Below are 72,089 nucleotides of genomic sequence, written 5' to 3'. Positions count from 1 at the left end.
CAGCGAAGCTACGCCCAGCGTATGCGAGGCCTCGCGCCTATAAAAGGGGTGCGAGGGCAGCCTCCAAAATCACACTTTTACACCTTTCTTTCTCTCTCTACTCTCTTTCTAGCCACCCTAAACCACCCCGAAGCCTAGGAAACCTCCCTAGCACTAGAAGAAAGCCCCGGAGCGCCTGAAGGCTCTAAGAAAAAGAGTTTTTCGGTTTAGAAACTTTGCCCCCGCAGAGCCCGGTGAGTGTATAGTCACTTTCATCTTACACATAGATATGAAATATTTTATATAAATTACGTGCTATGTTTATATATATTATCTGTTTATTTGAGATCTATGCTGGATGAAAGATCTAAACCTCTTTCTTTTCAGATCTGAACTTTTTCCTTCAGATCTAAACTATATATATATATATATATATATATATATATATATATATATATATATAATACTTGAAATCCTTCATACAGCATAGATCTCAAGTATTATATATATATATATATATATATATATATATATATAATACTTGAGATCTATGTTGTATGAAAGATTTAAACTTCGTTTTCATATCTGAACTGTATATGTATTTTATATCTACAAATATGTTGGGTAAAACATGGGTAAATGAAATAGTTGGTGCGTGATGAAATAAAATGATGAGAGACCTCGGTGTTGACGATGATCCAGTCATATAGCGGAGTATGGATGACGACCACGGACTTTTCTAGGAAGTCCAGTGGAACGCTAGCAGGCTCACAACCTTTAGGTGTTTGTGAACGATGTGTTCACTGGTGTACTCCATCCCCCTCATGGTTGCCTTACGGACCTATATGGCCGAGGAATCCCCTCAGCACTAGTGTCCATCCCGATGAAATTCCTTAGGATAGGTCCCTTATAATAGATGCTTTAAGGACGTAAATTGAGGATAACGGGAACGGGTAATCGGGTTGAATGATTGTTAAAAATAATAAACTTATTTATTGTGGGTTGAAAACCCTATACGCTCACCGGGCTCCCAAGCCTGACCGACTCAGTTTCTTGTATTACAGGTAGTGGAAAAAGCATAGTTGGATGATCTGACGAGAGAATATGGATTTATAGGCCAATAGAAAATATATAGAATGTTGTAAGGCCTATATTGTTTTTTAGGCCAATTTTGTTTTGTGGCCTATGTTGCTTGTGGTTTATGCTTTTGATCTGTATTGATGATGACATCCCAAGTTTTGTAATGTAATGAAAATACATTTATTCAAAAATGATTTGATAAATCTTTATCATATTTTGATTTGGGAACAAATTCCGCAACACTTTCTTTAAAAAGTTACTCCGATTTTATTATAAAGCATAAACGAAATCGGTCTTTTCTGGCCGTAAAAATGGGGATGTCACACACTGAACCCTGACTCCACTGGAGAACTATCATGCTAACCCTGACCAAAGATTGTAACACTGGAAATTTTCAAAACAAAATTTTCATTTTTAAATCACATAAAACTCAATATCACATTTCTCAAAAACCACAATAGATCAATTGTCAAAACACAATTTAACAAAATGACTGATAATATCCTAGAATCCTCAAACATAATCTCGAACAAGTGTGTACAATCAAGACAGCGCCTTCCCGCGATCCTGAGAAGTACCTGAAACACATATCACACAACACGGTAAGCACGTAGCTTAGTGAGTTCCCCAAAATACCACATACACAAATAATAAGCCTCTCATGGCTATAGCTCGACATGGACCCTCCGGTCATGCGTCTCGGTAAGGACCCTCCGGTCTCACGGCTCGATGTGGACCCTGCGTTCATGTGTCTCAGTGTAGACCCTCTAGTATCACAGCTCGGGTTGGACCCTCCAGTCCTGTATCTCAGTAAAGACCCTCCGGTCTCACAACTCGGTTTGGACCCTCCGGTCCTGACTCAATAAGGCACAAAATAATATAGCATATATAACAAAGACAAAATGCATAATATCACATAACTCAATATAAGCACCTAGGACCCTCCAGTCGATAACTTAAATAAGACCCTCTGGTCACTCAGTATTACCACTCAGGTAAGTATAGTGAGAAGACTCATCTCGTAAGTAAAGCAAGTATGTTTCGTACTCGAACCACCGGTCTAACCTTCGCCTCCAAATGATGCACCAACCACAGGGAAACTCAGATCCAAAACTTGGACTCCAACTCTACTCTCTTCAAAGCTCCTTCTTCACCCACAAAATCCCACAAAGATCACTCAAAAGCTCCAAATGGCCACTCAAGCTAAGAAAACGAAAATTAAGGTTTTGAGGGGAGTTGAAGACTGGAAATGGTGGATAGAAATGAGGCCATCATGTTCCTTAAATAGGGACACACCTCACAATTAGGGTTTTAACTCTGAGCCTAGTACGCCCATCATACTAGGTGGCTTTCGCGTCCAAATCACGCACATGAGTACGCTGAGCGTACGCCATGCGTACTCAGCTACCACCTTTTTCTCAATTAAGGGCCAAACTTGACAACTTCAATAAAGTAAGGGCTATTGAGATATACCTGGTCTCAGGATGTTACAAAGATCCTCCAAGCAACACCCCTGAATTGATCCTGACAAGGACCAGGATACCAACGGGACACTCTGAAACCCACTCGACAAGATACGACCCTCTGAAGATTCCTCGAAGACTCCCAGCATGTAGAATGGCATATCACAATCCTTGATATAATAATCCAGACACTAGAAGAGAACCAACCCGAGATATAACTTACCTAAACCCAACAAGATTCCAGCGCGGTACAAATTCCCGATAACAACCCAAAAGAAAACAGAAGATATCATATCTGCAAAAGCATTAGAAGGAATCCCGACCTCCGCTTCCTTGGCTGAACCCAAAACCACCGAGGTCCAAGTATACCCAAGAATCCTCATCCCACAGGCTTCCTAGATTCTCCAAGACTCTTCCCGATTCGAGTATGGATCATGTGCTTTCAGTAGCATGGGCCAAATACTACCTTCCACACCTATCCATACTCTCCTCAAGAATCCTCCCGAACCCTCTAACTCACCATTCTCAAATCCATACATCAAACACTCGCGAAACGGCGCATCAAATCCCACTGAAGCAATCCCTAGGCTTTCCTAGGTTCCCGACCTCACCCTGTCATCAGCTGCTGAAGAACACCTTATAATGCCAATCACCTACCTCATGAACACAATCACATGCAACTAAGCTTAGATAATCCTTCAAGTAACAGACTCATACCTATAGCGGTTGGACTCAAACAAGAGCTACGCAATAGCGTCAAATCCATCACTCTGAGATTATCCAACCTTCGTCACATGTGACTTGACATATTCACTTAGTAGTTGACTCCCGTCACCTAGAAGTTCCATAAAGCACAAAGCAAGCAACATTCGTACAGTATCACTCCAACCCAACCTACTACAACACATACTAGGAGCTCTTACTCCCTCTACCGATTGCCTTATGCATACCAACGAAACCCAACCCAGCATCACATGCTTCCTAGACTTCCAAGCATCACATATCAGGCCAACCTATCACTAGCCAATCAGAACTAGCATGCAAGTCTACAAGCTCATACAGTAGGCTTACAAAGGCATCTCTCCTAGCATTATAATATGCAAAAACTAAGCAGATCCTTAGCCCTAACTAGCATGCGATTTCACAGATTCACAGATCAAAGTGTAACAGATAACATGTATAGGTATTTTGGGAAAACTTACTTGAGCTCAGCTGATTGCATACACCACACCCTTTCTTATTTTAGAAAAGTCTTTCCTTAAGTATATATATTTATTTTTGAAAAACTTTACCAAATCCTCAGTTTGAGTTCAGACACACCCAGGAGTGTGCCCGAATCCCTCAAACCAAGGCTCTGATACCAACTTGTAACATCCAAAAATATGGTCCCAAATTTTTTTCTAATAATAGATAAAACAGTATTTGTCCATAACATCCAAACATATACATAAAACCACTGTATCAATTTCTGTAAAATCAGAGTAAAACATCCAAGGCGGAAACATATGGTGTGTGCTCTGCAATCATCCCGAGCTCTTCTTTTAGAAAATCAAAGTACCTGAAACATAAACTGAAAACCGTAAGCACAAAGCTTAGTGAGTTCCCCAAGATACCACATATCATACATACATAACACACATAACGGGCCCCGCCCTAATGAGATATGGGCCCCGCCCTAATGAGATACGGGCCCCGCCAACACTCGAATAATAATGAGATACGGGCCCCACCCACACTCGAATAATCATGAGATACGGACCCCGCCAACACTCGAATAACAATGAGATACGGGCCCCGCCCACACTCAAATAATAATGAGATACGAGCCCCGCCCACACTCGCATGATCATATAATCATATAGACATTCATCATATGCGAAAATCACAAAGATAATAGCATACTGCACAATCATCGGGCCCCTCCCACATACAAATCATATATGCATAACCTGATTCTAGCATAGAGAATACCCATCGGGACCCACCCAGTAAGCATACAATAATACACACGCATGCAAAAGTCACGCAGACATCTAACACTCTACATAGCAACCCTGTGCCGACATTGGTGCCTTCGACCCACTAAACATATTGAGGAAACTCACTTCACACTGATGAAGTCCCGTGGATAAATCTCTGGTTGTTGGCTGACAGATCCCCGAACTGTCAATATCAAAACAACACCCAATTAACATTTGGGTTCCAGTTAATCACGATAAATCCATACTTGGGGTAAAAAGACTATTTTACCCTAACCTAGCTTGGTCCAAGACCAAGGCCCAAACTCACACTCTGAAAGCCCAAAAGCCAAATAATCAACCAAGGCCCAATATATGGCCCACTTTCCAAATTGGGCCCAAACCCCTTACATGGGCCTTACCCTAAAGCCCATCCAAAAATCCTAGTCGATACACTTGTTCTCCGATGGCCCCGCAAGAACCCAAACACCTAAGCCCAATGAAAGGCCCAACAAAATTAGGGTTTTCACATAAAATGACGATTAGGGTTAAGTAAAAACACTTAACCCATTAAGGACTTAATCCATTAAGTCCATCATTCTACCAGGTCAATCATACAATGTGGTCGGGCATAATTCATAATTCCAATCCAACGGTCCAAAACGCGGGTCCCGACAAGTTCCAAACAAAAGTCTCCAAGATTAGGGGTTTTTAAACCCTAATTAGGGTTTCATACCCAAACACATGCCAATTGTCTAATGGTTAAGTTTTTAGGTCAAATAGGGTTTCACTAGGTCGGGCACCATCCACTGCTACCTTGGGCGGTGGTGGTTATGAGTCTACGCTAAAACAATGACAAAGGCATCCCAAACATCAGTCCAATCATGCTTATAAACACACAGCCATCTGAGATGGTGGTTAGTGGCGGCAAATATCCCCGCACGTACGGTTTTTAGGGGGATCTGGTCGAAAGACCGGCCGGCACCCACCCGGCTAGAGGGACTGAGAAATTAATAGAGTACGGTGGCAGCCACCACCTCACGGTGGCGGTGGTGCGTTTTCCTTGGTTTTCCCGACCAAAGATTGCTCATACAACACCACGAATACCGAAAACAACCTATACACGCTAACACACTGTTGGATTAATGTCTAAGTCCATAACTATATTTGGTATGTACTTGACCCGACCCGGCATGGTCCATTTGGGTTGCACTTCACCGATACAATTTATATGGATACTCTTTTGAAAATAGTATATTTATGATTTATATTAATATATTATAAGTTCTAATATATTAATATATAATCATATTACTTAATTAGTATTGATCAAGAATTAATTTATAATTAATTAAGTGATCAAAAGGAACTAATTAAATATGGACTCTTAGATATATATATATATATATATATATATATATATATATATATATATATATATATATGTGTGTAGTGGGCCAAGTTCATTTAGGTTGGGCTAAGTCTTCATGGATAGTCCATGGAGCTTTAACCCATGGATCCTAGGAAATGAAAGGTCATGGGTATTAGGGTTTAACCCTAATCCTCCACACTATATAAAGGGTCTTATGGTTCATGAAATTATGCTAGTGGCTAGTGTGGATACACTAAAGAGGGCAATAACCGATTTCATAGTGTGAGCCAAGTATCCATATTCTCTAAAGGTTTTCCAAGGTGTTTTGGTGATTTGTGATTCCACTTGAGGCTTCCACACTATTGGGGCTAAGCTCTTAAAGCTTGAAGACATCAAGCTACATCAAAAGGTATGTCATCTAACTAGAACTTTGTAGTATAGGTGCTTCATAATATGCTAGTTAGGATGAAACCTTGGAATATTTAATATTTGCATGTATAATAGAGAAAACATAGATCCAAGGTTTATAGGGTTGCATGTACACCATAGGAGTGTTAGAATGCTCAAAACCCATATGAGTTTGGATTTGTCATTATCCTTGTCTTGTGACTATGGTTTTGACGATTCACATGGATAAGAACACATACACCATAAAATCTAAGGGTCATAAGGTTTCTCTCCGATTCATGAAAATGATGGTGAGGAAACACTTCCACCAAGTAGATTTGAAGCAGATGGCAAAAGGTCTAAACAATTGAGACTATGATTACGGCATCCCTTTTCATAGTTCTGAAATTGTTTAGACACACATGCATGCTATCTAAGGAAAGGTGTATGATTTTGATAAAGTTTTATCAAAGCATCTCGTATCAGAAATCTGAACTTTAGTAAGAAAGCCAATAAAGTATTGATTTCTAGAAGTCCAGCTGATTTATGAGTACATGTCAAAGCTAGTGGGAGCATAAGTGTTATGCTAATAATCATCATGTTAGTGGGAGCATGATAATTATTGTTAGTGTTTCAAGTTAGCAATGTTAATTATAGAAAACAAAAGTTTCAATTCGTGAGGCTGCAGGGATTGAAAAAGTTGTTTTGCTATAATTAAGGGAGAGGATATACTTCATTTCAGTTCTAAAGGCTTAGATTGAGACCTTAATCATCCTTAGTCAAGAATATATATATGAATTTCATGTTGGAATGGTTCAACTTAAGGAAATTCTATATATTGCGTTCTCAAAATTCGATTATGATTACGACATCCCTCTTCATAGTCAAATTTTGAAAAACATGGCAAATAAAAATATTGTAGCAAAAGACTGGTCTAGAATCATGTCTTTATGTGAGACATCATGAATCGTGTACCATTTGCTTTGGGTACATGATCGATTGCATGTGCTATAATATTTGTCATTTCTAAATTTTTCCAAATGCCCAAAGGCATTAAGAAGGGAAAAGGTCTAGAATTGGATATGACTAAAATGATTAAGCAATTGTCGAGGACAATCTGAGGTTTACCAAAGATTGGTTGCTCAGGGACAGTTGGAAGTATAGTGCTAATTTTGGAAGGACCATATTGACATATTATGAAAAGAGGCGTCTCTTATTCAGAAGTGATAGTCAAAATGAGAATATGGAGTTGTCTCCATAGGTGGAAGTTATCTGTGTAAGATTAGAAAACTTAATGCAAGAAGCATGTCCAAAGCAATGTACTTTGAATATGAGACTTAGTTTCCATGGAGTTGATCTCCATTGGAATACCTTATAATGACTGTTGACAAGTCTTTGTGACTTTGTACATATTCATTACAGGAGGGTCAGTGCATATAAGTTTAAAATCTATACAGATTTCGATAAATGATAGGAATTTGAAATTCTCACATTTTTCGATAAGGATTTGGGAGTGTGAAATTAGAATCATTGAAATTATGTTCAATTGATTTATTTCACAAAGTAAGGATCATAGACAAACATAGAGTGCATACTTGGTGTATGGCAAAGCTATTGTTTAAGAAAAACATAGTGTACATGCTTGGAGCATGGGACAACTAGTGTTTTTAATTCAAGTATAAAGTTGATAAAACCGAAACAATGAATAATGAGTAATCAGTATGGTGATAAATAAAAGTGTTTATTTATATTCATAGGGTTTGATACCATATTTGATTCATTTATTCTTGTGTTTCACTTTGCATGTTTTGACTTCCAGAATAACTAAGTCACTCTTCCTGAATGATTAAGTTATTCAAACCATCCACAGTCGGTCATATGTTGGAAGTAGATATGAATCAAGACTGTCATGGGTTGGTTTGTAGAGGTCCAAGTTGGTGGACAAAGTGGTGCTACAACACTCATGAGTGCTCATAAGTTCTGAGTATTGGATTCAACCCGCGCTCATTTGAATCACTTCATGGACTTTATCACGAGTGATCATGAGACGGTAATATCTTATATTCTTCAAACCAAGAGATATGAGTTGTTACTATGAGTTGGTTATACATTGATTGCACGAAAACGCATTGGTAACTCGATGTTATAAAATGTGCCTTTGTGTATGATTCAACAAGTAGTAGAACAAGCCATATGAGTCGAAGTTTATCCATTCCTTTTACCTTCGGGATAAAAGCGATATATGTGGGCCCCTCGATGATTTAGCGATGACACATGTGAGTGCTTGGCCAAGCCAGGACTGATTTGATTTGTTCAATCAGTCAGTCATCATAAATCGAAAATCGGGAAACAACAAATGGACAGAGAGAATGATTATAATCCATGTCTCAGTCCATATGATATCTAGAATGGAGGAATATATGATCCCTTATCTAATGGACAAGTCATTGACAAAGGTCAGAGTTCATTGACAAGATCAGAGTTCGACAGCGGCTTTAAGAGCTACGATTGCCGGTTGGTTTTTGAAGTCATACTCAATAATAGTTTTAGACTTATCCAAGTGGGAGACTGTTGGATTAATGTCTAAGTCCATAACTATATTTGGTATGTATTTGACCCGACCCGACATGGTCCATTTGGGTTGCACTTCACCGACACAATTTATATGGATAGTCTTTTGAGAATAGTATATTTATGATTTATATTAATATATTATAAGTTCTAATATATTAATATATAATCATATTATTTAATTAGTATTGATCAAGAATTAATTTATAATTAATTAAGTGATCAAAAGGAACTAATTAAATATGGACTCTTAGATATATATATGTGTAGTGGGCCAAGTTCATTTAGGTTGGGCTAAGTCTTTATGGATAGTCCATGGAGCTTTAACCCATGGATCCTAGGAAATGAAAGGTCATGGATATTAGGGTTTAACCCTAATCCTCCACACTATATAAAGGGTCTTATGGTTCATGAAATTATGCTAGTGGCTAGTGTGGATACACTAAAGAGGGCAATAACCGATTTCATAGTGTGAGCCAAGTATCCATATTCTCTAAAGGTTTTCCAAGGTGTTTTGGTGATTTGTGATTCCACTTGAGGCTTCCACACTATTGGGGCTAAGCTCTTAAAGCTTGAAGACATCAAGCTACATCAAAAGGTATGTCATCTAACTAGAACTTTGTAGTATAGGTGCTTCATAATATGCTAGTTAGGATGAAACCTTGGAATATTTAATATTTGCATGTATAATAGAGAAAACATAGATCCAAGGTTTATAGGGTTGCATGTACACCATAGGAGTGTTAGAATGCTCAAAACCCAACACACACATATACTCAGCCACTACCAGGCGGTAGAAACAACGCCGGAAAAGGCAGAAATGGTGACCAAAAGGGCAGCGGTGGCAGAAACGACGTATACGACTCCATACACACCGAAAGGAATGAAGGAGAGGAGAGATAAGTTGTGTTTTAGCCTTACAGGGGTCCGTCCGGTCATTCACAACCTGAACTTCATCGTTCTCGGCTTCCTCCTTCGGTCTCGGTGATCTTCCGGCTGTTCTCGACGTCACCGGCAGCAGGGGTCGTGATGGTGGCGCTCGACGGCAAGGTAGGGTGGAGGTTGGACTTGACCAAGCGGCGGCGGCTGAGGAGACTCCACCATGGTGGCGGCTGAAGAAAAGAAGCTATGTTTAGGGTTTAGATGAAAGGAGGTGACGGATTATACCCTTTCATTTGAAGTCTTTACCCATAATTACACTTTCAACCCCTCCCTCCCAATTCTTTTCAACTTAATTCCATAATTTACCAACCAACCTTTAGCCTTCAGAATTCTTTACAAAATCAATCCTGGAATTACACTTTAACCCCCAAAAATCCAAAACCAACACCCTGCTAAATTATTACGGATTTAGAGCTACAATAAAATATAATATATATCTCGGGGTTTAGGGTTAATTATTTATTTACTTATTTTATTTTCTTTAAACGGAATGTTACAGTCCCATTAATAAAAACCGAATTCAGCTCCACGTAAGATAGCCAAAGTACGGTTGAGCAATCGACATGATATATTTGCTCACATTCCGGGGGAAGGTCTTCAATTATATTAGCTACAAAATAGTTAAATATGTCAAATACCAATCTCCTAACATCCAGGCCTTTAACTTTTCATGCAAGACATACCAAAAACGAATTTGGGATAACATATGGCAATAAGATATTAATTAAAAGTTGATAAGGCAAATTAGGCACAAATTTTTCGGATCTGGCTGAGCTCACGTCGTGAGACCTGGATTACAATAAACAAATTTGCATTAGACCAAGCTCACGTCGTGAGCTACGACAGATCACAACAGGTTTCTTTTATCGATTCACCAATGTGCAAATCCATGAAAGACAACACATGGCTCTGATAGCACTGATGAGTTTTTGATGTTACAACACAATGCACTAAGCGGAAAAATTACTCAAACAATTTGTAACGCCCGTGTTTCTAGGCTAGGCATTAATATTGACATAATAGTCTAGGTTAACCTTTGTAACTCATTTTGAAGAAATGAAGAGGAATCATGTGATTATTATGTGAATTATGCTTAATTATTAGGATTTAATTAATTAAGAATAAAAATGAGCGTCGAAAATAAATATTAGATAAAGCCAATATTTATTAAGAAAGTTGTAGTGGTCGTGACAAGGATTACGGATATATAAAGAATACCGAAATCCGAGTTATAACGAAGAAGTTATGACTTGTCGAAGTTTCGCGACAAAACCGGCACAATGCCGAATGTCGTAAAAAGTGAGTTTTTGATAAACTACTTTTTAGCCTTAGTGATCTAAAAGAAAGTCGTAGTGTTCGTCAAACCGAGAGTATGTATAAAAAGAACGCCCAAATCTGACTTCGTATGAAGAAGTTATGATTTTTCTAAGTTTCAGCTTAGCAGTAGCTAGCTAAAAACTCGAATTTTAGATCGAGTGATTTTTAGCCGACACAACCTAAACGAGAATTGAAGGTCTCGTAAATAGTAGTACAACGGTAAAAAGACAGACGAAAACGGACGTCGGATGAAGAAGTTATGAATTTTTAACGGATTTCCTGTCCCGATCTGTTAAAAATAATAATATAAAAATTAAAGTCAAAATTAGCCGACGAAGTCTAAATGAAAGTTGTAGAGCGTAATTTTACCTACGCGTGCATATAACGAACGTCAAAAACGGAGCTCGTATGCGAAAGTTATGGATTTTAGAAGTTTTTGCACAAAAATCGAGAAAAAATGCTAAATCCGAGAAAATTCGCATAGTCATACTTCGGCCACGTCACCTTCGCTCCACGCGTGCCACGTGTCCGAAATTGTTGAGTCATCCGAAGTCGTGGCGCATCCGAGGAGTGACGCGTGTGCAGCCTCGTCCGAGCCTCGCACCCCCTGCCGCGTGTCCGACCTTCGCACCACCTGTCTCCCTTCCCTGTTGCTTCGGATCCGAACCTCGGACCTAGACCTCGGTCCAATCAGAGGCCAGCAGCTGGACCCTCGCACGTGCAAGCCACCTGCCTTCTCTTCGCATCTGCTGACGCGTGGAGTCCTCTCAGCCGCTGATCTTTGGACTTCGCCCCTATAAATACAAGGCCTGCGAGCCTTCTCGGGTAATTTTGAGAAATTGCCATTTTACACCCATTTTTCAATATTTTCACTATTTTGACATCCCCCAAAGCCCCTGTATCAATTATAGCACCCGAAACACGTCCCGAAGTTCCCGAGAAGCCCGAAAAATTTATCTTTTCGGTTTCGAAGCCCGACCCTCGCAGAGCCCGGTTTCTCAATAAAACTCCCGGTTTTATTAGAAACGACCGTTTTAGGAAACGAAGTGCTGCCCGATTATCATTAAATCAGGTGAGTGTATAGTCACTTTCATGTTACACATAGATATGAAGTATTTTATATAAAATACGTGCTATGTGTATATATGTTGTTTGTTTATTTGAAATGGATGTTGAATGGATGTTTTATACATGTTTAAAATAATTTAAAATGTATATATATTTTATCTTCAAATATGTTGGGTAAAACATGAGTAGATAAAGAATGAGGGATAAAAGTACAGTATAGATGTACGTTGGTAGCCATGAATTTAGTACAGTATAGATGTACGTTGGTAGCTATGAATTTAGTACAGTATAGATGTACGCTGGTAGCTATGGATTTAGTACGTTGGCAGCTATGGACTTAGTGCCTGTTGTATAAACCTTGGCGACGATGTGACTTCGTGCCTGTTTGACATAAATTGTTGAGGAAAAGCAGTGTTGTCACCCCGATGTTTGTCTTTTTTGACATAAATTGCTGAGGAAAGCAATGTTGTCACCTTATTGGTTGTTTTATGTCAGGTTGTCTTGTTTGACATAAATTGTTGAGGAAAGCAATGTTGTCACCTTATTGGTTGTCTTGTTTGACATAAATTGTTGAGGAAAGCAATGTTGTCACCCCATTGGTTGTCTTATTTGACATAAATTGTTGAGGAACCTCCGAAGCAATGTTGTCCCCCTAATGAAAATCCTTAGGCTAGGTCCCTTGTGATAGTTGTTTTAGGGACGTAAAGTGAGGATAACGGGAATGGGTAATTAGGGTTATTTTTGGTTGATGAAATTAATAAAATTATTGTTGATTGATGAACTTAATAAGTTTATTATTTATTGTGGGTTGAAAACCCTATATGCTCACCAGGCTCCCAAGCCTGACCCACTCAGCCTTTTTATCTACAGGTAGTGGACTCCGAGCATAGTCGGATGATGATGAGAGATTTTTGGATTATAGGCCAGTAGTTGTAAATAACTGTTGTAAGGCTTATAATGTCTTGTTTATGCTTATGATCTGTATCGGAACATGACATCCCGAGATTTTGATATAAAATGAAAATATATATTTTAAAAGAAAGGTTTTGATAAATTTTTATCATGTTTTGTTTTGGGGAACAAACTCCGCAGCCTCTTTTAAAAGGATTACTCTGATTTTATTTTAAAAAACATAAACGAAATCGGTCTTTTCTGGCCGTGAAATTGGGGATGTCACACAATTCAAATAAATTAGGGCACATGCAACCTAGTTTTGATCGATGTCTTTCAAGAATAGCAACATATTATGAACCCTAGGTTATAAGACTTTTCTATGATCTAATTAACTTATAAGAAGAAGAAAAACTAACCTTTAAGATTGTTGTTGTAAAGAATCTTGAATTCCTCCTTGAAAAACCTTTGGTAGCAAGCGCCACAAGTGTCGCGCCTCTAATGGTTCACACCCAAACCCTAGCAACCTAGGAAAACTATAGAGAGAGAGAGAGGGAAGGAGCCAAAATTTCATCCAAGGCTCTTAGAAGGAAGGCTTGTCCGAATTCAACCCTAAGGAGGGTTTATATATGTGATGTGAAGGTGTTGGATAAGGCATGCATCTTCAAGATAACCCTAATCCCTTAGTTTCCTCCCTAAGGCATCCAAGGCACCCTTAGAGCCCAAGGAAACCCTAGAGACACTCTAGATTTCATTCCCCCGTCCTTAGAGCCCAAGGAAACCCAATGCTCAACTATTGAACATTGTCACCTTTAGTCCTCCAACTTTTAATTAATCCAATTAATCCCGAAATTAATCGAATTAATATCTGATTAATTATTAATTAAATACTACAATTTCTAATTAATATATTATTCTCATAATATATTAATAAATCATTTATTTTAATTTCCAATTAATTTATTAACCATATAATAAATTAATAAATTATTTTCTCTCTCTAAAAGCTATCATATTTAATTGCTAGGTCTGAGGCAACCCAAAAGGACTGTGAACATGCGACAGTGTAGATGGACTTAGACACCTAATCCAACACCATATAATAAATTAATAAATAATTTTCTTTATCTAAAAGATATCCTATCAATTGAAGTTTATATCAATTATAGTTATGGACTTAGACACCTAATCCAACATCATCTACACATATCACAAGAGTCTTATGTACCTCATGGATCAGTCGAATCTGAACATGCGACAGTGTAGATGGCTTGACGTTGTCAAGGATTATGACTGCGAGATTCTTTATCACCCAGTGAACGCCAATGTGGTTGCCGACGCTTTAAGCTATAAGGCGGTTAGTTTTCCTGATCGAGGACACTGTTTGAGGATCACCATCGACTCCCCACTTCTGGTTTTGATCAAGGAGGCTCAGGCCGAGGGAAACAAGAGGAAAAATTGGAAGCAGGAGACGATCAAGGGTGAGATTAACATGTTTTCTACCAACAGTCGCGGGATTTTGACCCGGTGCGATCGGGTTTGGGGGCCATTTTCTGGTGGAGTCCGACAGACAGTATTGGAGGAGGCTCAAAAGTCCAGGTTCTCGATTCACCTTAGAGCCACCAAGATGTATCAGGATTGGAGACTTAGTTATTAGTGGCCCTACATGAAGTGGGATATAACATGTACGTGGAGAGATGATTGACATGTTAGATGGTCAAGGCTGAGCATCAGAGGCCGCATGGCAAGTTACAGCCCTTGGAGGTTCCCATGTGGAAATGGGCATAAATCATTATGGATTTCATCACCAAGTTGCCGCATACGGCCAAGGGATTTGATGCAATTTGAGTTATTGTCGACTGATTAACCAAGAGTGCTCATTTTCTTGCCATCCGGGAGAGTGCTTTGTCCGAGAAGTTGGCCTATGTATATGTGCGCAAGATCATTGCTCGTTACGGGGGCTGGTTTCTATTGTCTCCGACCGTGATGTGCGCTTTACTTCTCGATTCTGGTAGAAGTTTCATGAGGAGTTGGGTACGAGACTACATTTCAGCACTGCTTATCACCCCAGACTGATGGACAGAGTGAGCGGACGATTCAAGCTGGAACTCCTACCTTCCCCAAGCTGAGTTCTCTTACGTGAACAACTATCATTCCAGTATTGGTGCGCCACTTTTTGATCTTCTCTATGAAAGGAAGTGTCGTACACCAGTGTGTTGGGGTGAGGTCGATTACAGGGTCATAGGGAGGACCAAAGTGGTGCTTCAGACTACGGAGCTTATCCAACATATCAAACAGAGATTGCAGACAGTCCAAAGCCAACTGAAGAGTTATGTCAACTGAAGACGATCCGAGATAGAGTTCCAGGTCGGGGATACGGTTTTACTGAAGGTATCAACTAGGAAGGGTGGTATACTCTTTAGGAATAGGGGCAAGTTGGGGCCCCGATTTATTGGACGGTTTCGAGTAGTGGCCACAGTAGGTAGGGTAGCCTATCGACTGGACCTGGCTGAGGAGCCTATTCAGATTCATAGCAGCTTTCATGTTTCTCAGCTTTGGAAGTGTGTGGTTGATGATTATGTTGTAGTCTCATGGATGATATTCAGGTCGATGAGCGTCTAAATTATGTGGAGAGGCCGGTGGCTATTTTGGATACGAAGATGAAGACCTTGCGTAACAAGGTAGTACCATTAGTCAAGGTTTAGTGGAAGCATCAGAAGGGTTCCGAGTGGACATGCGAACCCGAGGCAGAGATGCGGGAGCAATGCCCAGAGTTATTCACAACATCAAACTTCAAGGACGAAGTCTGATTCAAGTGGGGGGATCGTAATACTTGGTCATTTCAGCTAAAAACTTTCCCTTCTTTAATTCTTAAGATTTTTGACAGGTTCAAGTTTACATAGGGCGTAGATATCATCTATGCACTGCATAGAAAGGAAAATTGATGCGATGCTTTAATGAACTACGTGGGTCGTAGTTTGAGAGTACGCATGACGTACTCGGCCATAGTGGAAACCCTAAATCCAAGGTTTTGAGCCCTATTTAAACACCTTAACCTTCCTAAACCACTTCTATTCTAAGCCTCCATCTCTCCAAACGACTCCCTTGAAACCTTAACCCCATATTTGTTCCTTGTGAGCTAAAAAGTGTGTTTTAGGTGCTTTTGAAGGAAGAAGAAGTTGGTGTTGTTTCTTGGAAAGCTTCAAGCGTTGTAGATCTGGGTTTTGCACCTCTTAAGCATTATCCAAGAGGTATAAAGTTCAGAACTTGACGAATCTATTGTTAGATCTTGATAGCCTTAGGTTTATGTCCCTTTTTGTCCCATATTCTTGATCTAGTTGGGTATGAGCTACTCCAGACCTTATGAGTAGCCTTTTCTGACTATTTTGAGTGCATGAAGTCATAAAAATTCTATCTTGGTCCTTTCTTTCCATCCATGCATGAGTTATGGAGCTTAGGATCTTGTAATAAGTTAGGGTTTTGGATTTGGACACTTTCTAGCCATGCAAAGTCATAAAGTTGGAAATTTTATGATTTTGGATGCTTTTCGGAGTTACATCTGAGTATTAGATGAAAGGTCTTAAGGGAATAAGTACTTATTGGAAAGTTTTTTTTTGGCTTGAGTATGTAGGGTGTACCTAAGGGTATGCATCATGTAGCCCAAAAGTGTCGCGTAAAAGCCAATTCACCCTCTACGCAGGGCGTAGAGTTGGAGTACACAGGGCGTACTCGGTCTGGTCATGACCATTGACTTTTTACCGTTGATCGTTGACTTTGACCAAGTATTATTTTAGATCATTTTGGGTAATTTGAATAGTAGATTGAGATTTGGTCATTGTTTATTGTATAGGTGACCTGTAGAGACAATATTTGGAGCAGTGATCAGTTCAATGATTGTCAGAATGTGAGGTGAGTTTTCCTTACTGTACTCGTGGGTCGAAGGCGCCAATCCCGGCCTACTAGGTTGTGTTATGTATCCTGGTATATAGGATAATTCTATTTTGTTGTGATCTGTTATATTGGTAGATTTTTATGATTACCTGTATTTGATGGTTATATCTTATTCTGCTGCATATGTCGACATAGTGCGGTTGGGTTGAGGCAATATTGCTCTGTGCTGAAGCCAACAAACCTAGGAGCAATCCAAACATAAGTTGTAGGCCGGGAAGGAAAACCAGACTAATGTTGTGGTTCGGGAGCAATCCAGACATAAGTTGTGTGCTGGGAGGGCAGTCCAAACTTATGTTGTGGGCTCACGTAATCCAGTTCGATGGCTGTAGACCCAGTATGCATGTTGTTATATGTTTGTGTGATGCTATTTTGGGGAAACTCACAAAGCTTTGGCTTACATTTTGATTTTATGGTTTCAGGTGCTTTAGAGGAGAGGATGATAGATGGAGAACTCACCGACCACAAAGATTTCTGATGGAAGTTGTAGATCGGCAGAGGAGAGGTAAAAGACTCACCAGAGGTCGCTGGTCAGTGTTGCAATCGGCGAACGGCGGAGATGAGAGGCTGAGAGCGCACATAGGCCACCAAAGGTAGAGAGGAGAAAGGGACCAGTGAGCACTCCACAACAACGACGATATAGAGGTGTACACTCCAGCCGGTTTTTTTCCAATTAATATAATTTTTTTGGTTTTTGTTTTGGTTTCCTTAATCAATTTGTATCCTAATTTTTCTAGGATTGGTTTTGGTTTTTCAGTATTTTTTTGAATTTTTGTTATTATTCATTTATTTTTCTTATCTATTATCCCAATATCTAACGACTAACGAGATATTGATAAAAGTTTGATTTTCTGGTTTTTTTAAAGTTAATTGCTAAATTAAATAATTTTGTTGAATTGCATATATGAAGATATCATAAATCTGGAGGGGACTGCAAGTTATGCAGAAATAAAAATAGATCTATATATATATATATATATATATATATATATATATATATATATATTTCAAGTATAAGTAAATACATCAAAAATCAGGGGGGCCATGCCCCCTTTGGCCCCAATAAGATTTTGCCCCTATTACTCAATGGGCTCTTGCAGCTTACCTTTTTATTGTTGTCTGCATTTCAGGTTCTGGTAGACTTGGTAAAGAAGTATTAAGTTTAGTTGTTGAGATGGTAGTGCTCAGTACACATCTTTGCATCATTTATTTCCTTGTGATAACTTATTATATCTTGCTAATTAGCATAAATGTATACCAAGTTGTTTTATAGATTAAAAGTGAAAATGTTATGTCTCGAAATGGGTAAATAAGAAGATAGAATACCATCCTCCCCATGATCCACATTTAACATTCAAACCTAAAGAGCATCACCATCTTGTTGAAGTAAATAAGAGACCTCTATTAGATGAAACATGCTTCTAATTCCTAAACAACCATTATATTTAGTTATTTACTAGTCATCGCTCTCTTCCAACTAACTTAAGAGATATTTCTTTCTCCGAAATAAACACTCCAAAAAATCAACTTCTCAACGATTTAATAGCTTTTGAAACCGTGTCGGGGAATCTAAAGCCAGACATCAGGGTCGGTTCTGAGGATTCAAATGCCTAGGACACGACGGATAACAAAAGGCCCTTAGGCCTTAACGTGTAACAAATTAAATTACATAAACTAATTTTTTATTAAAATGACGATAAACTTTATAGCAATAAACATAGCAAAATCATAGTATTTTAATGAGTAATTACATATCTTAACAGCTAACCGGCGATCCGTGAAGCTCTCCTAGCATTCTTCATTGCAAATTGGCTGATCAAGTCTTCATAGTCTATACTATCTAAGATTTTGTTCTTGATAGATATCATCGCCAAACCGCTAAGTCTTTCTTAAGTTGTTGTGGAGTGTAAGTAAGATTTCACAAACTTCAATTTTGAAAAACTCCTTTCTGCAGATGCGACCGTTACAGGAATAGTCAACAATATTCTATATGCAATGCTTGCATTTGGGAAATAATCAAGATCTTTCAAAAACATCAAAACATCTATAGGGTTGCTAAATTCATTGGTTTCCAATGTCTCAAATAATTTCAACTCCGTATAAAGTTCCTCGGCATCAATATCCGATCTTTCTTCAAACTTGAGTGCTTTTTCAAGATGATGACAGTACGACTTAAGATATTTATATTCAATTCCCCTCAAATTATGTGGAAATAAAAAACCAAATACTTTGTCATACTGTTTGAATTGTTCAAATCTTGTCTTAAAAGAATAAATAGTTTGATCAACAATGTATAAGAAATAAATGACTATGAAATTATCGGCAAGTGTAAATGAAACTTCTTCGCTCCTTAAACTCTCATCAAACCTTTTTTCCTTTCAATCAAACGCTTTTGTGGAAAAATTGGATCAATACTCATTTCAATAGCAATCTCCTTAGCTTCAACAATCGCTTTTTAAAAACCGGTTTCTCTATAATCCTTCAAGTACCCAATCAACTTTTTTATTTCTGTAATAGCATTATCAAGATGCATATCCTTTGATTGTAACTTCTTACTCACAATATTCACATGGTTTAGTACTTCATACCAAATAACAGTTGACACCAAAAATTCAAAGTCACCAAGTTCCTTTTCTGCTAGCGAAGTTGCTTCACTTGCAATTGCAGCATCATTACCTTTTTCTCCAACTTGAAGTAAAGCTTCACATACATCCACACGTTGCAGTTTAATAGCCTTTACACTCTCAACCCAACTTTCCCAACAAGTTTGACACAATGACTTAAGACTCCAAGCTTTAACATTATCTTTCAAAATTTCTCACCTCTTAGTAGAATTTGCAAAGGTAGTATAAATGCGTTGGATGAATCCAAAAAAAGTTCTTTCCTTTAACACACTTGTTAGCCATATCACATAATGTTAGATTAAGAGCATGGCAAACACAAGGAGTGTAAAATGCTCTAGGATTTATATCTGAAAATCTCTTTTGCACTCATTGGTGTTTTCCTTTCATGTTTGCTCCATTATCATAGCCTTGACCACACATATCATCAATTTGAAGACCAAGAGACTTTAACTCCTCAAGTGTAATATCAAATAGTCTTTTTCCGGAGGTATCATCAACATTCAAAAAACCTAAAAAGGACTTCTCGATAGTAACAAAATTATATGATAACTTTAAATACCTCACAATTATAGTCATATGTTCTCGGTGACTTGAATCGGGAGTACAATCAAGTATGATTGAGTAGTACTTTGCTTCCTTTATCTTCTTGATAAGTTCTTTTTTAATTTCTTTAGCTATCAAAGATAGTAGTTCGTTTTGGATTAGGTAGCCAAGATAATGCACATGAAGCCCTTCACTTGTGATCTGTCGCACATGCTCTTTGATAACCGGGTCAAACTCTTTCAACATTTCAATGACACCTAAAAAATTTCCATTACCTATTACATACAATTAACAAATAAGAAGTGGAATCAGTCATCATAATTAACAAAAAGGTATTTGGTGGAACTAGAACAAAAAAAATATAATTTATAGTAACCATTTTTATACAACTTTTCATTGGATCCATAAAATGCTAAATTATGTTTACTAAGAAACTTCACTACTGCAATAATTCTCAAAAGGATTTTTTTCCAGTAATCTCTTTCTTTCTTGAACTGATCGTGTTGAATTTTATCAATTGTTTCATTCAAGTTCAATCTTTTAAGCATGTCAAACCACTTATTCCTATTTGTAAGATGATCCAATGAAATTTCGTGTTCTTTAACCCTAGTGGTAACATGGTGCCAATCTGCATAACCTTCACCATCCAATTTACCTTTCGAAATCCCTTTTCTAAACACTTTACAACATAAACAAAATACCCAGTCTAGCTCTTTCGAATATACTAGCCACTCTCTATCACATTTCTCCAAATTTGATAAAGTTCTTGTATATAAAGCTGCAAAAAATTGTCTATCAAATTTATCGTGGGGATCATACATAATACTATTATCTCTTCTAGGACCTTTCTCGACTAAAAGTTTAATCTCATCAGAATTAAGTTTTTCCCACCTTCTTGGATCATATATATCAACAAGCTCTTGCTCTTCTGTCTCTTCTACTTCTACATGCTCTTGCTCTTCAACATGCTTTTCAATGTGCTCTTCAACATGCTCTTCAACAAGTTGTCTATGGATAAACTTATCTAGAGCACTGATGTCAACCTTTCTCTTTTCTTCATCTATTTTTCTCTTTTTACGTTTTTGATAACCGGATGATTGTTTAGACTTCATCACTACAAGTTCATTAGTTTCAACTTTCAACATTCAAGCAATTACAATAAGCATAATTTGAAAATCTGAGAATCAAATAACCTGATTTCTGATAAACAATTTTACAATAAACATAAACTCATAATTTAAACTACTAAATTAATTTTTATTAATCTTAGAAACTGATTCATTCATTCAATATTCTATTAAACTGATTTCTATAGTGATAAACTGATAATAAACTATTAAATTGATAATTTATGAATCATTTAAGTGTGCAATTGACAATTATAAACTGATAATCCTCAATTTCTCATAAATAATACCTAATTGGCTCATTACCAGGAGATAAAATCAGATAATTGACATTCGAGTTGGACTGCTGAATCAGATAACCACAGCGACTCAACAATAACATTCACCCTTGCTGTCGTGTTGGCATGTTGCTATTCGCTTAATCGCTAACACTGTAACACCGATCATTTTTTTTTGAACGACGAACGTGAATACGTGATGCTGGCTTCTGTTTCATCCAATTCCTTCTGTGATGAGCCGATGACTAATACATTTGGATTCTTTGGCTGAAAATTATATATACTATTAAAAAAAAATTAGGCCCCTTAAAATTATGTAACTTATTCCAATGTGTAAATAGGGCCCCACAGACATACAACAGATGTGTGAACTCCCTAATGTCGACTTCAACAAAATTAATGTGAACACTAATTGAAAGCATTTTGGCTTTACGCTTTCCAAATAGAAAGTTTGGAAGTAGTTTTATCCACCGTCCATTTTCAATAGTCAATTCAGTTTATATTTTTTCTGACAAGCAAACCAAAATAAATAAAAAGGCAACTTAATAACGAATAACTCCAACCAAAATTCATTTTGTGAAGACAATAAAAGTGGGAGGTGTAGCATATGAAAATCATTATATTTTTGAGAAACCAAAGATAAATGTCTACTCATTTTGAAAATTGGATCTCTCAATTTCTGTTTTTTCCAGCATAAAACCTTTTGTTTTGTGACATTATTGTGTTTGTCAAAATATACATAATTTTGTAATATATTAACGATTTTATAACTTACTTCAAAACTATTCAAAATGGGTGAAACATTATATTATTCTAATAAAAAGAAAATGAAACGTTTTTGTAATGACAGGTTTATAAAGTAATATTGCAAATTAAAATAATGAGTAAAAAATAATTTTGCAAAACAGATAGTTATTTAATGATACTTTTATACCCCACGTTCGTGCTTAACCATTTTGTTTATACGTTTAGGAAACAAGTATCGTGCATCTTTGATCCAATGATCCTTACCAAATTTTATTTGTAATTTCATACCACATATGTAATTTACTAGAATTCAAAGAAACTAAAAAAAAAAAAAAAAAAAAAAAAAAAAAAAAAAAAAAAAGTAAAATTCATTTTCAATTATCTTAACAAAAACACAATTTAAACAAACTCCAATAATCAAACACTTTTATTCATTTCTTCTTACAAATACATCATATCATTCATAAAATACCCAAAACATTAAATCATTATCAACCTTCAAATCAAGGAACAATCTTGTAACCTTTCATCTTATCAATCCAAGAAACAAAAGAGGATTTGGAATTCCTAAACCCTAAAAACCCATGTTCTTTGCTCTTGTTCATGGTGTCCAACATACACTCACCTCCAAGAATCACATCCACAAACCACCATACACCAACCTCCTCCAATTTCGTAGCCTGCAATCCCTTCTCTCTCACAATCTCATCCCACACTTCCCCTTTATCCTTCATCATCTCCACCAAGCTCATCTTCTCACCACCTTCATCAAATCCTCCATTTTCAACCTCAAATTGCTCCGCTAACACCTTCCAAAAGTGCTTCCACTTGAACACATCTCCATTGCTGATGTTAAAAGCTTCATTCTTTGCGTAAGGCTCGACTGCTGCCCATATGTGTTGCTCAGCTATCAAATCGGCATCTGAAACATCGGAGTAATGATCCCAAGCTTCCTTAGTCCCTGGGAATTTCAATGGAACTCCTTCGTGTTTACAGATTGTAGCGTAAACGCATAAAGTACCGATTATGTTCATCATGCTATAAGGCGAAAAACCGAAGATAGTTCCAGGTCGATGAACTGACCAGGTTAATCCTTCCTTCTGTTCCACAGCTTTGAATAGAATGTCCTCTTGGGTATAGTAGAAATTTGGGGCATCAAGACGAGGTAGATTTTCGTGAAAAGGGGGATCATGAGCGACTTTTCCGTACAATTCAAAAGGACCTATGTAATGTTTCCGACCAGTTTGCAAAGATACGTGCAGTAAATTGGGGGAATTCGGGATCACTGCATCCAGGACATTTTTGAGCATTTTTCCGTTGATCTCGCAATTCTCAGATTCGGTGGATCGATTTGCCCAAGTGACGTAGAAGACATGAGTAACGTCTTGGAGACCACCGAGTTTGGTGAGGGTTTCTTCCGGATCGGAGATATCGCACTGGATATACTCGATAGGGTGGTCGGCGTTCCATTGAGGGCGAGGGCGACGGGCGACTCCGTAGACTTTCCATGGACCGCCGGGTGTGTCGGATAGTGGAAGGATTTCGGCGAGGCTGTTGCCGACGATTCCGGTGACTCCGAGGATTAGGGCAACGCTCTGGTATTTGGGTGGAGCGTCGTCCTCATCGAGCTTTTTCTGTGTAAAGTAATCGATTCTTGAATTTAGTAATCAATTGTAAAGTAGATGAATTGGGATTGAGATGAAAGTTGATTACCTTTGCAGCTCCAATTGCTCCGGCCCACCACCAGCTCATCGCGTATATGGGAACGGATCTCCGACGGATAATGGATGTAAAGGGTGGAGAAGGTTGTGGAAGGGAGCTGGCAACAGAGTGTTTTTATATAAGGCTTATGACGACTATTCTGTATTCAGTAAGATCAAGATCAGATGCTTATTTATTTATTTATTTATTTATTTATTGTTTATACGATTTGGAGGATAAATTGCCTGTAAATAGAAAATGATTTGTATTTTTTTTTTAGAAAATAGGCTAATTTTGGTATAGAAATTAACGAACAATTAAAAACCCATTAATCTAAAAAATATGTAATCTATACAAATTTAGGTAGTATACTATGTAAATAACAAATAATTCTTTTTATTCTTCTAGGACAACTAACAATTCAAAGTGATTAAACAAAATGGTAAACTCCATATAAACGGCTCACGTCAATCCACATTAAAACTTATTTATGTTTACACTAGTTGCTTCATCTATAGATTTGAAAGACCACTTTTATAGATGATTTTTGGGGTCTGAATTTCCAACATAATGAAACGTACAAAGAAAGAGGTGTACAAACAATTAAACAAAAAACATATATAAACAATAAAGTTCAAAGAACAAAAAGAAAAAAATAAGCTAGTATATATATTGTATGAGAACCACAATCATGTAAAATTGGGTCCAAATGATGTGTTGATAACTAGATTACTTGAATAATTAGACAATTGTTTGGTCAATCTCTTTGCTCCTTATTTCTAGGATATTCTAACAACAAAAACACTTCAATTCTTAAGTAATAGGAAATACGCAGAGATATCTTGTTCGCATTAGATTGTTTCAAATCATAGAAGAGCCAAAACTGACGTTTTATCGGTATACACATATTGTATGAGAATTGGATGTTGATAACAAAAATAATGGTTTTTAAAAGTTAAAAGCAATTACAGGAAGTTTATGTTCGTTAAATTGACAAGATTGAACTTAGACTGACAAGACAACTTAAGCTAACAAAGTTGGCCCCGGGTTGACGATGTCTAATCTAATTGAAGTTAGGCCCAAGCTAACAAGTCAACTTGAGTTGGCCACCATTAGTCTCACGTTGTCCAAACTAACCCGAGTCAGCCCAAGATAACTCTCAAAACCGAGTCTTAGAGCTGATAATACAACTCAAGTTGAATGATCCTAAGCTAATTTCACCTATTTTTATGATGATTTGTTTCTTCTGAACTTTGACATTGTTATTCATTGTGTTCGAGATCAAACTCCTCTTGTATAAGTGTATATTTGGCAACACTTGACATTTATTAGACCACACTATAAACCCTTAGGCATTCATGTAAATTTTAGAAACACCAAAATGCTCGGTTACACTAAATTCCCAACAAATGATATAAAACATGAACTACAACTTATACTAATTCACTACCCTTATTTTAAGCATCGGCATCTTTTTATACAAGGTCATTTCATCAGAAAGAGACAATTATTCATTATCCACCATCATATTGATAGTCGTTGATTTCCCTCCTTTGATGACATGCAAATCACCACAATCTTATTACCATTACAAGACTCAGAAACACATTTTGATTACCACATTTAGTATCCAATCCAGAAATATAAAGAATAATCGTTATTACAAGTAAATGAAGTAATTTATTATTTGGTAAACTAGGAAGAAAACATCAAAATATAACCAGATTATTCATGAATTTTATTTATTTATTTCTGGTTTGTGACGTATGTAACAAATGTGAAAGCTAATTCCTCTCTAAATATCGAGTTAAAATTAATTGTTGGCACGAACTTTGAATTCAACATTTTCTTTTTTTATTAAACGATTTATAATTAAAAGATATAGCTTCTTCTAGGGACTTAAATTGAAGAGAAAAACACATGTGCGGCACGTCAAAGACATAAAGTCGCTTGTTTTACGAGAAAATGTCACGACGATGAAGGAGACCACGTGTGTTAGAACCCACCGTTGTTATCAACTCATGTACAAGATGTGGGTCCTGCCGTGAGAACACGTCTCCGTCGGCCGGATTTCCGATGAGAATAAATAAGTTGACGGATGACATCGTGGGACCGGGATGGTCCAAAAAGCCGAATAGGTTAGTGTGAGACCGTGGAAAGTAGAAAGTACTAGCTTTGTGTTTATTGTGTTTTTACATATGTTTGGTTTCGTATTGGAACTATTCCAGTTAGTTTGACTATGCATGTGAGTTCTATGAGTTCTCATTTGAATGCATAAGACAAATCACCTTGATCAATGGAAAGTACATTGATTTGTATAGGTGAGCTGCTCAACAACATGGAAGCAATGGTAGGACCCTTGTGCTACTAGATGGCTGGAAATTAAGATTGAACTAGTTCAGTCCATATGAGTTTGGATTTATCACAAACCTTATCTTGTGATTATGGTTTTGACAAATTCACATGGATAGGAACACATACACCATTAAATCTAAGTGGTAAAGGTTTCTCTCTGCTTCATGAAAATGATTGTGAGGAAACGCTTTCACTAAGTAGATTTTAAAGAGATTACAGTTGTGTTAATTGCATTCTCAAATTCGATTATGATTACGACGTCCTTTTTCATAGTTCGAATTGTGAGAAATGACAAAAAGTTTGAACATTCGGGACTTGCTGCTGTAAGTTCTAAAATTGTTTAGACACACATGTGAGCTTTCTAATGAAAGGTGTATAAGCTTGTGAAATCTAAATAAAATACTTTTCAAAGCACCAAGTATCAGAAATCTAAACTTTGGAAAGAAAGTCAATAAGTATTGATTTCTAGAAGTTCAGCTGATTTCTGGGTACATGTCGCTAGTGGGAGCATAAGTGTTATGCTTGTAATAATGTAATTATTATGCTAGTGGGAGCACAATTATTACAATAAGTATTGCGAGTTAGCAATGCTAATTATAGAAAACAAAAGTTTGCAAAGTTTCACAGTTTGAAAAAATTGTTTTGCTATAATTAAGGGAGAGGAACTCATACTTCATTTCAAATCTAAAAGCTTAGATTGAGATTTTAATAGAATTTAGTCATGAACATATATGAATGTTATGATGAAATGATTCAACATAAGGAAATTCTATATATGGAAATGTTATAGCGAGAGACCGGTAAAGTATCATGTCTTTATGTAAGACATTATGAATCGTGTCCCATATGCTTCGGGTATAGGATCAATTGTATATGCTATAATATTTGTGTGTTCTGAATTTTCCAAATGCCTAGGGCATGAAGAAGGAAAATGGACCAGAACCGTATATGACCAAAGTTGTTAAACAACTGTTAAGGACAATCCAAGGTTCGCCAAAGATTGGTTGCTTATGGACAGTTGGAAGTATAGTAATGGATGGACCATATTGACATGATTATGAATAGATAGGATTGTCACATGGAAAATATGGAAATGTTTCCATAATGGGACTTGGATATTAAGAATCTATGTGTAAGTTAGAAACTTTCATGCAAGAAGGATGTTCAAAGGAATGTACTTTGAATATGAGACTTCGTATATGTGGAATTTTCCTGTAACAATCTCCAGTGGAGTAATTTGTAATATCATTGTCCAAGTCTCTGTGACTTTGGTGCATTGACATTACGAAATGATCATTGCATGATAGTTTAGAATCTAACACATTCTAATAGTGGCAAGAATTTCGTATTCTTACCGTTACGATAAGGATTTGGAATTGTGAAATGAGAGTCATTGGAAATGTTTACAATTCATCTATTTCACAAAGTAAGGACCATAGGTAAACATAGTGTGCATGCTTGGAGAATGGGATAACTATTGTTTTAATTCAAGTGTTAAGTTGATTGGTCGAAACATTATACAATGAATAATGTGCAATCCATATGGTGATTAAATAATAAGTGTTTTATTTATATTCAAAAGTTTTGAAACCATATTGGATTCAATTATTCTTGTGTTTCACTTTGCATGTTGTACTTCCCGAATAACTAGGTTTTTCAAACATCCACAATCAATCATACTTTGGAAGTAAGTAATGAGGTAAGATTGTCATGGATCTGACTATAGATTGTCTAAGTGTTTAGACATAGCACAAGTTTGTTGCAATGTTCATGAGTATTCCTATAATAAGATTTGAGTATTGGATTAAGCCCACGCTCATGTGAATCACTTCATGGATTTATCACGAGTGATTGTGAGACGATAATATATTATATTCTTGAAACCAAGACATGTGAGTTGTAGTTTACAAATCGGTTGCACATTGATGGTACGTAAACGCACCAGTAACTTGGTGTTATAAAACATATTGTTGTGTGTGATTTGATGAGTAAATTGAGCAAGCATATGAGTCGAATTTTATCCGTTCCTTTTACCCTAAGAGGGATAAAAGCAATATATGTGGGCCCCTCGATGATTTAGTGATGACACCCTAAGCGCTTGGCCACGCCTGGACTGATTTGGTTTGTTCAATTAGTCAGTCATCATAAATCAGAAATTAGGAAACAACACATGAACAGAGAGAATGATTATAATCCATGTCTCAGTTCATACGAAATCTTGTAGAATGGAGGAATATATGATCCTTATCTAATGGACGCGTCAGAGTTCGACAACGACTTTTGAGAGCTACGATTGCTAGTCGGTTTTTGAAGTCGTATTTGCAGTTATAGTTATTAGACTTATCCAAGTAGGAGACTGTTGGATTAGGTGTCTAAGCCCATAACTATAATTGGTATGTACTTGACCCGAGAGTAGCATTGCCCATTTTGGGTTGCATTCACCTGAGCAATTTGATAGGAAGGATATTTGAGAAAGAGGTTATTTGTAATTTATTAATATATTATAAGAATAATATATTTATTGATAAATCATATTATTTAATTGGTATTGATCAATAATTAATTTGGAATTAATTTAGTGATCAAAAGAGACTGATTAAATTAACAGGGGTTGATTATGTAAATCAGTGATACATATAGTTTGCGCTAATGATCCATAATTGATTAGTAATGAACTAAGTTTATATGGAGTCCATGAAGTGGTATTGGATTAAAAGCCTAAGTGTATGAATTAGGGTTTACAAGTGACCTTTGGAATTCTACACTATATATGTAACCTCTTCAACCCTAAAATCGCCACTTGTGTTCCATGATGAAACCCTAGACGATTTTGGTGGTTCCTTGCCTCTCTCTCATTGTTCTCCAATTGTTGGTGGTGTTTTGTGAACCATTTGAGGCATCTCACTTGAGGTATTAATCTCTTGAAAGGTCAAGTTCTACAAGCTACATAAAAGAGGTATTCTTCTAACTAGTTTTTATGTTGTATATCTCCAATTGCATGCTAGCTAGGGTATATGCTTTGGATAATATGAAATTGCATGTGTAATTAGAGAAAACTTAGATCCAAGGCATTAGGGTTGTATGTGCACCATCGGAGTTTTATAGTACCTAAAACCCAACAAGGAAGTATTAGAAATTATGTCAGTGTGAAGGTTGAGACGATCAATGGGTTTATGAATACCAAGTCTAGAACGGGGGGTCATAGGATGTGTACTAGAAGGACCTGACAATGAAGAACGGTTAGGAGAAGCAGGTGACGTGGTAGCAACGTAGGAAGAGGTGGCTTTCGCAACAATATCGTCGATCAAAGAGTGATGATCGACGGGATCAGCTACATTGTCGATGAGAGTATCACCGACAGGAGTAGGGAAGGTGTGAATGGGAGAGGTAGGATGGTAGGAGTGGATGTTCGGATCAATAAAACAGTTGCGGGAATTGGAGATATCAAGAAAATCATAGGTGGGAGGATGATCCGGGGTCATTCATCCGAAGGGAAAAGTAGTTTCATCAAAGGAGACATGGCGAGAGATAATTATTTGTTTAGAGTGGAGATTGAGACACCGGAAGCCTTTGTGATTGGAGGGATACCCAAGAAATATACATGGGACTGAGCGATGTTCATTTTTATTTGTGTTATTGAGGTGAGGATAACACAAACACCCGAACGCCCGAAGGTGTGTGTAGGATGGGTGTTTGTTGAAGATTTTATGAAAGGGCGTATCATTTTGAAGAGAAGTGGAAGGAAGGATATTTAAGAGGTGGGCAAACATATGAAGAGCTTCCACCCAATAAGTGGGAGGAAGATGAGCTTGGAAAAGAAGGGTACGTATCATAAATTTTAGAGTTCGAAGCATACGTTCTAATTTCCCATTTTTTTGGGAAGTGTATGGACATGATAAATGAATATGGATGCCATTGGTGTCACAAATTTGATGGAAGAGAGAGTTGTCATATTCTTTTCCATTGTCACATTGAAATGTTTGAATATCGGTGTTGAATTGATTTTTGACGTAAGCACGAAAATGAAGAATTTTCGAGGACACATCCGATTTCAGTCTAAGAGGGTACACCCACACAAAATGAGAAAATTGATCAAGAAAAATAACATAATATTTTATTCCACTATGACTTAGCAAAGGCGAAGTCCATACATCCGAATGACTAACTTGAAAGGGAAATAAAGCATGAGTTGTAGACAACTTGAAAGATAAATGAGTATGCTTGCAAAGTTGACATGCATGATAAAGTAAAGGCAAATCATTTTTATTACATGAAATGGAATTGCTATAAATTAATTTTTTAGACCGGGATGACCGAGTCTTTGATGCCACAATGAAGAGATAATACTAAGACACGCTTGAGGACTCGGTTTAGTAACTGGATAAAGATATTTGGTGCTATCATATCGAAGGAGGATGCGTTTGGTGAGAAAATCCTTCACAGAAAAACCAAACTCATAAAATTCTATAGAACATTTATTATCACGAGTAAATTGACGAACAGAAACGAGATTTTTAATAATTTGGGGAGTGATAAGGACATTTTTTAAAATAAGGGTGCGAAACGGATTTAAAGTAAGAATAGAGTGAGCAATTTTGGTGACTGGAATACGAGAACCATTTCCTACTAACACCGATAAATTTGAATTATTGCACTTATTTTTAATTGACTTAAGACTACCTGGATCGGCATGAAGATGAGTGGTTGCCCCGGTGTCCATGTACCAATCTGCATTGCCCGGGTCTTGAAGGGTCATGGAACTGAACGCTTGTGGTAAATTGGTCGGTTGATCCATGTTGGGTGGATATTGGAACCATTGCCAATTGTTGGGCTGAACAGTGGGTTGGGGTGTCATTGAGAAAAATGATTGCTGATGGGCTGCAGTCGAATTTGGCCAAGGCTGATGAGAACCACTTGGGCTTTGCTGTAAAGTGGGTCACGCCTGAGATTGATTTGTGGGAGTGGGCAGCAGCCCACGTTGCTGTTGCTGGTACATAAAGGGAGTCGTCACTGATGTATAATACCCACCCTAATGAGTCATCTGACCACGAGCATAGCCACCACCGCCGGACCTTCCTTGTCGGCCGCCGCCTCTGCCGCCTCGTCCATGGTAGTTCCGACCACCACCACGGTTGCCAGAATTATTAACACGTTGATTTTGTTGCCTGTTTTGGTGCTTTGTTGTTAGAACTGTGGTAGAGGAGGAGTTGTCACGATGTGTGGCCTGAATAAGACGAGTGTGATCCTTGAGCAGAGAACGTTCTTCAAGAGTAAGCATAGAACACATTCAAGAAACGTAGGAAGCGGATTTTGATGGTGGATGGTTGTAACAACGTGAGCATATTTTGGTGACAGACCGTTGATTGTGTAGATAACAAGATTGCGTTCGGGCACCGGGGATCCGATATTGGTAAGTAAATCAGAGATATATTTGATACGAGTTCAATATTCCATGATTGTGGAGTCTCCAATTGTGATATTCCGAAGTTCATCATCAAGTTCCATGGCTTTTGATTCCTTCTTCTCGTGAAACAGGTCTTCAATTGCCTTCCAAACGTCAGCAGCAGTTGTGTTAATAGTAATGATGGATCGAAGAACATTTTGAGTTAGAGGACCGTAGAGCCATTGTTTGACAATGTTATCAACCGTCTCCTATATCAGCATCGTCTTTAGGAGACCGATCAAGATGATTATAGACTTTATAGCCAATGCAGTGAGTTTTAAATAGTTCTTTCCATGAATCATAGTTCATCCGATCGAGATCAAGAAGAAGAGGAACGCATGACTTGATGTTAGTTATGCCATAGATCTTATCATTGATAGTAGGTTTACTGTTGGAAGATCCTAAAGTCATGGTGAGAGACACTAGACAGATAGTCGAGACAAAAAAGTAAACAACAGAAGTGAAGAAGGAGAGAGTTGGAGGATTAGGAGTCGGCTAGGGTTGAGGAAGTAGTCTCTGATACCATGTTATCACCAATATTTCACATGAATCGACATTGTGCCTCTCACGTATCTTAAATACCACAAAATACAAAAAAGGGCTATAAAGAGTACAATGGGCCAAAGAACAATACAGGCCTGCAAAACCAAATACATAGGAAGAATACAAACTAAATATGGTACATATACATATATACGTCTAACAATGTTCTTCAAAAATTAATTAGAAAACAAATATATATTATCAAACATCTGCAAACTACAAAGTATAAAATTGCTTCTTATAATAAACACAATAACCAAATCCTAACTACCTACCATCAAAGAAATTAGAATCAGAGTAAAAAGTATAAACAAAAAAAGGAGAAAAACAAAAAAAAAAGAACAATGAAACATATAAGTCTTTTTCAATATTGTTTATCTTTTTTAGAAAAAGCAGAAAAATGAACAATGCATATCACAAGCTACAATTATCTAAGAAATGTTATCTAAATCAGGATATGAGTTTTTGGCATTCGATGCAACCCTAATTGATGCAGTTGTTTAAGGTAAACTACTCAAAATATTTCTTTTATTGAAGCATCTAACTTATGAGAGCAACAACAAATGATAGTAATAAGAATGATCAAATTGAGATCGATTTCATAACCTCTTACAACACTAATTTTAACTAATCAAAATCAACCATATGGTTCCATAAAGAGTTCAATACAATCCTAAAGGACCATATGTAGAACAATTTGAATGCATAAGATAAAACCAGGACATGATATGTCAAAAAAAAGAGGCATATCAAAAATAAAACCATTATATTGAAGCATGAGACCAAAACAATCAAATAAGGAGAAATTATAACTTACTTAGTGAGGATTGATCGAGTTATCCAGAATTCTGGATGCACGACTTCAAACTCCTGCAATCAACTTCGATTAAGAAAATAGAAGATTAGAACTTAGAAGACGCTGGAGTCTGAATGCACAAGTTCTAGGTTTTGATTTGGCGTTGAATTGAGTGAAAGGGACATTGGGTTTTACGATTAACTTAATAGGTTTGAAAGAGGGTGGGTTGGGCTACTTAAAAAAATGAAAAAAATGAGGGTGTGCATGGGCCTATGATGGCCCTCACGTGGCTCTGCCAGTAGTTTTAACAAGACGATGGTCATGAAGGGAAAATATACGTCGACATAAAGGGTCAAGAATCTAGAAGTCCAACCATGAACATAATATATATATATATATATATATATATATATATATATATATATATATATATATATATGGGAGGGTTCAATAGAAAATAGATAATTAGGACAATAAATACTAGAATCAATAAAAGCATGACAACATGTCACTATAATTATTTCAGAGCAAATTACTGAAATGGTCCATGTGATTTGGGTAAATTTGTTAGTTTAGTCCTTATCGTTTTTTTACTATAGTCGAACCATCCTAAACATTTATTTTTGTTACTAGTTTAGTCCTTAATACAAATGAAATGACCATACTACCCTTATTGAAAAGATTTACAAATACCATGTTTTATATCTATATTAATTCAAAATCAAATTAGACCCAAATCTTATACCAACATTATCTTCAAAATCAAACCTCCAAACTGGAAAATAATATCGTTGGCAAACCTGCAATATCAATTCAAGCACTTACTATTTGATGTCAAACCTTGTGATTTACATCATAGAATCACTGAGAATCACCTAATTACTATTCCAGAAAACACATTCCATGTGTGAAAAATTAAACCAAACTTGTAGATTAGGGAGATGTTAGAAAATACACACACAAAAGGAGATTGATTACAAGGATATGTTAGAAAACCCTCTTAAAAAGAACAGTTGGAGATATGAGGAGGCAATTGTTTCTGTTCCTTTCTTTCAAAATATCATTCGGGAATCTACTTCAATACAAAGAAGTTCATCAAGAAGATCAAGATATGCATTGGTATCAATCACTAGTGAAGATAACTTGGAGTCCCGAAAAACGAGGCCAATAGACATGCATCAACACATCAAATTCCAAATGGCTATCAATTTTATGCCCTCTTTTTTGAAAATCTAAGAGGTCTACCCAAATACATGCTCTCTCAAATCGCCAAAGGAGTGGATTATCACATAAGTGGAGGCAGTATCATCGCATCAGTTGATGAAAAAGAAGATGCAGAAGCACTATTTGTCCAAAAGGTATTTGGATTTCTAAGAATCTATTATATTTTCCTCGAATCGATTAAACGAGTTACTTTAGGAATCCTTGTGGGTACTTTTCCGAGATGAAGATACTCTGAAACACCGACGAAAATGTTGATATGTATAAATTTGTTTTAACTGTTCTTCATGGTCCTCAATAAGTCATTCATTAAGAAGGTTCAATTGGTGGAGATAATATCTGTTTCGAGTCAACTTGCGATTTTTGCGATCTGTTTAGTTCTTTTGAGAAAGAATTTTTCTACACACGAACAGACGGAGATCGGGATTGCCATGCTTTGCTTGGTCTTGTTCGCTTTTGTGGATCAGATCCCGAACAAATGGAACACTTTGATCTGTTATATAAAACATCTTGATCCCGACAACAAATCTCTCTATCTAGGTTTGAAAATATCATATATGCACATTAAAACCATCGGACACCGCCTGAAGTTGTCAATATGCATTCAAAGCCACCAGAAACCTTTTGACGTCGTCGATCTACCTCAAAAAGTCATCAGAAACCTTATGACACCGTCGATCTACTACCAATCGCTTAATAATGGAGGTCAGCGACGATTGGGGCGACCGGTGGTCAGCTTGAGACAACATGCTTCGTCTTTCATATCCGGCCAAGAGATGGTGAGAGATGGTAAAGACGGTGGGGTCGTCATCATATTTTGGGGAGGAAGATATTTTATGAAGCAACAATCCATCAATGAGTGTTATGTATTTGGTGAAGTAGGAGTGAGAAAGAGAAGTAGAGGATGCAACACGATGGTAAAAAACTAAAAATAGAGGAGGGAATGAGATATAAACGTGAAGGATAACTATATTTCTTTTATTTATGTTAATTTTTCTAATAAAAAAACAATAGACTAATTAGAGATGAATTTTTTAATTTAAATAACTTCTAAAATACATTACATATGAATAATGAAATAGAAATGTGTCCTTTTTATCATTGGTAGTCACCATTAACCCTAATTATGTTTTCTCTTTCTAAAAAAACTTTAATTATGTTTTTTCTATTGAACCTATTATACATATATATATATATATATATATATATATATATATATATATATATATATAGAGAGAGAGAGAGAGAGAGAGAGAGAGGTAGGTTCAAATGTTTCTTACATGTATTATCTGCTAGAATACACCAATAAGAATTCAGTAAATATTAAATTATTATTTAATCAAATAAAGATAGATATTAAATGATTTTCATAATTATATGTATATTAAATGATATCCATACTTATATATTTTTTTATGAAAACTAATTAAATTTGTCATTAATGTCAATAATAATATTCTTTCAGAATGAATTCATATCTACAAGAATGAGAGTATATTCTAGCAAAAATAATAGTGTATTCTAGTATAATACACTATCATTCTTCATATTACATGCAACTTTATTCTATTTTAAGTGAGTGAGTCCTGAAACAAAACACAAACTCATACATAAAAACCTAGACGCGAATTCAATCTAAAAGAATGTTATTGCTGACATTAATGACAAATTTAATTAGTTTCCATAAAAAGAGAATTATAATTATGGATATCATTTAATATACATACAATTATGAAAATCAATTAATATCTATCTTTATTTAATTAATTTTACTAAATTCATATTGGTGCATCTTTATATATATTAAAAGAGAAACTTGATGACATCACCTTCAACAATCAGGGTCATTCATCGTATCTCCTTAATTAATTTCAACTGTTGGATCATTTTGATGATGTCATCATAAAATAAAATAAAATTAATATTAACTAAATTAAGTTGACTACGTTTGAAAAGTTGAAAATTTATTAATGGTGACTAAAATTTTTAATTGGAATTTATTGAAGTGAAATAAATGTCAACATAATTGTCAAAAGGGCTAATGTCATAAAACCCCTCAAATTTTCAGGGTTTTGTCGGTTTTGCCCAAAGTTGAATTTTATGTCCGTTTTTACCCTAACATTTTCTAAAAAATGCTCGGTTTTACCCTTTTACCGGTGATAACAGGTTATCATCATATTAACTTCGCAAAAAACCCTTAAGTTTACAGTTTTTTTACGTTTTTAACCTTAAGTTTATAATTTTTTTACACTTTTACCTTATGTATTTTTTTTCATATTATACGTATTCATGCAGAAAAATCATATTTATATACGAAAAAAATTTAATTAAATATTGTATTTACATTTTTTAATGTTATTTCTTTATATATATATATATATATATATATATATATATATATATATATATATATGTGTGTGTGTGTGTGTGTGTGTGTGTATAGGTTTTTTTCTTGGATAAACCATTTAAGATGTAAAAAAAACAAATTAATATGTTTCTAGAACTACAAATACGTTTTTTATGTATTTAAAAATATACATATCAATAAAAAAACTTGTTCAATCATAAACATGTTTATATAAGTATATATATATATATATATATATATATATATATATATATATTTAGAAGTGTAAATATGTATTTTGATATATGTTTTTTTTTAAGTATAAATATATTTTTAGAAGTATAGATACATATTAATATATAAAAATGTAAAAATATGTATTTATACTTCTAAAAACTATATCTATAAAACACGTATTCATAATTCTAAAAATATTATTTATCTTTTTAAATTATATAACCTTGTAAAAACACACACACACACACACAAACAAATATATATATATATATATATATATATATATAACATTAAAAAAAATACAATATTTAATTAAACATTTTTTCATATATAAATACGATTTTTCTGCATGAATACGTATATTATGAAAAAAAATACTTAGGGTAAAAGTGTAAAAAAATTATAAACTTAAGGGTAAAAACGCAAAAAAATGGTAAACATAAGGGCTTTTTGCGAATTTAATATAATGGTAACCTGGAAAACCTGTTATCACCGGTAAAAGGGTAAAACCGAACATTTTTTCGAAAATGTTAGGGTAAAAACGGACATAAAATTCAACTTTGGGCAAAACCGACAAAACTTTGAAAACTTGAGGGTTTTTATGACATTAACCCTTGTCAAAACCTAAATATGGTTCACTCCTTTTTAAAATCAAGTAATTTGTATATACCTTTCATAATTATAGAATTTAAAATGATATCTCCAGAAAAGTCCTAATATTTTGGGCAAATTTTTAATAAAGTCCTAAATTTTATTTTTTGAATAAAAAAGTCCTGACATTTTCACCTTTTGAATAAAAAAGCCCAAGAAACCGGCTAATTTATTCACTTTAACCCTTTTTTACCTGTTCAGCAGGTCATGAGACCAAATTGTTAATTTTTCGAAAATAATATGACTTTTTTGCAGATTTCTTCAATATTTTTATATAATGTATAAACAAATTTTTTACATATCTATATCTATTTTTACATATTTTTGTATTTTTTATGTTTTTATATGTATATATTTACGTATTTTTATGTATTTTAAATGTATAAACATACTTTTTTTTACTTATTTATATGTATTTTTAACCATTTTACATATTCTTTTTATGTATTTTTATGTGTTATTTTTTATGTATTATGTATTTTTATATATTTTTACGTATTTATGTATTTTTTAAGCTTTTTATATAGATGTTTATGTATTTTAGGTGTATAAACGTATTTTTTACGTATTTATATCTACTTTTAAGTATTTTACATATTTTTTTATATATTACGTATTTATGTATTTTTTAAAAGTTTTTTATATAGATGTTTTTGTATATTTATGATTTTAAATGTATAAACGTATTGTTTTACGTATTTATATGAATTTTTTAGGTATTTTACATATTTTTTGTGTGTTTTTATGTGTTTTTTATGTATTATGTATTTATATATATTTTTGCGTATTTATGTAATTTTTTAGTTTTCTTATATAGATTTTTATGTATTTTTATGTATATTAAATGTTTAATCACGTAAAAATAATACAATTAATCATTTAATATACATAAAAACACATCAACATCTACATATGAAAACTAAAAAAATACATAACTACGTAAAAATACATATAAATAAATAATACATAAAAACACACAAAAAATACTTCAAAAAATACATATAAATACGTAAAACAATACGTCTATACATTTAAAATACATAAATATAGAAAAACATCTATATACTTAAAAAATACATAAATACGTAATACAAAAAAAATATGTAAAATACTTAAAAATAGATATAAATACGTAAAAAATACGTTTGTACATTTAAAATACATAAACATCTATATAAAAAGCTTTAAAAAGTACATAAATACGTAAAAATACATAGAATTACATATAAATACATAATACATAAAAAACACATAAAAATACATAAAAAAAATATGTAAAATGGTTAAAAATACATATAAATAAGTAAAAAATACGTTTATATATTTAAAATACATAAATATATACATATAAAAACATAAAAAATACACAAATACGTAAAAATAGATATAGATATGTAAAAAATATGTTTATACATTATATAAAAATTTTGACGAAATCTGCAAAAAGTCTCATTAATTTCTAAAAATTAACAATTTGGTCTCATGACCTGCTGAACAGGTCAAAAGGGCTAAAGTGAATAAATTAGCCGGTTTCTTGGGCTTTTTTATTCAAAATGTGAAAATGTCAAGACTTTTTTATTCAAAAAATAAAATTTAGGACTTTATTAAAATTTTGCCCAAAATATCGGGACTTTTCTGGAGATATCGCAATTTAAAATCAAAGAATTCAAAATAGTATGATATGAATCGCAGTATTAATTTCTTCATATCCTTTCCAAAATCGTTGTTCAAAATTAAGTATAAGTATAATCTCATTCAGTTGTTATCATAATTTCGTGAAATCCGGACTTTGCAGCATCATGTTCGAATACCAGCTTCATAAGGTTAGCAATTTTTTTTTATGATTTACTGATTAATTTCTTACATCTGATTATAGTTTATGTGTTCGGTATATGTGTCAATGGCTTATTAGTGGGTTTTTGATAAGTGGATTTTCTATTCTCTCTCTCTCTCTCTCACTCTCTTTCTCTCTATGTGTATGTGTGTCTGTTTGTGTGCGTGTTTGGATTGGATTCTATGTTTGGATTGGATGAAGTAAAATTCAGTTTAATTAGTTCTGTGTTAATTGGATTGGATTATGTGTTTGGATTGGATGAAAAAATAAATAAAGAAAAGTAAAAATGGAGTACCTTCCCGAAGGGTTTAGTGTCTATATATATTAAAAGAGAAACTTGATGACATCACCTTCAACAATCAAGGTCATTCATTGTGTTTCCTTGATTAATTTCAACCATTGGATCATTTTGATGATGTCATCATAAAAAAGGTAAATTAATATTAACTAAATTAAGTTGACTACGTTTGGAAAGTTAAAAACTTATTAATGGTGACTGAAATTTTAATTGGAATGTATTGAAGTGAAATAAATGTGAACATAATTGTCAAAACATAAATATGGTTCCTTCCTTTTTTAAATCAAGTAATTTGTATATACCTTTCATAATTATAGAATTTGAAATCAAAGAATTCAAAATAGTATGATATGAATCACAATATTAATTTCTTCATATCCTTTCCAAAATCGTTGTTCAAAATTATGTATAAGTATAATCTCATTCAGTTGTTATCACAATTTCGTGAAATTTGGACTTTGCAACATCACGTTCGAATACCAGCTTTATAAGGTTAGCAATTTTTTTTATTTACTGATTAATTTCTTACATCTGATTATATTTTATGTGTTCGGTATATGTATCAATGGCTTATTAGTGGGTTTTTGATAAACGGATTTTCTATTCTCTGTGTGTGTGTGTGTGTGTTTGCGTGTGTGTGTGTGTGTGGATTGGATGAAGTAAAATTCATTTTAATTAGTTATGTGTTAATTGGATTGGATAAAAAAATAAATAAAGAAAAGTACAAATGGAGTACCTTCCCGAAGGTTTTAGTGTCTAAATATGTTATTTTTTCAAAATGACTTATTTAGGCTTGCTGTATAAACTACTTTTAATTGGAATGATTCGTATATTCTTTAATATATGTTTGTATCAGTGTTTCTCAATCAGCATATGCATTTTTGTCCAAATATAAAAAAAGCAAATGTAATTTTGATATTGTCGTATTATACATACTTGTTGTAAAATAACCTATTTACCCTTGTTGTGTGTGTCTGTTTGTGTTTCAGTGTGTGTGTGTGTGTGTGTGTTTGGATTGGATTATGTGTTTGTATTTGATGATGTACAATTCAGTTTAATTAGTTTTGTCTTTGGATTTGATACTTGGATCGGATGAAAATAGAAATAAAGAAAAGTAAAAGTGGAGTACCTTCCCGAAAGGTTTTGTGTCTACATATATTATTTCTTCAAAATAACTTATTTACCCTTGCAATAAAAACAACTTTTTTGGAATGATTCATATATTTATTTAATATATGTTTGTGTCTGTGTTTCTCAATCAGCATATGCTTTTTTGTCCAAAGGTAAAAAAAAAGCAATGTACTTTTGATATTGCCTTATTATACATACTTGTTGTAAAATGATGTGTTTGCATCAAAATGATAATACAGGTGTTATCATCCTCCTATGTGTGGAAAAGCTCAAAACTTGGGGTGGTAAGAATATTTTTTTATTATAAATGTCCATGTCGTTACATTAATATTTTATTTATAAGATAAATTAATTTATAACTTTAATTGTTATTTCCAGGTCAGCCTCAAGTGGGTAACTGTTTGTTTGGGTCGAGATTGCATATTAATGACGACATGTCTCACATTTCAGAATTCAAAAAAGCGTATGTCTTTTATAATTAAGTAATAGCTTAATGTTTGTTTTTCCTTATTCTTAATCATTAATTATTTATATTGTTTAACTTCTTCATTTTTTTCTTCTTATATGTAGTATTGTTGATATGAATTTGAATGTTAACTCTTCCATTAGTACTACACAGCTTAACACCGATACTGTTGTGGCTAAGACAGAGGATTACTACCTCCGTTTTCCAATCAAGAACATTGATGATATTCCAGATTACAATGAAGTATACTTAACAGTATTAATATTTTTCCATTAATTTTATAAATTTATGGCGCATAACACAATGAATATATATATATATATATATATATATATATATATATATATATATATATATATATGAAATTTTTTTATATATTTTTTAAAAAAATTATGTAATTGGAAATTGGTATGTCCATCATTACTATTGTCATCGGTTTTGATTTAGACGAAGGCTGATATTTTTTTATTGTCGTGACTCTTCAAAAAAATTAAGTAAGAATGATGATGATACTAATGTTGAACCATTTACTTGTGATGGTTGTGGTGGAGTTTCTGATGTTTATAGCAAGTAAGTTCATAATTTTATATTTGTAAAGTTCTTGTGACATTAATCTATATTCGAATGTTTCCAATTTTATTCATTGTCCGTTAAAGTGTCATTTTATAATTTTTAGGGTGAGGGTCGTAATTCGTTTTCAATATGAAACTAGGTTTGCTTCTTTTGTATTGTTTGACTGTCATGTTAAAGATGTTATTCACCGTGGTAATCAGTGGCTGATGGAAAAGATATCAAAAGATAGCGTTAATTTTTTTAATTTTCAACTCATCTCTTATTTTGTTTTATGATATTAATTTTGTTTAATATATGTACTGAAGAATTGAATAAATTCATTTAAACCCATTAATGCATCTAATACTTTTTAACATAAAAAGTTGTCTACAAATATATCCTTCAACGATTTGTACTTTTTTATGCGTTTCCCCGCGTTTAACGCGGGTTATAATCTAGTTATAATATACATAATAAATGTAATAAACACATTAACCTAGCACTATATATATATATATATATATATATATATATATATATATATACATACATACATACATACATACATACATATTAGGTTCAAATGAAAAAAAAAATGTGTAATCGAAAACGCAAAAACAAACCTAACTAACTACTTTTATATAAAAAGAGCGCCTCATAATTATTCAAGTTTTAAGGAAGCCATGAAAATGGGTGTTGAAGTATACCATAACTTAAAGGTAAATATTTTTAAACATGTTTCTCCATCAACCCTATTCTGAATTGCACATTAATCTTTACTTATGTTTATACTCACACTCACAGTCTCTTATTAAGAAGAAATATGGTCAAGATGCAACAAATGTTGGTGATGAAGGTGGATTCGCTCATAATAGTTTAAGAAAAAAAGGAAGGGCTTGAGTTCCCTAAAACAACCATTGGTCAAGTTGGTTACACTGGAAAAGTTGTGATTCGAATGGATGTTTCTACATCTAAATGTGGTCAGATTTGTAAATAACAATGGGTATATACGTGTTTTGAATATACAAGGAATTAGGTTTCCTTAGTTTCTTTTTGTTGTTTATATGAGAAGATCGTTGTGTTTTTTTTCTTGTACATTAATGAAATCCTCATCCATACATAAATAAATAGATAGTAACAGTAATAAGATCTTCAACCCCCGCAACACGGGGGATTCTTCCCTAGTTACTTATATATAAACATAAACTTCATTAACAAAAAAAAATTCCTACAACCAATTTGTTCTTCAACCCCCGCAACACGGGGGATTCTTCCCTAGTTACTTATATATAAACATAAACTTCATTAACAAAAAAAAATTCCTACAACCAATTTGTTTCATCCGTTACTTGAATAGATATAAACCCAAAAAATTTAATACTTGTCTTATTATGTTCGATTAGAAATTACTTCCTCCCCACTCCGTGGGGACACAGGTAAGGACTTTGTAATTTTTTTTAATATAAAGATAATTTTTGTAAAAATAATTCATAAGGACCTTCTCTGTACATTACGAGAGCAATTTTTGTTTTTTATTTGCTACACAGAGGTCAAAACTGTCAACATACGAATATATTAAACATAATGATTGTTTCTGTTAAAAAACCTCACAGGAGCCTTTTATGTAAATTGCAAAATTGTAAGCACTAAGTGTGCCAATATCTAAAAGATTTATGTTAAAACTGTTATAGTGGAAAAATTATGTTCATCAGCACATTTTCTGAAACGGGAATGAAGAACAAAAGTGAAAATAAGGTCTAATAGAAAAAATAGCAAAGTAGAAATGAAAAAAAAAAAAAGACTGACAATTGAAACTTTGAAAATGAAAAGAAAGAAACATACAAAAATAGCTAAGTAACGTGGCCAAATTGTGAAATACGAATATTATACTGTTCCTAAGCCATTTGCTGCTAATATATATTATTACTATAATATAGTACGTCTAAGAATAATTCTATATATATATCAAATCTAAAGGAAGTTAGCAATAGTAACTTTTATGTCTTTAGGTTTTTGCCATAAATGTTTAGTGAATTTGACATTTTTAGTCCTTAAAGTGAAAACTTTTATAATTTTGTGTTTTGATTAAGTTTTTGTGCTTTTAGGGTTTTGCCACAAATCTTTAATAACTTTGACACTTTTCGTCCTTGCAGTGAAAAGTTTTATATTTTGGTGTTTTTGCCACAAATCTTTAATGAATTTGACACTTTTCGTCCTTATAGTCAAAACTTTTAAACTTTTGACATAAAAAACACAAAAAACATCCTTTAGAATTTTGCCACCATATTTTCTCAACTTTGACAACTTTCACATTATTGCCACAATATTTTTGGATTTTCTCCACCAGTGTCCCTTCTTTTGGTTGTCGTACACTTTGGACATCTAATTTTAGAGGTTGTCGACTTTCTCTCCTATTTGCGGTGATTTACACTTTCAGCACGTATTTTTTAAAGTTTAACAATTTTCCCCATATTACCCCAAAAGCAGCGTAGCCGCGAGTTCTTTGCTAGTTCAAATTAAAAATAAAAATAAAATACAATAAATACTCCTTTAGATTTGTTTCATGCATGTGTTTTGTAGCCCAATAAGGTATGTACATCAGCCCCATTTAAGAAATTCAAAGCAGGCCACAAATGAGAAATACATAACCCAATATCCCTTGTGTGTGTCTTTGTCCGTTATATAGATTAGCATCTGGAGAAGATAGACTCTTGATAAGATTCGCTTCAATTTCTGGCTTTTGATTATACATTGATTGATAATGATTGAAAACAGCCTGCTCGTTTGCTTGAGAAATTGTGACTTTATCCCACCATTTTAGACGAAATTGTCTATTGAGCCAAGGGGGATTTAAGTCTGTTGCTTCTTGATAAGAGAATGTCCAGGACATGATCCATGGAACTTTGAATAACATGGTGAACTGTAACAAATATTCAAATTCTGGGATTTGTTGAATAAATAGTTCTTTGAATTTAGAAAATCCTTTGAGAATTTCAGTGGGTAAACAAATAGGAACAAGTCCCATATAACGATACCAATTGACAAACCATTTGGGGTATTCACAGTTGAAATTTTTATCAAAGAAAATGAACCATGAATGAGAATAGTTTCGAAGAAAAAATGCTTTAGTCCAAGCTTCTTGGTAATCATAATATGAATATCTTGGATAAGCAGGGAATTGATAAAGGGGTTTTTCTAAGGAAAGATTGGATGACCAATTTTTAAAATTCTTCAAACAAAAATTAATTAAATAACAAACAGAAATATCATACATAACTATCAAAAATAGAACACGGCTCTGATACCATTAGTAATGCGGAACAAATTAACAAGTAGTTTCAGATATTTTTTGATGATAAAAATCATACATTATTTTATAAAACTGTTTTCTATCTTTGCTTATAAACTTATGATTATTGATTAGAACTTGTAAAGCTTTTAATTGATTACAATAATAATGACGATTAGCTTGTATCTTTGAATCAGACATGATGAATAATAAAAGAACAAAAGTTATTTAAATATTTCAAGCATGGATTTGATTAACTTGATTATTATTAAATGCGAGTATTATTTTAACAAAAATTTCAAATTTTGTAGAATTAATAGTTAGAATAACTCGAAATGAGATTGTCATAGAGATAATACAACAATTGAATAAAATTCTTTATATATTACCTTCTTCTAAATTACAATCAGAGCATCCGTCTGGAGCAAGTATGATTTGAAAATCTAAAGATTTTGAACATCTAGAAGTAGATAGGAGAACACTTTTCTTAGACATGAACTAAACATTTGAGAGAAATTAAATGAGAGAAATTTTTAGTGAACCTAGAGATGATTCTAATTAAAACATATCTCCTCAATATATAGGAGTCTTGGAGTCTTGAAATATCTTGAAACGGGAAACCGAAGGATTACCGGATCAATCTTGAGAATTATTGAATCAACTTGCATTTGTCGGAGTGTAGATGTGGCAGACAAAACTCTAAAGCTTTTGACAAATTGGCATCATATTTTGTCATTTTTTGATAATGGAAAATCTTCTTTTGCGATAATGGAGCATCTTCTTTCATCTTTGTAAAAGTTGTTTGTTTTCGTGTAATAATTTAGCATCTTATCTCTGCAGAAGATTTGATAATATTTTTGATAATTGATGTACTCACACAGTGTATAAATTTGATAACAGTTGAATAAATACTAACACAATTTGATAACACGTCAATTTGATAACACAATTTGATAACACGTACTACCCCCCTTGAATAACAAACACTTTTGCAAAATACCTAAAAAGGTATGACACCAAGGGTGGAGGGTGAAATACGAAATGAAAGAATACCTTACATTGAAGGTATAACACCAAAATTAAAAATTTAATTAATCTACAAATGGATCATCAAAAGGATCTTGAGCATCTTGAAAATTATTTTTGACAGACGTGGGAGAATTTTCTGAATTAGTTGGAGAATTGCGAATTTCTTGAAGTAATTGTTGTAGATCTTCAGGGGAAGAATTTGCAGCGGCACGAATTTTGCTAATAAGATTAGCATCTGGAGAAGATAGACTCTTGATAAGATTCGCTTCAATTTCTGGCTTTTGATTATACATTGATTGATAATGATTGAAAACAGCCTGCTCGTTTGCTTGAGAAATTGTGACTTTATCCCACCATTTTAGACGAAATTGTCTATTGAGCCAAGGGGGATTTAAGTCTGTTGCTTCTTGATAAGAGAATGTCCAGGACATGATCCATGGAACTTTGAATAACATGGTGAACTGTAACAAATATTCAAATTCTGGGATTTGTTGAATAAATAGTTCTTTGAATTTAGAAAATCCTTTGAGAATTTCAGTGGGTAAACAAATAGGAACAAGTCCCATATAACGATACCAATTGACAAACCATTTGGGGTATTCACAGTTGAAATTTTTATCAAAGAAAATGAACCATGAATGAGAATAGTTTCGAAGAAAAAATGCTTTAGTCCAAGCTTCTTGGTAATCATAATATGAATATCTTGGATAAGCAGGGAATTGATAAAGGGTTTTTTCTAAGGAAAGATTGGATGACCAATTTTCTGGAGAAATGATTTTAAGAATTCGGGCTTTGCTAAAATCAATAGATCCTTCCTTATTATTAGAACGGTGATCAATCTGAACAGATCCAGATTCTTGTAGAATGGTTTGATAATATTCTCGAGATTTGTAAGAGTTTTCATGAAAGGTTTTTCCTCGACCAAAGAGGTGTTTAGTAAGAACATGAAAACCTTGATTAAGCTTAAGAATTTGAGAATCTTCAAGTATTTGGATTTTCAAGAGATTTGGATTGAGAACATAAGGGGCTTTATTTGTAGGTTTAGGATTTGTTGAAATTTGTGTTTCAGAAGGAATAGGTTTTGAAAAAGGGCTAATTGATTGAACTGGAGAAATGTTTGGAGTAGCTAGTTTTGATTGTAGCATGTTTGAATAAAGTTGAGAATTTTTTGCAATTGGAGTTAATGGGGAAAAACGATTTTGACTTGAGAAAGGAACAAGCTTTTGATTAACTGGTTTCTTGTCTTCAATCTTGGAGGAAGACGATGAACTCATTTTCCCTGCAAAAATTCACGAGAAAGAATATCTGGTAATGAATTGCTTTCTCCTCTTATAAATTCAATATCGAAATCAAAATTGCCCAACAATGCTTGCTATCTAGCAAAAATTTGTTTAGAAATAATATTTTTAACATCTTTTTCTAAAATTGATTTTGCAGATTGACAATCAATTCTTAATAAAAAAAATTTCATAAATAAATCATCTTCAAATTTAGTAATACATAAAACAATACTTAAAATCTCCTTTTTAACAGTTGAATAATTCTTTTGAGTATTATTCCAAGCACCTGAATAAAAACGAACCAATTGTTCTTCAGAAGAATTTGATAATTTTTGTTTTAAAATACCTCCAAATCCAATATCACTAGCATCAGTTTCGACTATGATATTAGCATGAGGATGTGGTAAATTTAAACAAGGTAAAGAAGGAATTTTTTGTTTTATAAGTTTAACAATATTAGTATGTTCTTGAGTCCAAGGTTCTGGATTGTTTTTTAATCTATTATAAAGAGGTTTGCAAAGAGTTCCTAAATCTTTGAAAAAATCATGAATATAATTTAAACATCCTAGAAACCGTTGAAGTTGTTTTTTATCTATAATTTCATCAGGAAATTTATTAGAAAATTCTAAACTTCTTATAATAGGTTTAATAGTATTATTAACAATGTTATGTCCTAAAAATCTAATTTCATTTTGAAATAAATGCATTTTCTTAGCTGAAACAGCTAAGCCATTTTTATAAATTAAATCATAAAACTGATTTAAATGTTTGAAATGTTGATCAATAGATTTTGAAAAAATAAGAACATCATCAATATAAACAATTGAAAAACTATTTATAGGAATGATAATATCATTCATAACGTTTTGAAATTCAGAAGGAGCATTCTTTAAACCAAAGGGCATAACGTTCCACTCATAATGTCCAAAAGGAACATTAAAACCTGTTTTGTATTTATCTTCTTCATGAATTTGAATTTGCCAAAAACCAGATTTCATATCGAATTTTGAAAATATTTTTGAATCATAAAGTTTTTTCAATAAATCTCTTTTATTAGGAATAGGATATCTAATCCATTCTAAAACTTTATTTAAAGGTTTATAATTGATAACTAATCTTGGTGATCCTCTTTCTAATTCAGCAGCATTCATAACATAGAAAGCTGAACAAGACCAAGGAGATTTAGAAGGTCTAATTAATTTTTTGTCCAATAAATCTTGAATTTCTTTTTTACAATGAGCTTCTAATTCATTATTCATATGAATAGCTCTTGATTTTGAAGGAATATCTTTTTCATTGAAAGTTTTAATATAAGGTAATTTGACAATATGTTGTTTTCTGTTCCAAAAGGCGTTTGGAATATTTGAGCAAACATTATTTTCAAATTTTTGTTTTAAAGCTATAATTTTGTCTTGAATATACTTATCTTGTAATTGATTATGTATACGAAAATCATTAATTTCATTGATAAGGTAATTTGCTTGTTTTGTTTTATAATTAAGAATATTAATAGTTGAATAAGACGGAGGTTCACAAAATTTAAACATAATTTCTTTTCCAAAAACTTTAGTAATAATTCCATCATCTTGAACCATAAAAGGATATAATTTAGTAATAAAAGGTGTTCCTAAAATTAAAGGAGAAGTAAGATTTTTTACTAAAATTAAATGAGTTTTATAACAATAATCTTGATTGTTACAAATATGAACATCGGAAACTTTATAATTTATTTTTAAACTGGTTCCTTCAGCTCCAGTAAGCCTAGAAGAAGTTTTTTCATAAAATTGAGTGGGAAATATACCTTCTTGTATACAGTTCATATCAGCACCACTATCAATTAGAGCAGTAATATCCATTTTAAAATTATCCTTTACTAAAGTTATTTGAGTATTCCATTTTTGAGAAATTTGATCATTTATAATTCTTTCGATAACCTTTTCATCTTTATTATCATTATTTTGTGAATTAATAATATTTTTTCCCTTTTCAAGAGTTATAATTTTGCCTTTAATTTCTTTTATGTCTTGTTTAACTGATTTTAATTCTTCCTGAAGTTCTTGCATGGAAATGGGTTTTGTTTCAGAAAATCTTTCATATATGTCTTTTAAATTAAAAATTGTTGTATTATTTGAAACAGAATTTTCATTCTTATTAAGCATTTGTTTTATCAACAATTCTTGGATATTTTTATCTTTAATGGAATCTAAATTTTTTAAAAGATCTTTGTCATTGTTTGTAAGGACATTAATTGAATAATTACAATTACATTTTCCAACACATTCGCATGTATCAGAATCTTCCGAACTTGAACTATTTTGCTCTAAAATGTTTAAATCATTTTCTTGAAAATCGGAAAAACTAGAATCAGAATCGGAATCAGAATTTAACATAATTTTTCTAATTTGTTCTTTTAATTCTTCCGAAATATTTAATTCATTAATTTTTGTTTTTGCATAACAATTATTAGCATTATGACCATTACGACCACATTTATGGCAAATAATAATGTCTTTTGATTTTCTTTTAGATTTTTTATTAGATTGTTTATAAGGGTTTTTTGATGTTGAAAATTTATTTTTCTTATAAATCTTATAATTTTTCTTTTTCTTGAAATATTTTGAAGATTTTTTATTATATTTTTTGGTTTTTGAAGTAGACGGACCTGTTAATGGTTGATAACCATGTTGTTGACAAAAATTTCCTAATTCATTTTTACTATTAATTCTATCCTTTTTAAGTTTTTCTTTAAATCTAAGGTCAGCACAAATAGCTAATCCTTCTTTATTAATATAATTAATTAAATCTCCATAAGTTAGGTTTTGATAAGGAATTGTATTATTAAAATTTTCTCTTAATTTTTGTCTAATTCTTTCGGCAAAAAGTTTTGGAAGTCCAGCAATAAAACGTTCTTTCCAATAAGATTCTTTACAATCAGGTCTTGAAAAAACTTTAACGAGATAATTATCTTTGTACCATCTGAAATCAGTTAATTTTCTACAATGTAAGTTCATTAGAATTTCAGAAGTTCTTTCTTGAAAAGTAGTAGGATCTCCTACAAAGTTTTTGATTATAGCAAAAATTAAAGTATTAACCATATCATCCTCTTGAGTTTGAATAGGTAAATTATTTTCTTGTTTTATAACGGTTTTCTTGGCAGTCATAATAAAATTCTTTTCTTCTGGTGTAATATAGAAATCCCACCAACCTTTAAGAGTACCAGTAAACCCGGAAATAATAATATTAACAATTTGAAGTTGAGTATTATTGTGAGACTTGTAAGCATTAGCTGCCATGGTCATTTTTTGAACAATATTAAGAATTTGATGTTCAGAGTTACCATCGATATTCCATTCGTAAACAGAGGTACCATCGTAAGCTGAACGATCATATTGAAAAGCTATTTCTTCAATTTGAACATCAGGAAGAGAAGGTCTATTCCAGTAATTTTTAATAGTTGGTTTTGGATTATTACCAAAAGAATTAATCTTATTTAATCTTGAAAAATCATTTGTAAGCTGATTTATACCATCATTATCATTTATGAATTGTTGAGTAAGATTATCTAAATTTAATTCACTTTCATTATTACTTTCGTCAGATTCGTCAAAAGAGTCATTATTTGTTTTTAACATATTTATAGATACGTTTTTTGAAATACGAAAATTAGTAAGTCTTTTTTCTAATTCATCAATTAAATCTTTATTTCCAAGATTAAAATTTCCATTTATTTGATGAGGAATAAAGCTGACATTACTAGAGCTTGCTATATTATTATAAAATTTTTTTGTTTCAATTTTATTTTCTTTTGATAACTGTAAATTTATAGTATTTTCTTCAATCCTATTTAGTTGATCTGAAATAGTTAAAAGAGTTTCATTCGAATAATTATTTTGATAAATAATATTTTGAAAACATTTTTCATTTGTTATCTGACTTGGAACTTTAACTAAAGGAGTTGCAATAAAATTATTATCAATAATGATTTCCTTTTTTGGCGGATATTCAGAAATAATTTCTTGATTAGTAATAACATCCTTGTATGTTTTTGAAGAAACAGGAAAAACAGTTTGCATTTTAAAAGGATAATCTATATTATGTTTAGGAACATAAATCAATTCGAACCACTGAAAAAACGGAGAGTGAATTTGATTTGATAAAACATAATCTTCCCAAAGTCCAAAATGTAAAAATCTTATATAATATGAAAAGTTTTCTTCATGCCAAATTCTTTTTGTATTATTATAATCTTTATAATATTCTTCTTCTTTTAAATAATCAAAATTAACATATGAAGGTATTTTAGAAATATTTATATTATTATTCATTTTAACAAGTTGATTGATTTAATCTGAAAGATATATTTTTAATAATACTAAGTTGAGCACTAATAACAATATATTTATTTTTAATCATTTTTGATAAACAATATATTATTTCCTTTTGAATATTATAATTATATGTGTCCTTTTCAATATTAGATAATTTAATTTCTTCGTCTTCTTTAAGTTGTTTAATTCTATTTATTTCTTTAGAAACGCTTGCAATAATTTGCCATCTAGTCTTTAATAAATTATTCCAAAAAGTATTATTATTACAACAACTAATCTGTCTTTTAGAACTCATTAACACGTATATTTAGATAAATTTGTTAAATAATTATCAAGATGTATATTAAAGGTTTTTAATACTGCTTTTATGTTATTTATTTCTTGTTCTAATTCTAATAGTTCCTTATCATTAATTATTAAATTTATATTTTTTAATTCTAATACCTTTTCTTGTAAGAGTTTTTTAAATATTTTTATTGAATTTCTTAATCTTTTAATAGCAGTAACTCTATTTCTGTTTAAAGAATTACAATTTATTTGAACTTTATTACTCATAATTGTTGTCTATAATTTTGAAGTTCATTAATAAAATCAGATTTAGTAGGACTTGGTAAACTTGTATCACTAGTTTGATCTTCTTGATAAAGAGGTTTAGGAATAGAACTAGAATAGTCAACAGTTTTTAAATTTAAAGACTTTGATTTTGAAAACGAAGATTTAGAAGTACCAATTTCAGGAATAGAATTAGTAGAAAATCTAGATGATGAAAAATTTATAGAAGAAAAATTTATATCAACTGAGCCATCATTATGCTCAATTATATTTGAAATTTGTTTTGAAGAATCTAAAGATTTTGGTTCAATAACATTTTGTAAATTCCAATTACATGATTGAGTAATTTCTGACCATTTAAGTCGTTTAGGCATATGAACTTTTGTATGATTAGTATTTGCTTCGTAAATAATTGTTTCATTTCTTGGACTTGACAAACGGGTTTTTGGTTCTAAAGTAGTTGTCATGGTTTTATAACAAACACGATAAATGATTGCTAAAGGTTTAGAGTTATTTTTAAATTCTAAATTCTTTGTTTCAATAGTTAAAACCAAAGTGTCTAAAATATTTTTGTCAAATAATCCTACAGAAAAATTTGGATAACAATTAAAATAAATTGGTCCATTTGCGATATTTGTTTCTGCCATAGCTAAAATAGAATTTTGAAAATCTGTATGTCTTTTATCTCTTAATATTAAGAGAACAGGAGCATCAACACCAATTCTAAAAAGAGGTTTGATAGCAATTTCAACAATACCTAAATGAAGAAATTTATATTTTTGTCTATGTTCAAAAATAGATCTTGATGATAACAAATTTATATTTTGTTGGTCTTGACCAATGGATAGGGTTTGTTCAGTCATTTTAATTGAGTAACTTTGAAAATAATCAAAAGTCCCTATTCTATAAATTGTATTTATATTTGTTTTAGGTATAGTCCAATCATTTAAATTTTGTTCTATATTATCAATAGTTTCTTCAATAGAGTTTATATGGTTATCATCATAATCTTGTTCTTTATTCATGATATTTTTACCAGTATCATATTTTTTAGATAATATGCGTGAAAATCTACTCATATTTAATTAATTTTAGTTTAAAGATTTTATAAGAAAACTTACTTGTTCTATTTAGGATGAACAGAGAGGGCATCGGCCCAACGATGATTGTGGTCCGGCTCCGCGACTTACCATACTTGCACGTCTTACGCTAATCCAACCAATCACTGGTCTGGTCTCTGTATCATTCTTAACAAAACTCATAATTTTCTTAAAATTCTTCAAACAAAAATTAATTAAATAACAAACAGAAATATCATACATAACTATCAAAAATAGAACACGGCTCTGATACCATTAGTAATGCGGAACAAATTAACAAGTAGTTTCAGATATATATATATATATATATATATATATATATATATATATATATATATATATATATATATATATATATATGGCTTAGGTTATTTTGTTTTTACTAACTATTGTGTGTCAGAATGTACAGATCTGGACCACCGGATGAATAGAATCAACAATCATGATCTGATGGTCTATGATATTACAATAGGGTAATATGTATCATATAATCACACAAATTTCAGCAAAAGGGCATTTTTGTCAATTAACCTATTTTAAAAAAGGAAATATTAGGATTTTAAGGGATCATTAATTCCCAGATTTTTAAAAAATCTGGATTTTTTAAATTAATTCTAATTAAATTTTAATATTACTTTTAATAATAATCGATTTTACTCTGTGAGAATGACAAAAAGTCAACAATAAACTAGTAAATATATATGCGGTTTTATTCTTGCAGAATATTGTTTCATTCAATATACTTTTTATATTAAACATGCTGAAAGAATTATACAACATATTATCAAGAATAACATTTTCTAAATAATACATATTTTATTTTTTAAGAATCACTATTTACATTCATCAGTAAAGAAAAAGACTATAAACAATTATTACAATCATTCTAAAAAAATTATGACTAATAATGGTTTAAGGATTACATTTATTTTTAAAGATTAAAACTAAAAATGGTTAAAAAAGAAAAAAAAACATCAAAATCTAACAAAAACACTACTCTATTCCGAAAGAATACTATTGTTAAGAAACAATTTATAAATTCTGACAGAATACATTCTGTTAGAATACAATATCATTCTCCATGTTTTCTTCATTTTCCACATTAATGACAACCTCTTCAAAACCTAATTTCACAAGGAAAACATAATCAACTTTCAAATATTAAAATTTTTAGTGTATTAAATAGAATAAAACAAAAAATTCTAATAGAATGTGATATACATTCAAATAGAATATAACTACAACTTCTACAAACCAACATTAACAATCATCCATAAACTTGCAATGTATATTATTCTAAAAGAATGTAATGTTTCATTATTTAGGATGTCATTCTATAAGAATCAAGACAATTAACAAGAATAGAAACCAATTTTATTCTGACAGAATTAGTTACGGTAATTCACTGCTTAAGGTGACAAAGAATTCAAGATTCTATTCTGATAAAAATTAGAATTCGATATTCCATTCTAGCAGAATGATCGACATTAAGATGCATTAAAAAAACCTAACAATCTAAATAGAAAAAAGACTATGAAATTGAAATAGTAGGATAAACAGAATGCATAAACATATACACTTATCTGTTGGTTAAAAAACTGATGATTGTGTTCCAAAATCAAAATCAAAAAGCAATTGGATTAAAATCTATTTTCAGGATTGAGGTAAATAATTTCACAAGTTAAGCACAAGTTACTACATCACATAAACAATCTTTTGTTTTCCATTTACAAATACCTAGATTTCAAATATGCATTTTTATCGAACACGTGGTGTGGTTCTTCAGTTTCTTCAAAAAAAATTAGTGAGAGTCTTACCAATACAGTTTCTTGGTGGTCGGGAACTGGAGATACGGAATACGACTTCTACGACTTCGGGTCTTCAACAGTGGTAAGGTAATTTGATAAGGACCTTTTGAATACTCCAACCAACATTAATGGGAAAAGAGCGAAATAGTAGAAGAGATGGCAATGAGTTAAGGGTACTGAATGGAAGATGAGGAGGGTATACGGTTAGTGATGTACGACTAAAGCCCTTTAAATAAAGTGTTTGGATAGAATTCAGGGTTTTGAATTCCATCGCTTTTTTTTAACAAAAATCAAAAATTAAAATTGTCTTACCTGGTAATACTTTAGAAACGGAATCTGGAACGAAGCCTCATCATGAACAAATTCGAGAGGGTAGGGGAGGCAAGAAAACAAGAGACGATGTAAGAAAATAGAGAGCGTTACCTGAGTCGGCATCGGCGGTGATAGATGCAACGTGAAGAATTTATTTCCTATTTTTTTAGGTCAAACCTAATTATTTTGTTTCCTTAATTAAAGTGATTTAATTAAATAATTCTATTAATTGAATGTGTCAAAAGCCCAAAAATAACCTTATTCATTTAATAAGTAATTTAATTATTTGCTAAATTGTGATTGGTGCATTTAGGCACACAATATTTACTAGAAACATTTGAACCTAGTTCATATATATATATATATATATATATATATATATATATATATATATATATATATATATATATATATATATATATATAAGGTTAAGTTCATGTGAGACCACTATATTTTGTGAGACGGGGAGACGCAATCATAACCACTCATTTTGTAGATAAAAAAAACATTTTTAAAATGCAAAATATTCGAAAATTTTCGAATTTTTTTTTAAATATTATATCTTCATTTATATTTTCCAAAAAATAAAATAAAAAAATAATAATAATAAATAATTTGTAAAATATTCTAGTAGAATATTAGAATATTATACATATCTGACAAATATTGTAGAATATTAAAATATTCTAACATTTTAAAAATCAAATTAGAATATTTCACGTGTTTTTCAAAAAAAGGTAAATTTTTTTTATTTTATTTTTGTTTTTTTAGATAAATAAAATGTCAAAAATAATAATTAATTTTTTTTTTCGGATTTTTCCTTTTATTTTGCATTTTAAAATTATTTTTAGATTACATCTTACTGTTTCACAAAATTATCAGCGTCTCAAATGAACCTATACCTAAACCTATATATATATATATATATATATATATATATATATATATATATATATATATATATATATATATATATATATATTAAGCATTTACATGCGCTAAGCAACGGATATGAATAATTTCTTTTAGAAATTAAATATTTATGGGATTAAAGATGTTATTAAAGTCAATAAGTTGTATTTCTTACAGTATAATCACTATTATAGATTAGTTTTTATGGATGTAATCGGTTAAAAAGACACAGATACATATTTTTAAATATGATAAATAGAAAATAATTTATATACAGATTAATTTTGTGTTCCTTTAGGAACAGTATTTTTTTTGTTGGACCAACCTCAAATTTTATTTTATTTATTTATTTTGTTTTTTTTGGATCAGTAGGTTTTTTTTCCATTTTTTATTTGTTGCGTCTAATTTTCTTTGGCGTGCTTCGAGATAGTGGTTGCTGGACAATACGTGTCCGACTCTGAAACAATTGACACAAGTGAAGATTGAAGACTCAAAAATCTGATCCTTTCATTAATCGCTATATATGTATATATATACATCTGTGATACCTTATCAGAAACCAAAGCAAACGAATAAGATAAGACTAATGTATACATTCAAAATACATTTATCTATGAGATAATACCCAATTCGGGATAACTCCAACACCCCCTCTCAAGTTGGAGCATGGGGATCAAAAATGGCCAACTTGTCAATAATGTGATCAAATTGTGTTTTTCTAAGAGCCCTGGTTAGAACATCCGCCAATTGTTCAAAAGTATGCACATACGTAGGAGACACCAGTCCATCAGTAATCGCATCACGCACAAAATGACAATCGACTTCAATATGTTTTGTTCGTTCATGAAAGACAGGATTGTCTGCCAAATGTAAGGCAGCTTGATTATCACAATGAAGCTTAATAGGTTGGGAATGACAAACTCCCAAGCTTAAGAGAAAATTTTTAAGCCATTTAAATTCACATGTAATGGCTGCCATAGATCGATACTCGGCTTCTGCGGAAGAGCGTGGGACAATATGTTGCTTCTTAGTTTTCCATGCTATAGGCGAGTGCCCAACATAGACAATCCATCCGGTCAAAGAACGACGAGTAATAGGGAAAGCAGCCCAATCGGAGTCACACTATCCTTCTAAAACTAGTTTACTATCAGAACTCAAGAGTATGCCACGTCCTGGAGTTCCTTTGAGATACTTAACCACACGAAGTGCCGCCTTCCAATGTTCCGTACGGGGAGCTTGCATAAACTGGGAAAGTATATGAACCGAATAACCAAGATCAGGCCGTGTAACAGCCAAATAAATAAGTCTTCCCACCAACCGACGATAGGCTTCTGGATCAGATAACAATGCTCCACCAACAAGCCCAAGTTTGTGATTTTGTTCCATCGGGAATCCAGTAGGTTTGGCACCCAAGACACCGACTTCTTTTATGATATCAAGTGTGTACTTGCGTTGACAAAGAAATAACCCTTTGGGGCTTCTTGCCACTTCAATTCCCAAGAAATACTTCAAAGCTCCAAGATCTTTCATGTGAAAACACTTATGAAGATATGTTTTGAAAGATATGATGGCACTAGAGTCATTTCCTAAAATAATTAAAACATCAACATAAACCAGGACATTAATTTGAATAGAGCCCCGTGTGTAGGTAAACAAAGAGTAATCTGAATATGATTGGCGGAAACCATAATCTTTAAGAGATCGAACAAGTTTAGCAAACCAGCAGCGTGGAGCTTGTTTGAGCCCATAAAGAGACTTGCGTAATCGACACACAAGATTGGGGTTAGAGCACCTGAATCCGGGTGGAAGTCGCATGTACACCTCTTCAGTCAAATCACCGTGTAAGAAAGCGTTATGAACATCCATTTGATGGAGCTCCAAATTTTTGGCGGCTGCTACAACAAGAAACACGCGCACGGTGGTCATTTTAGCCACAGGTGCAATTGTCTCATTATAATCGATTCCTGCCTTTTGATGATTCCCAAACACCACCAGTCATGATTTATACCTCTCAATTTCACCTGTAGAGAGATATTTGATTTTGTAGACCCATTGACTGCCAAGCGCGTTCTTTCCTGGGGGTAAAGCTGTCAAGGTCCAAGTACCATTGTCTTGAAGTGCTCGTATTTCCTCTTGCATTGATTTTTGCCAAACATCAGATTTCATTGCTAATTTAAACGAACGGGGTTCTTGACCAGCAACAATGGCGGCTAAAAATGCTGATATTTGCGAGAAAATTTACCACAAGTAATCTAATGAGCTATAGGATAGGGATTACCTGAGGAAACTAATGAAGTCGGGTGTGAGCGAGACGGGACAGTACGCGTATGAGATATGAAGTCGCGAAGGAGAACCGATGGAAATTTTTCACGATGGCCCCTACCAAGTTGATCTTCAGTTGCGGCAGTAGGAGATGGCAGTGATGATGCATTATGAGGTTGTTCCGGGATGGGTTGTCCAAGAGAAGACTGTTCCGGAGTGAGCTGTTCCGAAGTGGGATGTGACTCAACAGTGGACTGATCGGAAGTTATGTCCTCCGGTTCGAAATAATCAGGTAACTCATTTAGTGTAGGTGTGTTTGGTTGAGTTTGTAGATTAATGTCAACATAGGGAAAAATGTCTTCAAAAAATTTGACATCTCTTGAAACAAAGAATGTTTTGGTATCAAGATCGTATAGCTTCCACCCTTTCTTACCAAACGGATATCCCACAAACATGCATTTACGACTTCGACTGGCAAATTTATCACCCTTAGCTTTTTGATTGTGTGCAAAGCAAAGACACCCAAATGTTTTGATTGTAGAATAGGACGGAGCGTTACCATATAAAATTTCAAAAGGGGTTTTATTATCTAATAGAGGAGATGGTGTACGATTGATTAAATGAGAAGCGGTGAGCACACATTCTCCCCAAAAAGTGACTGGAAAATGAGCTTGAAACATTAGGGCACGGCCAACATTTAAAAGGTGTTTGTGTTTTCTTTCAACACGACCATTTTGTTGGGGTATACCAATACACGAGGTTTGAAAAATAATCCCTTTAGTAGTAAAATAATCCAGTAAACAATTGAATTCAGTTCCATTGTCACTTTGAACAATATTAATCTTTTTAGAAAATTGTCTATCAATCATAGCAACAAAGGTCATGAACGTTTGAAAAACTTCAGTTTAATCAACCATAAGATAAATCCAAACACCCCGAGTGTAATCATCTACTAAGGTTAAGAAATATCGCGCTCCACAACTAGAAGGGTATTTATAAGGACCCCACAAATCAAAATATATTTTCTCAAAAATTCGATTGGTTTTATTATTACTTAAAGAAAATTTATCTCTAGAATGTTTATCCCGAAAACACACTTCACAGGCTTTATTCAAACTACCCCTTATATCACTTAAGGAGGGATTTCACCACTTTTTCTGAAGTATGACCCATTCGTTTGTGCCACAATTCCAATATTGATGAAGCTCCATTGACCGCAACACGATGAATAGGTTCTCCTTTTCCAAAGAAATACAGTCTGTCCCGTCTAACACCCGCTCCAATCAGCTTCCTCGACAGGTCCTGTATAGCACACATATGAGAATCAAATTGAGTAACACATCTCATATCATCATTTAATTGTGACACCGAAATCAAGTTACAATTCAAACGAGGAACTAAGAGTACACTTTTGAGTGTGATTTTGTCAGATAATTTGACACTACCCTCATGAGTAGCTATGACCTTCTTTCCATTAGGCAATCCTACAAGAGTTTTTGGAACCTGTCGTGTATTATGTAACCAAGCAACATCACCAGTGACATGATGGGTTGCCCCAAAATCAATAATCCAAAGTCGTTTTTGAAACGTACCGTTCAATTTTTCTTCAGGAATTTTAGAAGTACTCATTAAACCTGTTAGAGCCTTCCACTGTTCAGCAGTGAACAATAAAGGTGTTCCTGTTGTATGCGCCTGGCCTGACCCAATATTCTGAGTAGGCCCAAGTTGTTGTCCAATAGAGATGGAGTGGGCCCGATGAGAACCCCTTCCTCGTCCGCCTGAACGACCGCCACCTTTACTCCCTCCATCACTTTTACTTCTGTCCTCCCACCACTCCGGATATCCGACCAGTTTGAAACAGGAACTCGAATCATGACCAGATCTCTTGCAATGGGAGCAATGCAAGGATGATTTGTCCACCTTCTCTAAACGACCTCCTCTTCCTTTGCTTGAAGTTGCTCAAACCCTAAACCCTAACACATCCGCGGGTTTATCTTCTACCACTACATGAGCAGTCCTCGCCCTCTCATCTTGAATCACAAGCTGATATGCCTTATCAAGAGATGGAAGTGGATCCTGTGACAAGATACTAGTGCGAAGAGTGGAGAAAAGGTCAGTGTTCAACCCCATAAGAAATTTGTGAAGCATATCAGTTTCTCTTCTTTCTTCATGTTTAGATCCGGATGTACATGCATCACAACAGGAGCAGTCAATAAGAGGTTCATGTTTATGCAATTCTTCCTACAATCCAGTCAATTTTCCGAAATACTCAGAAACTGGCATATTTTTGCCCTGTTCACACTTGGCGATCAATGACTTCAGCTGCTGAATTCGTGGTCCATTGACCACAACATATCGCGATTTCAAAGTCTCCCACAACTTCTTTGCATCACGATGTTTAGACAAGGAACACTTGACCTCTGGATCAATTGTGTTCATAATCTAGGATACTAACATTGCATTAATTGTATTCCAATCAGCTTCTGTAACAGGTGGCACCCTTTCAGTAATCGTCCCATCAAGAAACCCGAACTTTCTTTGTGCTTCCAAGGCCATCTGGATGTCACCAGCCCAGTCATCGTAATTGTCTCCTCGAAGCCTAGTCGGCGTGATAAAATCCCCTGGTCAATCTTGGGGACCAAGGTAAAACAGCGAGTTGGCTTTGATTTTCTGAGAAGCATTCGCTCCAGAGGGTTCTTCTCCCGATTTAGTCATGGCACAAGGTTATATTTCAAACCTGCTTTGATACCATGAAACAATTGACACAAGTGAAGATTGAAGACTCAAAAATCGGATCATTTCATTAATATATATATATATATATATATATATATATATATATATATATATATATATATATATATATATGTGACCTTATCAGAAACCAAAGCAAACTAATAAGATAAGACTAATCTATACATTCAAAATACATTTATCTATGAGATAATACCCATTTCAGATAACTCCAACAGACTCTTCTTCTCCACCGTTTTCATCTCCAATAAGATGCCTACACAAGTACCGTCCCCTTTAATTATCCTCACCGCTTTAATTCTTACGACCTTCCACATTCTTCCTTCTACAGCTGCATCTCTTTTTTCCTTCCACACATAGCCTTCGGCCGACGATGTCTGTATAGGAATCACTAGCACAAAATATCGGAAAAGCTATCCGTCGTCCCGACGCCCCTCCAAGGGTAGGGTTTACTTGTCTGTTCGATTAGGGCTTCGATTTCTAACAAACGACCGGTCAAAAGCCAAAAGATTTTTCTACACTCAAGGTGATCGACGATTTTAAGCCCCGAACCTCTCTTTTGATCTCTTTTTAAGCCCTAAACCCCAGTCTTCCGTTTCTGTAATTATAGGAATTTGATTGGTTTTGATTATTAATTTGATATAATTTTATTTTGTTTTTGATCATATGGATGGTAGGAGCTCTCACATCACCAAGTAAATCCTGATCCAGGTTTGTGTTCTTCGAAAATCGACGTTGGTTTCCCCTTAAACGCTCGAGATTTGCAAGCAGTCTGTTGGAATTGCTGGTCCGTATTTCTCTATTCCTCTCCTTATCTATGTTTATGTGTGTTTGTTTGTAGGTGAAGCCTAGTAATCACATGAATTGCAGCAATTATATACGAAAGTATATAGAAATAAGTTTACAATGTGATTTGGTATCTGATTTGTCTGTTTTCATCACGTAAGTACGTGTGCTGTAAACTCCTTGAAGTAGCAAATTGATTGGAAATATTTTCGTAATCATGGAACACGACATGTTAGTATCATACAATTCCTCATGTTCTCAAATCGGCTTGCTATCAAAACCCCCTAACTACAAGAACGAAACGATTTTGAAGAAATGGAAGAGTATTGTTCGGATCTGGGACCATGTTTGGCGTTTTTAGGGTTGATACATGTTGTATATGGACATAATTAGAGATAAAGAACTCCTAATTTCATTAATCACTGGAAGACCTGTTAAAATTGGATTTGGATTGCTAATCTCCATGAAGTCGAACACTTAGAACCTGTGTTCGAGCCTTCGAACACGAAAACAAAAAGTACTCGATGTGTCCATAGTTGTAGATTTTAATTTGGTCAGGCTTTGCATATTTCACATTGCAATTTGGTCAGCTAGATTTTTTGCAGAAAATTAAAATATTAGGACCTCAGATTTACTGTAGCATGCTAATACAACATACTTTTGTTCTTTAGTCTTGCTGATGTAATGTCATTAGCTAAAAGTCTAACAAAAGTTTGCATCCAATTCTGAAGATTTGTTGTTGATATTTTCCATGACTTGCATGAAGAAGTAACAACTTTTATAAGGGGCTCAGCAGATTCGGTTGTAGATCCCGTTACTTCAAAGGTCATAGGATGCTATGAAATCGGTGTGAGGGTTGTATAACATAACTCATATTTTATGTAAGGAAATACAAGTACTTTGCTATTATAAGAAATGTTTTGTAAAGATGTTTGCAATTATGTGTATACAAATGTAAGTACACTTTTACTATGCGTAAAAAATTCAAAATATTTGACTCGTGCAACGCACGGCCTCTTCCCTAGTTTATTATTAACAAATGAACTAAAGAGGTGATAAAAATTGTTTTTTAACAAAATATATAATTTTAATTTCCATTTTTAAAAGTCTATTGGATGAAAGAATTAGGTTTAATAAAGAGATAATTAAAGGTTTCATGGTTTCATGTGAATTTAATATTATTTAGTTTGATATTGTTGTAAATAATGTCAATATTATTTAATACACCATTCTCTAATATTATGGTGCTACATGAACTCTCTTTAAATCGGTGTAAAACAACTGCAAATTAAGTAAAACAAATAGCACCTCTTATTGCTTGATACAACAATTACCAATTAAGTTAAACAAATAACACATTTTATTTCAATTATGTTATTTTGTTCATCTCCTACAATAGTTTCACATAAATCTCACAACGGAGTATTTAATATTACTTTTTTTTTCTTTTCTCAGTATATTTTTGTTGATGTAAATGAACACATTGTAGATGTATTTGACTTGCAGCCAAATGCAAAGGTTTGCTTCTTTAAAATTTATATATGATAAATTTAGAATATCCCCAACAACCCCAATAGAATGAAACCCCCATGAAAGAAACAATGCACATCAAATCGAAAAACATGAGAAAGGTAAAAGGCTAACATATCAGGATAGAAAAGAAAAGAAAAGAACACAAATTTTTTTCACCTCTTCCCATTTTCGAGTCCACTCCCTCTCCGTCTCCAGTTATTTGTATAAAAGAAAAAAACAATAATGAACAGGGGAGAGCCCCCTTGTTGTGTATGTGTGTGAAGGACCTTCTATGCGGCTCTCTCTTTAGATGTAGTTAGTGATGATGAGATTAGGGTTTGGGAAAAAAAGGGTTAAAAAATGAAATGAAAAATAACGAACAATAACCTCAAAAAGTCGATCTATACCCTTATCGTCATCATACATCTTCATTGGTGCTCGAAAGTGGATCCCTACAAAGCATATAGAAACAAATATGTGACAAATACACACGAAAACGTCATACATGGGTAGAATAATGCACATTGATTGATGAACAAAATGAGTGTGTTGTGGTGTAAATAATTGTAAGAATTTTTCTATAGTAGGTAAAAGTTAAAGTATGCTGCCCATACTATTATTAAAAGTAAAGTTGCAACATTTTGTTTTTGAAAAGGTACTCAACTGAAACTTTAAGCTCATTTACTACGAACCTCCTTTTGAAAAATTTCAAATAGTATAAGAAAAAAGTCAAAATTTTGAGGGGTGGAAATCTAGAATGGGTTCCCGTTTCACATACCATTTTAATTGATTTGTTTTTTTAAGTTAGCCGACCTTTTCCAGGATTGTTTCATCTACAACATGTTTCCATCTGTCAGTTAGCACTTTTGATGCATGCGATGCCTCGTCGATTAAATCCTTGTATCATAACTCAAATGACATCAAGAACAAAGAGAAAATCAATGATTCCAACATGTAGTCAGCTTAGTGAAAAGGAGAAAACCTCTCTAGATTTTTTGACTACAAAGTTCTACATGTCCCATCACTTGGCATACTGTTTAGATTTCCTACCTTTTATAGTTTGCACCAGAGCAACAACACCATTATCATCTATAATATTGTCACACCCCGGACCAGACGGCGGAAACGTCCGGAGGCGGATGACTACATTGTGCAGTATCATAACAATTGAATATAAATGAAACAGAGCAATCCAAACATCATACATTGAGATAACAAACTTACATTGTTTACATATTGTATTTGTCCTTCGAATTACACAAAAGAGACATAAGCAGAATATTCGAAACTACAGCTAAGTAGTCCTGGCTTCGCGTCCCTTGTTACCTGCTTACTAGATCCCTGAGAATACAAGTCGTTTTGAAAAGCGTCAACTAAAAAGTTGGTGAGTTCATAAACATTTTTGTATAAAATCGTTTCCACTTGTTTAGAATCGTTCTTATTATACTTTCAAAAAATCCAATATTTTCTATGAAATCGTTTGAAGCCTTGCTTTGAAAATCATGGATATATGTGTGCATGTCGTTACTTTCGTTCATCCTTCTAAGGAATGATTTTGAAAAGTAGTGAAATTTATAAAGGCGAGCTGTGTTCGAGAATAGTTCTTTTGGATAGTAGTAGTCAACCATTTCCAGAAAATCCCTTATTTTCAAAAAGAGAATATGGTTGAAAATCTTGTTCTTCTTATCGAGTAAAATTGAGTGTGCGTTCTAGTTTATCGTTATTGAAATCGTAGAAAATCGTTTTCTCCGGAAAATCCTATATTTTCTGCTATAAAATGTTCGTAAGTTCTATTTTCCACTGTGTATATGTGTGGGTTAGTTTATCGTTTTCAAAATCGTTTACAAACGTTTTCCATAGAGTCCTACGCTTTTTAATTTGTAAATAGCAGTATTTAGACTCTATACTTGTTGGGAGAAAGAATCAACATGGCAATTGTGGACATTCTACGTGATGAAAAGGACGGTCAATGCAACAAATGCGGACCATCACCTATCATGTATAGGACAGTCAACACAACGTGCCAAAATTTATTTATGATGTTTTTCCTTGCATAAATTTCTAGATAACATAACATATTATAGTGAGTCGTTATAACCATATTAATCTGACGGAGTGCCTGTTTTGACGTTTCTCAGGCGCCCTCGTTTTGGAAAAGACATTTGTCACCCTAGACCGGCCTGTCTAGTTGTAGCGAACAACGAAGGTGCGGGGTGTCAACCCCGTATAGATCTATACACAAATTCCCGCTCTCCCTCCAGGAGACTCTGGCTATAACTCCTTACAAGACTTTAGACGTACACTAATATTTTTATATTTAGGTACTTTTGAGATTTGTCTGACTAGAATATTAACAACCTTTTGAGCAATTGTTAAAGATCCATTATTTGTTAGATAAATAATGAAATTCGTACTCATTGAATAGAAATATCGTTCTCGTTCCATATCGTTGATTGTGCTCGTTAACTGGGTGCTCGTGTTCGTTCCTTTTCGTTTATTGAAAAATAAGCCATTTTAGTCAAGAGAAAAAGTGTCAAGTTATAATTTGTGTAAATTTATAACTGCAGGTTATTACACACATTTTCTGTTTTATGACATATAGAACATTACTTATGTTCTTGGAGGTTTTACGACAACAGTTTTTGACATGCAAATATTTTTGTCATGAAAACTCTGTTTTCGTATATTTTCCTTGATAAAATTATTTATATTAAATATTTATAAACAATCACAAATAGTTTGTTAATCTGGTAAAAAGTCATGAGTATGACATAATATTCCAAGATAACCCTTGTATTTATGTTTGGCCAAAAATGATCTAAAATATTAATATTTCCATACTTTAATCATTTTCCAAAATATTTTGTCCAACAACTTGTTTAAGAAAATATTAAAGCAAATCCTTATAGTTGTTGTTATAAAAATTTCGTGACTTATACTTGGTAACATACTAGTTCTTGATTCCAAACGTGATTTGTGAGATATAATCCAAACTCTTGAGACTTAACCAAAATCTCGAGTCTTTGGACTATTTATAAGAGTTCTCATACCTAAACACATGTAAGGTGGCATGCATACACAATAAACAAATAAATCATGATTTACACAAGACTTTGACTTGTATTCTCCCCCAAAAACAATAGAAATCTCGAAAAAGTAGGGGTATGAAGCTCACCTTGAGTTAGTTTTGTGGGTGATTTGAAGAGATGTTGAGAAGTTTCCAAGTTCTAACCCTTGGAGAGTTTGATAAACTATTTAAACTTGAGGATTTCCTAAGAATATTAACACATAATTTTATGTGTAAATATGGTGATATTAACATATTAATGTGAAGAATCACTTAGCAAATTAGGGGATACTTACAAGAATTTTTGGAGATTTCTTTGAAGAAATCAGATTGGAGCTTGAATGCTCTTGGGAGCATCTTAGGAGTTCACAGAACGTGACTAAGATTTTGGTGGAAAATAAAGAATGGGTTTGCTCCCAAAGAGGATAAGGGAGTGAGAAGATGTGCTTGGTTACCTGGTGGATATTGCATGTTTATCCGTGATAACCTTGGAACTTGATGAAATGTCGCATCATAAAGTCAAAGGCTTTTGTCTTGTTCACATTTTATGTGTTAGGAATATATCTTAAAATGATGACATGGTTCGAAATCCGGAGCCTAAGGGCAAATTCTAGAGTCAAAGCATGAGTTCTGAAGCCCTTTTAGGTGTGTTCTGAAGAATATAATCAAGTTCCGGAATTGACTTGATAGATCCGAAGCTTTACTCAATGTTCCGGAGTCAAACCTTAAATTCCAGAGTCAAACCTCACTTCCGGAGTCAGTCTCCAATTTTCGGAGTCGGGTGGGAAGTTCCAAAGACAATCCCCATTTCCGGAGCTGATTCAGAATTTCCGTAGTCAAGGGCGAATGAAACCTTTCCGGACTGAGCTGCGAAATCTTCCGGAGTCAGTTCTGATCCGGACCCAAATTCTTCCGAGGCTGCGAGGCGGCACTTTCCGGGACGAACACGAGAGCTCCAAGCGAGATTGTCCGGAGTGATTATTCCGGAGCATGCTAGATTTCCGGAGCACATTAATTCCGGAGATTTCTTTGAAGAAATCAGATTGGAGCTTGAATGCTCTTGGGAGCATCTTAGGAGTTCACAAAACGTGACTAAGCTTTTGGTGGAAAATAAAGAATGGGTTTGCTCCCAAAGAGGATAAGGGAGTGAGAAGATATGCTTGGTTACCTGGTGGATATTGCATGTTTATCCGTGATAACCTTGGAACTTGATGAAATGTCGCATCATAAAGTCAAAGGCTTTTGTCTTATTCACATTTTATGTGTTAGGAATATATCTTAAAATGATGAAATGATGACATGGTTCGAAATCCGGAGCCTAAGGGCAAATTCCGTAGTCAAAGCATGAGTTCCGAAGCCCTTTTAGGTGAGTTTCGAAGAATATAATCAAGTTCCGGAATTGACTTGATAGATCCGAAGCTTTACTCAATGTTCCAGAGTCAAGCCTTAAATTCCGGAGTCAAACCTCACTTCCGGAGTCAGTCTCCAATTTCCGGAGTCGGGTGGGAAGTTCCTAAGACAGTCCCCATTTCTGAAGCTGATTCAGAATTTCCGTAGTCAAGGGCGAATGCAACCTGTCCGGACCGAGCTACGAAATCTTCCGGAGTCAGTTCTGATCCGGACCCAAATTCTTCCGAGGCTGCGAGGCGGCACTTTCCGGGACGAACACGAGAGCTCCAAGCGAGATTGTCCGGAGTGATTATTGTTGGGTTTTGAGCATTCTAACACTCCTAAGTGTACATGCAACCCTAAATACCTTGGATCTATGTTTTCTCTATTATACATGCAAATATGATTATTCCAAGGTATTACCCTATCTAGCATACAATCTTTGATACTTGGGTAATAAAACAAGTTAGAAGACATACCTTTTTATGTATCTTGATTCCTTGATGCTTAAGAGCCTAGTGCCCCAAGTGTGACACCTCAAATGGTTCACACAACACCATGAACATTTGGAATAACTAAGGAATAAAGGATACTTGGTTTACATCTCATAAAATCGGTTATGCCCTCACAACTAAGAACTAGTCATTTTTCTTAGCCCCAATTTTATGCACCATTGGACTCTTTATATAGTGTGGAGGTTTAGGGTTAAACCCTAATACCCATGACCTTTCATTTCCATAGGATCCATGGGTTAAAGCTCCATGGACTATCCATGAAAGCTTAGCCCAACCTAAATGAACTTGGCCCACTACACATATATATCTAAGAGTCCATATTTAATTAGTTCTTTTTGATCATTTAATTAATTATAAATTAATCATTGATCAATACTAATTAAATAATATGATTATATATTAATATATTAGAACTTATAATATATTAATATAAATCGCTAGTATCCCTTTTTTCCTCATCTTGTCTATCCAATTGTCCCGATGCCATGCAACCGAAATGGACAATGCCGAGTCGGGTCAAGTACATACCAAATATAGTTATGGACTTAGACACTAATCCACCAATTATTCCGGAGCATGCTAGATTTCCGGAGTACATTAATTTCGAATCCATTTTTGAAGGTTCCGAAGATGGGGGGGGGGGGGGGGTGGGTTCTTCCGGATCAAAGAAATTCTGAAGCCGGAGAGGAGTTTCCAAACAAGAAAAAGGGAAATTCCAAAATGAGAAAGTTTGTAACTAGGTTTTCCCTTCTAAGTTTCCTCCTTTCATCTTGAGTTGATTTTTGACTAAGGAAAAACTACATAGGGAGATTTGGGAGAGATTTGAGATACATGGAGAGATTTCATAGATTTGGGAGAGATTTCACATACTTGGAGAGATTTGGGAGAGACTTGAGTTACATGGAGAGATTTGCACTCTATCTTTTCATGGTCCATTAGGAACCATAAAGTATACTTCTAATGTGTTAGCACAAGTCTCACAATAGTTATTGTTTACATGAGGACAGAATTTCCTAGCCAAAATGCTAGTTGTGACAAATATTAACAGGGCATCCTCATGGATTGATGACCAAACTAAGATATTTTTCCTTGAGTTATGATTTAACCTGCAAGAATACATATATTTTCACCCACATTCTAAAATCAATCCCTTTTTCTGGAATATAGAGTTAAGCATACATATCCGGTTAAATTCATATAGTCAGAGATGCGAACCTTCTGGAAAAAAAATGTCTCGTATTGACAGGTTTCATCTAGCGAGCTTCTGAAACAAAGGGTATCACAAGTGAATCATGGTTACAGAGTCCAGACATCATCAAATCAAAATAGAAACATTCAAAAAAACCATAACTAAAAAAAGGTGAACGATATGTGGATTATGAAGATTAATTATTATGTATTATTCGGAAAACATACAAATGTGAGGGAGACCATTACCTGTAGTGTTCACTAGTGAGAGAATGTTCTGCAAGACGACGAAGGCTCGTGATGAAAAATCCATCGACTATTATACCCTACAAAGCAAAAGGCATCCAAATAAGAAGCTTCATGTTCACATAAAACATAATATCCAATACACTTGGTCCTTTAGAAGTCTTTGAAAAGCTTCCTGCTCACATAAAGCAAAAAAAAAACAGATAAAGTATTCCTAATATACAAATAATACACATACCAAACTAACCCTAATCTAGAAAAAACTAAATTCAATGAAAAGAGAGTTGTATTCAATAAAATTTGGTTACTTCCATCTCTACCTAATTTAATCAAATATAAAAAATAGGGATAAAGGAAGTGGAAAAGAAGAAAGCTGGAAGACCAACAAAATAAGGTGTAAAACTTGATAATTTTGCTTTATAATATATGAATTCATCTCATTACTTTCATCAAAACCTTCTTAAAGCTACTCAACTGAACATGAACATAAAAGGTAAGGGTCAAAATGATAATCTAAGTCAACAAAAAAACATGAATAACGTCAATGAGGTAATACATCACAAACCACAAAGTAATTAGCAATAAAGAGAACAACCATTTCAGGACTTTCTGGCATTCCATTCAGCCATTGTACTTTGAAATTGTTTGGGTCAAGGGATAAATTATTATCTTGTAGTGACCTCAACATAAGTGTCTTTACATCAAAAATTGTCAAACAAAAAAAATACAACAAGAAGATAAAAGACCAAGTGATACCTACCTTCTTCGAAACATCAAAAACCAACCAAATGAAAGTACATGTTATCTGGGGCATTCCATTGAACACATGGAGTACCTTTCCTTGTTCTTCAAAACAAAACAGCTAAAAGAACAAACAAAAAATTCACAGACTGGGTTAAAAGCTTACCTACTCCGGGGTGGTGTCAAGGGTTTTTAAAAAGAGAATAAGGTGGTGTGCAGTGGCGACTAGAACATATGAAGAAAATAGAAAGAAAGAAGGTGTCGAAAGCATATGTGAAATCTGTAACATCCCGATGTTGAGGTATTTCCAATTTTAACCCTAAGTATGAAGATTATTTGCATTTTATCCCTTATGTATGGAAAGTGTTGCAAAATGGTCAATTGTGACATTTTTGTAATTATTGGGTGAAGCACACGTACGTTGGGCGTACATGGCGTACGCTGGGCGTACTTGCCAGAACCTGAAACCCTATTTTTTTAGGGTTTGGATCCTATATAAGCATCATTAACTCACCAAGGCTCATCCCCTCACCAGCCTCCAGCCCTCATTTTTTCCATTACAACCCTAATATCTTGTGTGTGTTCCTTTAAGCTTGAAAGTGTGTGTTTTGGTGTCTTTGAAGCAAATAGGATAATGAAGAACCAACTTGGAAGATCAAGACCACTTAGATCCAGAAACACCTCACCTATAAGTTTCATTTTGAGGTATAAAGTTCTAAACTTTATGATCATATCTCTAGATTTTGTTTATGTTAGAAGTTTCTGCTTATTAGCCCTATATTTTTGGTCCTTTTGGGTATGAGCTACCCTAGACCAAATGAGCTGTCCTTTTGGACATTTTAGGGTAGTTTGAGTGATAAAAATGTGATTTTGGACCTTCTTTTCACTCCATGAAGTGTTAAGGTGTCTTAATGGGTTAAGAAGTTGGGGTTTTAGCTTTTGGGCACTTGCTAGCCATGCAACATCATAAAGTTGGAAACTTTATGGTGAAGGACATTACTCTAGGGTCAAATATGATAATGGGATGAAAGAGATTAAGGGAATAAGCTCTTAATAGAAGGATTACGGGAGAGCTTCGTACGCTAGCCGTACTGATTGTTACACTGAGCGTATTACGTCAACTTCACGATTTTGGTAAAGGGTTGAGTA

General features: G+C 33.6%; 4 protein-coding genes and 1 long non-coding RNA gene across 5 annotated transcripts; 2 read left to right on the top strand and 3 right to left on the bottom strand.

The window, feature by feature from the left end:
• Nucleotides 1-14,259: 14,259 nt before the first annotated feature.
• On the top strand, nucleotides 14,260-14,685 carry LOC145113188 (uncharacterized). The gene has a single exon (XM_079049308.1). The coding sequence runs from the start codon at nucleotides 14,260-14,262 to the stop codon at nucleotides 14,683-14,685; it is 426 nt and encodes a 141-aa protein (XP_078905434.1).
• A 4,180-nt stretch (nucleotides 14,686-18,865) lies between these two features.
• On the bottom strand, nucleotides 18,866-21,288 carry LOC145113187 (uncharacterized). The gene is made up of 6 exons (XM_079049307.1): nucleotides 20,520-21,288; nucleotides 20,206-20,418; nucleotides 20,014-20,109; nucleotides 19,440-19,676; nucleotides 19,344-19,351; nucleotides 18,866-19,237 (listed from the first exon to the last, which is right to left on the bottom strand). Exons 1-6 carry the CDS (start codon nucleotides 21,286-21,288, stop codon nucleotides 18,866-18,868), a joined length of 1,695 nt encoding a protein of 564 aa, XP_078905433.1.
• Nucleotides 21,289-22,693: 1,405 nt separating this feature from the next.
• LOC145115425 ((S)-8-oxocitronellyl enol synthase ISY1-like) lies at nucleotides 22,694-24,164 on the bottom strand. The gene is made up of 2 exons (XM_079051716.1): nucleotides 24,009-24,164; nucleotides 22,694-23,929 (listed from the first exon to the last, which is right to left on the bottom strand). Exons 1-2 carry the CDS (start codon nucleotides 24,045-24,047, stop codon nucleotides 22,799-22,801), a joined length of 1,170 nt encoding a protein of 389 aa, XP_078907842.1. The 5' UTR covers nucleotides 24,048-24,164; the 3' UTR covers nucleotides 22,694-22,798.
• Nucleotides 24,165-59,870: 35,706 nt separating this feature from the next.
• LOC145113186 (uncharacterized) lies at nucleotides 59,871-61,298 on the bottom strand. The gene is made up of 4 exons (XM_079049306.1): nucleotides 61,194-61,298; nucleotides 60,744-60,983; nucleotides 60,150-60,626; nucleotides 59,871-60,044 (listed from the first exon to the last, which is right to left on the bottom strand). The coding sequence occupies exons 1-4, from the start codon at nucleotides 61,296-61,298 to the stop codon at nucleotides 59,871-59,873; spliced, it is 996 nt and encodes a 331-aa protein (XP_078905432.1).
• Nucleotides 61,299-61,648: 350 nt separating this feature from the next.
• LOC145110805 (uncharacterized) lies at nucleotides 61,649-63,288 on the top strand. The gene is made up of 2 exons (XR_013710051.1): nucleotides 61,649-62,022; nucleotides 62,174-63,288. It is a non-coding gene; the product is annotated as an uncharacterized LOC145110805 (long non-coding RNA).
• Nucleotides 63,289-72,089: the final 8,801 nt, after the last annotated feature.

The sequence above is a fragment of the Lactuca virosa genome, chromosome 5 (assembly GCF_052849685.1).
Source record: "Lactuca virosa cultivar CGN04683 chromosome 5, Lactuca_virosa_CGN04683_v6, whole genome shotgun sequence".
Taxonomy (NCBI): Eukaryota; Viridiplantae; Streptophyta; class Magnoliopsida; order Asterales; family Asteraceae; genus Lactuca; species Lactuca virosa.
Note: the sequence above shows the minus strand (reverse complement) of the source record. Positions and strands in the feature narration are given on the sequence as shown.

Bases quoted from the DNA above. Each gene is read 5' to 3' on its own strand.
- LOC145113188 (XM_079049308.1), top strand. From the start codon at position 14,260: ATGGATCAGTCGAATCTGAACATGCGACAGTGTAGATGGCTTGACGTT.
- LOC145113187 (XM_079049307.1), bottom strand. From the start codon at position 21,288: ATGTTGAAAGTTGAAACTAATGAACTTGTAGTGATGAAGTCTAAACAA. The intron at 20,110-20,205 runs GTACTCCCGATT...AGTCCTTTTTAG, and splicing joins CTACTCAATCATACTTGATT to GTTTTTTGAATGTTGATGAT. The intron at 19,677-20,013 runs GTCAAGGCTATG...ATGTATGTGAAG, and splicing joins TCAAATTGATGATATGTGTG to CTTTACTTCAAGTTGGAGAA.
- LOC145115425 (XM_079051716.1), bottom strand. From the start codon at position 24,047: ATGAGCTGGTGGTGGGCCGGAGCAATTGGAGCTGCAAAG. The intron at 23,930-24,008 runs GTAATCAACTTT...TACTTTACACAG, and splicing joins GAGCAATTGGAGCTGCAAAG to AAAAAGCTCGATGAGGACGA.
- LOC145113186 (XM_079049306.1), bottom strand. From the start codon at position 61,298: ATGGCCTTGGAAGCACAAAGAAAGTTCGGGTTTCTTGATGGGACGATT. The intron at 60,984-61,193 runs GTATCCTAGATT...ACTGGATTGTAG, and splicing joins ATACAATTAATGCAATGTTA to GAAGAATTGCATAAACATGA. The intron at 60,627-60,743 runs GTAGAAGATAAA...TCCCATTGCAAG, and splicing joins CGAGGACTGCTCATGTAGTG to AGATCTGGTCATGATTCGAG.